Here is a 50983-nt window from a genome sequence, read left to right on the forward strand (position 1 = left end):
ACCTCGCTGTGCTCATCTTTAAAATGGGTAAATCCTACGTGGCAGGACTCCAATGAGAGAGGGCTGTGTAGTCCAGCCTGGGAGGCGCCCAGGGCAAGCCCCGCCCCCAGGGACCCTGCCCCGCCCTCCCCAGCACTGGGCCCATCCCCCAACAGGGGAAGTTTCTCTGCCTGTCTCCAGCAGCCTGGTCGATCCATTGGTCGGTCGGTCGGTGGGATCGGATGGCTTCTTCCTTCCTGCTGTAGATTGAAACCCAGTACAGCAGAGGGCAGGGGTGGGAGGGAGCCGGCAGCGCCGGGCTGGGGCAGCCTGGGAGTGTCACGGTGGACTGGGCGACAGCAGTTTGCCGAGTGAATTTCATGCATGGCCGCTGGGGATCTGGAACATGGACAGCCGTCTTTCGTGGTCACCAGGCCCTTCGGCTCCAGAAAGCTCAATTCTTCACCTACGAAACGGGCAAACCCCACCTCGGCCAGGGGACCCCAAGCCCCAAGCCCCAGCAAAGCTTCCCCCAGCACCCGTAGGAGCCCCTGCTAGGGTACGGGAAGCCTGTGAGGCCGCTGCTTTCCACCGCTGTCTGCACCTGTGCACCCCAGGAGTGAGCCCCCAGCAGGGACTCCCGCTTCTGAGGCTCCCGAAGGAGGCTGTGGTATTGGCGCCCTGCAGAGTGATGCACACGTCCGCGTTAGCCGCCAACTTTCAGAATCAGGAGGTGCCACGTGAAAATCCCACATCTCTGTACAACGGCTCTGGAAGATATGGGAGATGGGCAGTGTTGCCGGGAGCCGGGTACGCTCTCCCAGCTGGTGTCACCAGGGCACCGGCCTGTCTCGGGCGAGTGCCATGTTGGGTCTAGGCCAATCTGTTCCTTGTGTCCCTCTGTTCCCCTCGGCAACCCTGAACGATCTGCTCGGTGTCTGCTTGGATGCCTCTGCTGACAGGAGGCTCACTCCATGAGGCAGGCAGTCTGTGCTGTTAGGAGGATGTCACGAAGAAGACACGGGCTTGGGAGTCAGCCAGCTCTGGACCTGGGCACCTCTCCAGGATCTGGCCAACCGTGGGATCCAAGGCAAACCCTGGCCGTTCTGAGCTCCCGGTCCTTGGCTTGCACCTCCCCTGCGGTTTAACCAGAGCCAGTCGGTATGCATCTCCCAAACGGCCTTTATCCTCCTGTGTGACCTCCGGCCATAAGTCCAACTTTTCCCTGGTGACCACCAGAGCTGGGAGGTGGAGAGGGCACAAAGATGGTCTGTGCCAGTGAGAAGCTGAGGGCAAAGTCCCCCAGCCAGGGCCAGTCCCCAGGAGGCTGAAGGTGTGGCTCTGACCTGCTTCCCACACTAATTGGTTCGGCAGGTGCACCTGGGGTCTGACAGTGAGTGAGTGGGGTCCCTCCTGGGGACCTACATCCCTGTGTTCCCCCACGGCCCCGTAGTCTTCCAGGATGAGACCCTGCCTGGGGCAGGGGGTGGAGGGGCTGGGCACGGAAGGGGAGGGGGGACAAGTCAGGGCAGGTAGAGCAGGGGATGAGCATCTCAGTGCCTGAGAGCAGGTGCCAGGATTCGCTGCTGCTCGGCTGAGTGCTCGCTGCCTCGCACAACCACCCTAGGGCAGATATTGCTTCACAGACAGGAAGTTGAGCGAGGCTCAGAGAGGCTGAGAAACTTGCTTAGGGCCACAGAGCTAGGACTTACGCCGTAAGTCTGGTCCCTGAGCCGGCACTCGTGACCACTCCGACGCCTCCCAAAAACCCGCCCGTCCTTGCGGTGGGGGAAGGGAGGGCGATTTTCCACCCAAGAGTCCCTCCTCTGAGTTCCAGGCTGTCCGTGAACTACTGCGTGTGCACCCGCGCGCCTGCGAGCGGCGGCTGGTGGGCGTGCGGCTCCCGAGCGTCCATCCGCCCCGGGAGGGCCGGAGGGTCGGCGGCCCGAGCCCGCGTGCGGCCGCCCAGGTGCGAGCGCGCGAGTGTGAGCGTGCGCACGTGCGGCGGCGGCGGGGTCCGCGGCCCGGGGTCCGCGGGGCTGGCGCGAGCCCCCCGCCTCGGTGCTGATTGGCTCGGCGCCGTGACGGGCCGCCCCCCTCCCTGCCCGGGGCGGCGGCGGCGGCGGCGGCGGCGGGCGCGGGTGCCCGCGTGTGCGCTGTGTGCCGCGTGTGCGCCGGTGTGTGCGCCCGGCCGCCGGCGGTGCGGGAAGCCGGCGAGCGCGCCGCCGCGCGGGCCGCCGCGGCCGAGCCCAGGGTGCGCGGCGCCCCCGCCCGCCCGGCCTGCCATGGCCCCCGCCCGGGGCCGCCTGCCCCCCGCGCTCTGGGTCGTCACGGCCGCGGCGGCGGCGGCCACCTGCGTGTCCGCGGCGCGCGGCGAAGGTGAGCGGTGACAGTGGCGGCGGCGGCGGCGGCGGGGCGGGGGCGGCGAGGGGCCGGGGGCGCGGCGCGCGCTGCCTGCGGCTCAACTTCTCTGCTCGACCCCAGCTCCGGAACGGCCGGAATCTGTCGCCCTGGGGGCGGGGATGGCACCGCGGGAGAGACCTAGGACTGCGGGACAGAGCAATGGGGATGGGACTCTGAGGGACCGGGGTGGGGTGGGGGGCTGGGGACCGGCGGGCGGGCGGAGGGACGGGACGGGAACCAGGGTGGGGGCTGGAGCGGAGCTGGGCCAGGGCACTGAGAAGCCGGCACGGGAGAGGGGGCGCAGGGCTGGACAGAAGACAAGTGGACGGCTATGGAGGAGGAACCGGAGCAGACAGGGCAGGGGACAGAGGACAGAGAGCAGAGTGGCAGGCACTGGGGTCGCGGCGACAGGAGGATGAGGACAGGGTTCAGGGGCTCAGAGAAGAGGGGGCAGGGGATCGCCCAGAGAGGCAGGGGCCCAGGGACAGACAGGGCTTAGGGGCCAGGAGGAGGGCCAGGGAGTGGGGAGCAGGGGATAAGAAGGGACTGTGGGGAGCGCTGGCTGCAGGGGTGGGCACCCTGGGGAGGCAGGGCCAGGGAGAGCAGGGTCTTGCTCAGGGTGGCCTTTGGGGAGGGAGGGGCAGGAGCAGCAGAGGTTGTGCCCAGTGTAGTAGGGGCCAGAAATGTCTGGGAGTGTCTCCTGCCCCGGTGAGGGGTGGCAGGGAGAGCTGGTGGGGCACCTGGGACTCCCCACCTACACACACCTCTTTCCCCCCACCAAGGGCTCCAGGGCCAGCTGGAGCATGCCGCCTGGGCCCCTGCTCCACAGCACTGCCCGAGCAAGCAAAACCTGGTGCTCGGCTGCAGGGTGCTGGGGCTGATGTCCAGGGTCCAGAGCCGGTCCTCACCCTGGCAGGATGAACTTCCAGATGCAAGCGAGCTGTGGGGCCAGCGTCGCTCTTCTACGGTCAGCTGGAGTGCGGATCCACCCCCAGCCCGCACACACACAGCTCACAGCAACCCCACCCTGCACACACGTGTAGACCCAGGGTGGAGGAGATTCAATGCACTGACAGACCTTACCGCCATAACATGACGCACAGGCCTGTACCCAGAAATGTAGCCAGACGCATCTGTGAAAGCGCACATGTGTGCCCATCTGTGGATACATGTCTACATCATGGATGCAAGGAGACCTCCAGCTCGTATTGTGCCCACCGAAAGGCAGGGGCAGAGAAGCACACAGACATAGAGGAAACCCCAGTCTCTATTGAAGGGGCCACTGCCGGCTGCTGACAGGTGCCAGGGCCTCCTGGGTGGCAGGGGATGAGGCAGCCAGAGGATAGCAGAGCCCAGTGCTGGGGGAGAGGGAGGAGGGCAGGACTGGAGCCAGGGCGCCCAGGGGTCCTGAGCTGTGGCTTGGGAGGACAGTTTTCCCAGGGTCGCAGGGGGCAGGTAGGTGGACGGCAGGATTCTGAGGAGGCGACAGCAAGGCTCCGGGAGTCTGGCCAGGCACCTGCAGCTCCCCACCTCCCCACCCCTCTCTGGGAGGAGCTGGCGCCCTCCTGGGTGAGGGGACTTTGCTCCGGCTTGCATGCCTAGGAAGAGGATGTGTGCCTGTCCATGGGAGCCGTGGCAGTTGGGGACGAGAGGCAGCAGGACGTTGTGGGCAGGGGAGGCGTTGTGGAAGGGCCGGCGGATCTGGGCCCCACAGCAAGCCACAGGGAGGACACAGGGCTGCTGGCGCCGCGTGGGACACGCACGTGTCTGTCCCTGCATTGTCTCTTGGTTGGTGCAGAACCCCAAGTGACTAGGGAGGATGTTGGAACTTGGAAGGGGCTCTGTTGGGAGTTGGGACCCAGCTGTGCCGGGCCAGCGTGGTCTGGGGAAGGGTCGGGGTCTCGGAGCCCGGCCAGGCAGCAGGCCGCTTCCTGCTCTTGGGAGTGGAGTCCCCTCCGCTTTGGGGTGATCTCCAAGGTGCTCCCATCCTGGCGGACATCCCCTGACCACCCCAAATCCTCCAGGCTCACCATCGCTCGGTGTCCTTGGGGAATGTAAATCAATTTAAGTATTAGGCTCAGCGAAATGGATTGGGGGAAGGTGACGGTGCCAGAGAAAAAAAGACCTCGAATAATGCCTTCCACAGAGGAGCAGGGACGGCCTGGGAATTATCGGTGCTGCTCGGAGCGTGCAAGGGGCCCGGCTGACGTCCCCGGAGCAGCCCGGGCAGGTGGCCCAGGAGGGATGCCCGGGGACATCTTCCCGGTGGGGAGACTGAGGCACAGAGGGGTTCGGTGGTTGACTTAGTTGAAGGGCCCGTGAGGCTGTGAGGGCCAGGCCCTGAGGTGGGCAATGCCAGGGAGGCTGGCCATGGTGGCCGGAAGTGCCCGAGGGAATGCTGGCCTGGCTGGGCGGGCCTGACGTCGGATCCCCTCCTGCCCTGACCACACTGTGGGCCTGGGCTTCGCTCCAGAGTCTTGGCTCTGCCACCCTGGGAGGAAGCTGGGGACAAGGAGAGAGAAAGGGTGGAGGGACAGAGAAGGGTGTGGAAAGGATGGAAACAAACAGCCCGGGAATCCTGTGGCCCTCCTGGAATCCGATAGAATTGACTTTTGCCTTAGCTGTGGCTTATCCGAGCCCCTGGCTGGTGGGCCCCCTCCCCCCCACAAGGCAGGGTGCTCAGGATGGCCAGTCACTGAGGTGGCCCCCGGGGGTGGCATCTGCAAGCTGATCTGTCCCCAGGCTGTGCTGGGGGCCGGACCCCTCCAGCCCAGAGACGACCCCCAGGGATAGGGTGGGGGTGGGGGAGCGCATGGCGTGCTTCCCCCCTTCTCCCCAGCTGGGTCCTGCCGTGCAGCCCCTCCCCCTCCCCTCCCCTCCCCTCCCCCTCCTCCTCCCCCTCCCCCTCCCCAGCCAGCAGGAGGAGCAAGCGCCTGACCCAGTTTTCTCCATGTTGCCTGAGAGGGAGGCAGGAGGGAGGCGGGAAGCCTTCTTCCCTCCGCCCATGCCCCTGGCGTGGGGCCGGCTCGGGCCGGGGAGGTCCCTGGTGGCCATCCACACCTGCTGTATCCCCTGGTCCCACGCAGCCCCCTCCCAGGCTTTCCCAGGCCCCTCGCCAGCCCGACTCCTGGGGCCCCTGCCAGAGGGATAGGGAGGCTGGGAGATGGAAAGCATCCTCGCCCCAGTGCTTGTCTCTGTGTCGCTGGGCCAGGCTCGGGCACGAGGACACCCCCCGCCCTGCCCCGCGGTGGGCAGTCCTGGCAGGGCCCTGGTTTGGACCCTGCCGATGACTGGGAGACAGTGAAACGGAGCCAAAAACCGCTCCTGCGCCTGTCACCAGCCGGGGCCCAGAGAGGTACAGGGACTTCCCCCAGGACACTCAGAGACAGAGCTGGGGTTGGGTGGAGCCCTGACACAGGTGCGCCTTTGTCAGCATGAGGGAGCAGCCGGGTCTGGGGATGTGGAGAGGCCGGAAGGCCAGGGCTTGGAGAAAAGCTGCCAACCTTGGTAAGGACCAGCGTGGAGCAGGCACTCGCTTGGGCGTCTCACCCTTGGGTGTCATTAGCCCATTGTACAGATGAGAAAACTTAAGGCCAAAGACGTGAAGGTTGCTCGTGCATAAGTAGTTGTGTCGGGATAGGAGCCCAGAGTGTCTGACCCCACCAGGGCGCCCTTTCCTTTCTTGTATGGTTGACTGGGGGAGGGGGCTTCCCCTGGCACGCGGCCGGACTTCCCCACCGTGAGGACCGCTCAGAGGGCTGCTGCCGGGGCCGGGCCTCCAGGGATGCGGCTGGTGCCTGGGGCTGCCACAGCAGGCGCCCTGAGCTTCAGCCCAGCCAGCTGCATCTGTGGGGCTCCAGGCAGAGTGAAGTCCGGGCCCAGTTCCCCCATCTGTAACCAGGCAGAGTGGTGACCGCCCGGGTGTTGCTGTGGGGGTCACACATCCCAAGCTCCCCCTGCGGAGATCAGCACGTGGTAGGTGCTCACTAAGAGGCAGCGCCTGCTCCTCAGAGTCTCTGCAGGTCGGATGTGCAGAGGACCTGAGACACCGGGCGCCGTCCTGGGGGACACGGTGGTTATAAAGCCGGGGCTGGTGCCCGGGCGGGAGTGAGGGAGGTTCCGCGCCTACGACGTTTGAAAGCCATCGTGTCACAGGACCCCATTTTACAGACGAGGAGACTGAGGTTCAGGGAGGCCAGGGGACTTGCCCGTGGACACACAGCTCCTAAACCGCAGAACCGGGACTCTGACCCCCACGTGCCGGCCTGCTGAGCCCACCTCCCTGTCTCCAGCCCCTGCCCATCCGAGGCAGGCTGGCAGCCAGGGCGGCTCCAGTTCCAGGAGCTTGGACCACGGCCTTGGCTATGGCGGCGGAGGAAGGTTTCAAGGAAGGGAACTTGAAGTGAGGAAGGCAGAGGTAGAGCCGCGGTGGTGGGGGCTGGGCCCAGCTGGGCAGGGTCCAGGGCCTGATGCTCCCTTGTCTCCTGTTTTGCAGTGAACTTGCTGGACACGTCAACCATCCACGGGGACTGGGGCTGGCTCACGTATCCGGCTCACGGGGTGAGTGATGGAGCGGCGGTGGCCGTCTGAGCTGAGAGGCAGGGCCGCGAGCAGAGTCTCAAAGGGGAGTGGAGGCCCAGAGACGGGAGGCGGCTGCCCAAGGACACAGAGCAGCCAGAGGCGGAGCCGTGGGGCTGGAGGTTCTCAGCGTGCCAAGGCCGGGCCTGTCCGTCTTCGGGATCAGTCCCCTGCCTCCCAGCTGTCAGCCTTCCCTGCAGAACCACAGTGGGAGGGGCCCTCACCACGCTAGGCTTCGCCAGGATGCCCCCTCCCACCGTCCTGGGGCACCAGGCCCTCTGATCCTGGAGGGTGGCAGTGCGGCCCTGAGCCTGGCGGGACCCCAGCTCTGCTCTCTGCCCACATTGGGGGCCCCCGGGTCGCCACGTCACCTTGCCCAGCGTCTGTGGAAGGGACAAGCCTGTGCTATGCTCTGGCTTTGCTTCCAGGGTTGGGGGAGAGAGAGTGAGCCAGCCCGGGTCCCGTCCGCTCACCCGGGGAGCCCTCCGTCAACGCAGGCCTGTGCTGTGGGCATGCGCAGTGTCCAGAGCGAGCACTTCCCCCACCGGTGTGCTCACACACACACACACACACACTGCAGACCTCACACACACATCCACATCCCACACCTACATCACACACATCACACACACACAGCATACACTGTAGACCTCACACACACACCCACATCCCACACCCACATCACATACATCACACACACAACATACACTGTAGACCTCACACACACACCCACATCACACAATCACACACATCACACACACACACACAACATACACTGTAGACCTCACATACCTACACACACACACACACTGCAGACCTCACACACACACCCACATCACACACACAGCATACACTGTAGACCTCACACACACATCCACATCCCACACCCACATCACACACATCACACACACAGCATACACTGTAGACCTCACACACACACACTGCAGACCTCACACACACACCCACATCCCACACCCACATCACATACATCACACACACAACATACACTGTAGACCTCACACACACACCCACATCACACAATCACACACATCACACACACACACACAACATACACTGCAGACCTCACATACCTACACACACACACTGCAGACCTCACACACACACCCATATCACACACACAACATACACTCTAGACCTCACACACACATCCACATCCCACACCCACATCACACACATCACACACACAGCATACACTGTAGACCTCACACACACACACTGCAGACCTCACACACACACCCACATCCCACACCTACATCACATACATCACATACACAACATACACTGTAGACCTCACACACACACACACCCACATCACACAATCACACACATCACACACAACATACACTGCAGACCTCACATACCTACACACTCACACACTGCAGACCTCACACACACACCCACATCACACACACAACATACACTCTAGACCTCACACACACATCCACATCCCACACCCACATCACACACATCACACACACAGCATACACTGTAGACCTCACACACACACACTGCAGACCTCACACACACACCCACATCCCACACCTACATCACATACATCACATACACAACATACACTATAGACCTCACACACACACCCACATCACACAATCACACACATCACACACACACACACACAACATACACTGCAGACCTCACATACCTACACACTCACACACTGCAGACCTCACACACACACCCACATCACACACACACACCACATACACTCTAGACCTCACACACACCCACATCACACACACAACATATACTCTAGACTTCACACACACACACACAGTAGACCTCACCCACACACACACACACACACTGCAGACCTCACACACACACCCACATCACACACAACCCACATCACACACATTCTGCAGACCTCACATACCCACACCACACACACACTGCAGACCTCACATACCCACCACACCACACCACATACACATCACACACACACTGCAGACCTCACATACCCACACCACACCACACCACACACACACACACATACACATACACACATTCCACCCCCCCACACACCGCAGACGTGCCCACTTCTCACCCACACCCACATTCCACCGCTGGTGTGTGTGTGTGTGTGTGAGCACACACCTGGCTTCTCTCCTGGACACATTCAGCTGCCCACGGCTCTGAGGACGAGGGGATGAAACTGTTAATAATGACACTGATCACAACACCACGAGTTAACGTGACTGAAGGGGGCCTTTTATTTAAGATTGATTTATTTATTTGAAAGGCAGAGTGACAAAGAGGGAGAGGGAGGAGGGAGAGAGAGGGAGAGGGAGAGAGAGAAAAGGAGGAGGGGTCTTCCATCCATTGGTTCACTCCCCAGATGGCTGCAACAACTGGGGCCGGGCCAGGGTAAAGCCAGGAGCCAGGAGCCTGGCACTCCATCAGGTCCCCCACGTGGGTGCAGGGGCCCAAGCCCTTGGGCCATCCTCTGCTGCTTTCCCAGGCTCATGAGCAGGGAGCTGGATCCAACGTGGAGCAGCCGGGACTGGAACTGGCGCTCATGGGGGGGCACCGGCGTCACAGGCGCAGCGGGGGCTTTCTTGGCTTTGGGGTAGGGTCTTCATCCGGGCCATTGGTGGCCTGTGGCTGGAGGTCAGGACGTGGCCCCACTGCTCCTCAGGGGCGCTCATCACCAGGCAGTGTGGCTGCGCCCGTGGGCGCTTCAGGGAGCTGCAGGGGTAAGGCTCGGACCGCTGTGGTTTGAGAGCCAGGAAGGAGCCCACGGCTCGTGCCCCGGGCTGCAGGCTGAGCAGGTGCCTCCGGGAAGTGCTCCTGGCTGCAGCCGTGGCCAGCGGGAAGCGGGGCCGTAAAGGGCTCCGGCCCTGGGCGGGGGCCGGGTCCCACACTGGCCACCGGGCTCCTGGCTCAGTTGGATTTTCCCTGAGTCCCAGCAGCCGGGACGGGCCACATCTGGCATCTGGTTGGCTCTGGGTGTGTGTCTGCCCCTGCAGAGCTCAGGACTTGTGTTTAGGGCACTATGGAATCATCAGTGTTTTGTTTTTTTTTTAAGAATTTTTTTTATTTGAAAGGCAGAGTTACAGAGAGGCAGAGGCAGAGGGAGAGAAGTCTTCCATCTGCTGGTTCACTCTCCATACTGCCACAAAGGCCAGAGCTGGGCCAGGCTCAAGGCAGGAGCCAAGAGCTTCTGCAGGGTCTCCCACACAGGTGCAGGGGCCCAAGGGATTAGACCATCCCCCACAGCTTTCCCAGGGGCATCAGCACGGAGCTGGATGGGAAGTGGAATAGCCCCTATGGGATGCCAGCACTGCAGGTGGCGGCTTTACCCACTGTGCCACAGCGCCGGCCCCATGTCAGGGTTTTAAGCAGGTAGGGAGGTGGTCACCCCAGTCCACAAAGGCCCCTGGGTTTACAGGACGCCGTGGAGCCCGGCTCCGGGAGCCCCGGTTGCACTTAGCATTAGAACATGCAGCTTGTGCTCACAGAGCTCTCAACTTCCAGAGGGTTCGTTTCATCCTCACAACAGGTCCTCGGGGCCCACATGGCCGCCCAGGGGCTCGGGTCAATGGGAAAGAGCGGGCCTGACATCAGATGGGCCCAGGGCGGCTGGGGCTGGAGCTCGGTTCCCTCTGGGCCTGGAGCCCGTGCCAAGTGCCGTGTGCCGCCCTGCGCGTGCAGTGGGGAGGCCCGGTCTGTGTCCTGTGGTGCTGGCGGGGCGGCAGTCCTGGTTTGCCTGCTGAGCTGGGGATCGGCTGCGTCCCAGAGATGGGGGCGGCAGAGACAGGAAAGAAGGCTGTGACAAGGTGCCCGGTTCTCAGACTCGAGTCCTGGGACCCAGGCCGGGTTAGCAGGCAAAGCCCGAGAGCGCCCAGGTCCAGGAGGCCTGGCGAGGGCCCGGGGGTCTCTGGGTAGCAAGCTTTGCAGGTGCCTATGCTGCCCAGCGGGGACAGACCTCTGATTTGGGGGTCTGTTTGACAGAGGCACCCATGTCACCTCCAGGGTAGGAAAATCACACAGTGGTCAGGCTCCGCCCACATCCGTCTCCTTGGCCGAGCCCACGACCTGCTGCGCGCAGGGTCCTTGGAGCCACACAAGGGGCTTCCTCCCAGTGGGAAGCCAGGAGCCCTGAGAGTTTCCACAGCTTCCCCAGGGTGAAGGGAAGTCGGTGCCCTCGGCTGGGCCGTGTCCCTCCCTCTGCTTCCGAGACCCTCCCCATGCCAGGACCCGCCGCCGGGGCGGGGGGATTCATTTGTTCCCTTCGTCTCACCTGATGCTCACCACCCCCTGGAGCACCTGGAAGGAGCAGGCACCATGAGCAGCCCATTTCACAGCTGGGAAGCCCAAGGCTCAGAGAGGGGATGTGGTGTTCTCAGGGCCGTGCAGCTGGTTGGCAGGTTTTGTGTTGGCAGAGTGGTCTGTTGGCACCCAGTGCGAGGTGGAGTCCCCAAAACAGGGCTGATCCTGCCCTTGTGCCAGGCCTCCAAGTCCGTGCCACCCAGCAGCTCCTGGGGCTGGCAGGGCGGGGCCAGGCCGTTGGCACCGGTGGGGAGGCTGGAGCGGACTCAGATCAAGCTGATTAATTTATCTGGGCCCCTGGCAGGAAACAGACAGGGAGCAGCTGGCAGGCTCTTTGGTGTTCCATTAATTGTGACAATGACTTTAAACCCAGATGTGACACAGGCTGCTGGAGGCCCGGCTGCGGAGCGGAGTGTGGGGCAGGGGGCCTTCCTGGGGTGGGGGGCGGGGCGCAAGAAACTCCTGGGTGAGGCCGGCACTCCCTGGGGAACCCTGGGACGTGGGACCCCCTTCCCTGAGGTCCCTGGAGGCGGCCAGGTGGGCCAGGAAGACCCTGCCGGTTCAGCAGTGCCATTAGCCAGGTGCCGCCTGCGCCAGGCTGGAGCTGGGCTCCTGGCAGGCGTCTTCTCCTGGCATCCTCTCGGGCCTCGTCTGCCCCCTGCTCTACAGACGTGGGCACCGAGGGTCAGGCCCGCGCGCCTGGCTGAGACAGTGCTGGGCGGAAGGGCGGGGACCGGCGGGACTGGGCTTGAGATGGGCACGGCCTCCACCCCGCGCAGGGCCGGCGTCCAGAGCAGCGCTCTTCGGCCCCTCCTCCTTTAAGCAACGGCATCTCTAGTTCAAGGGCATGCGCACTTGGAGGTCCAGGGGAGAGGGTCGAGGCGGATCCTCCGTGGTGGAGCCTGCCCCTGGCTTCTGCCCTCGGCCCTGGCTCTTCCTCAGGAGGCCTGAACCGGCCAGGGCTGCACTGGGCCCTCCTGGGCCTGGGTCCTCTCCCCAGGGGAGCCCGCTCCAGCCCAGCGCCAGGCTGGCGGGTGACACGTGCAGGTGCCCGCAGCCAGGAGGCCTTGGGATCACCTGCGACCCTCCCCCCCCAGCTGGATTCCCACCGCCCCAGAGGTCACCGTCCAGCCCCTCCTCTGAGAAAGCTCAAGGAAAACGGAATTAAAAGACCAGTTTATTTTGGTGCAAAAAATATTGAGATCTATGCAAGCGAGGGGCTTTTCCAAAAGTACATGGAAAATCTGTATTCTAGAAAACTCCGCACACTCTTCAACATTTTTTTTTTTTTTGACAGGCTGAGTGGACAGTGAGAGAGACAGAGAGAAAGGTCTCCTTTTGCCGTTGGTTCACCCTCCAATGGCCGCCGCGGTAGGTGCGCTGCAGCCGGCGCACTGCGCTGATCCGATGGCAGGAGCCAGGTGCTTCTCCTGGTCTCCCATGGGGTGCAGGGCCCAAGGACTTGGGCCATCCTCCACTGCACTCCCTGGCCACAGCAGAGAGCTGGCCTGGAAGAGGGGCAACCAGGACAGGATCGGTGCCCTGACCGGGACTAGAACCCGGTGTGCTGGCGCCGCAAGGCGGAGGATTAGCCTAGTGAGCCGCGGCGCCGGCCTACTCTTCAACATTTTTGTTCATCAAGATAAACTTACCTTGTCAGTCCGTTTCCACGGACTTTTTGAAGTGCCCTGGCCCATCTTTGCTGTGGTAACATGCACGTGAAATTAACACCTCGGCCGTTTCTAAGCGGCATTCAGGGCGCGCACATGACTGCGTGGCCCTCACAGCCTCCAAGCCTTCACCTGGGCCGGCTCCGCAGCTGCCCACCCCGCCCCAACCCCGCGGGGCGCCGGGCGCCAGGCGCTGGGCGTTGCTCACGTAAACGCCCCCGCACAGGTCTGGGCTTTGGTTTCTGACTTTTGCTTCACTTCACCCCTGATGTTTCCAGGGTCATCCATGTTGAGTTATTATAGTTTCTCTTTCTTTCTTCCTTTCTTTCTTAATTTCAGTTACAAAAAGAGAGAGATCTTTCACCCGCTGGTTTACTCCCCAAATGGCTACAATGGCCTGGGTGTGAGCGGCAGGGCAGACGCCTGGTGGCTCTTCCCTGGGGGCCCGTGGTGCCCCACACAGTCACGGCTGCAGGTGCCTGGCACCCGGCAGCTGAGAGAACCCACTAGAAGGCTGGCTCCCCGCGCCCTCCCCAGCACGTGCAGCTGTGGCCAGGAGTGGGGGGTTGAGGGTGGGGGTTGGTAGGAGAGGCCCCGGGGCCGCCCCCTCAGCGGCTGTGTTCTCTCCACAGTGGGACTCCATCAACGAGGTGGACGAGGCCTTCCAGCCCATTCACACGTACCAGGTGTGCAACGTCATGAGCCCCAACCAGAACAACTGGCTGCGCACGAGCTGGGTGCCCCGCGACGGCGCGCGGCGCGTCTACGCTGAGATCAAGTTCACCCTGCGCGACTGCAACAGCATGCCCGGCGTGCTGGGCACCTGCAAGGAGACCTTCAACCTCTACTACCTGGAGTCGGACCGCGACCTGGGCTCCAGCACCCAGGAGAGCCAGTTCCTCAAGATCGACACCATCGCGGCCGACGAGAGCTTCACGGGCGCCGACCTGGGCGTGCGGCGGCTCAAGCTCAACACAGAGGTGCGCGGCGTGGGCCCCCTCAGCAAGCGCGGCTTCTACCTGGCCTTCCAGGACATCGGCGCCTGCCTCGCCATCCTCTCTCTCCGCATCTACTACAAGAAGTGCCCCGCCATGGTGCGCAACCTGGCCGCCTTCTCGGAGGCAGTGACCGGGGCCGACTCCTCCTCGCTGGTAGAGGTGCGGGGCCAATGTGTGCGGCACTCGGAGGAGCGGGACACGCCCAAGATGTACTGCAGCGCCGAGGGCGAGTGGCTGGTGCCCATTGGCAAGTGCGTGTGCAGCGCCGGCTACGAGGAGCGGCGGGATGCCTGTGTGGGTGAGCGCGGCACGCATGGGCAGGGCCGTGGGGGCACGGGCAGGGGCGATGGCCATGTCGGCAGGGGAGATGGCCAGCCCCAGGGATCCTGAGCCCGCGGCTATGCCAGGCTGCCTGTGTGCGTGCAGGCTGGGTGAGGAGGTGGCCGACCGGCTTCAGCCAGGTGGAAGCCTGGGGCCTCTGTGGAGGACACGGCGAGGGGTGCTTGTGCCGCCAGCCTTGCCATGGGGCAGGCGCTGGGTTAGGCGCGGACTTTTCCTCCCCACCCCCACCCTGTGAAATCAGAGCCTTGGAGTATCTGAGTCCCACAGAGGGGAAGACAGAGGCACAGAGAGTCCGAGCGACCGGCCCCGGGTCACACAGCTGGGATTTGAGCCCAGAAGCCCGACTGCAGAGTCCCTGCTGGAAATCTCTGAATGTCTTGCCTGGGGGCGGAGGGACATGGAACCGGGGCCCTGGGTGACTGAGCGCAGGACGGGGGCCCCTGGAGAGGACAGGCCTTGCTGGCTCTGCCCCTGGGCACTGGCCGGGGTTCCCCAGGGAGCTATGGACAGGCAAGAGGCTTGTGAGGGACAGCTGAGTGCCGAGGGTGAGTGCGCAGCCAGCTCCCGCGCGGGCGACACAGGGCTGTGTGACAGCCAGCGGGGGCCCAGCCGGTGCTGCTCTCGGCCTGCCTTGGTCTCCCTAGGGACGGGACACACGGCTGGTGAGACTTTGAGGCCCTGGGCGCAGGAGGGGAGGGGTGGGGTGTTCCCGTGCAGGGGCCAGACACCCTCAGGGAAAGCTGGGGTTCGGCCCCCAGCAGCCTCCGGGGCTGGCCTCCGAGCAGCCGCCCCTCTGCCCCTCTGTCTCTGGGTCTCGTGTCCACTCCCCGGGCCCCTCTGCCAGGCTCCTCGGCCTGTCAGCTCCGGCAGGGCCCCTCCTTCAGCTCTCTGCACCGCTCCACTCTCCTGGGCAGTGCTCGGGACAGGTGGCGCCGTGCCTTTGCAGCCTACAAGGGGTCACGTCCCGCCTCAGCCTGCGGCTCCCTGTAGCAAGGCAGCAGTCAGGATTCCCCTCTACCTGTAGGGAAACCGAGGCACAAGACGTGGTGTCCTGTGCTTGCGGCCACAGCCAGTGGGAGGTCAGGTGTGCATGGCTCTGAGCCTGGCCCTGGCCGCTGCCCCTGGCAGAGCTGGCTCCCCGGGTCCTCCCTCTCCGGTGGGGAGAAGAAAGGACCTGTGTGATCCGTGGCAGCTTCCCGAGTGTTCGCCGAGGGCTGGGGCGCTTGGATAGGTGTGCCCGTGACTTCTCTTTGAGCACCTGCTGTGCCCCCGGCACAGGGAGTCCCTGCCTTCGGGGGAATCACGTCATTCTTTATACTGTCCTCCAGACTGGGCGTGATGTCCCCATTTCACAGATGAGGAAGCCTGAGGCCCCACGGCTGATGTAGCAGAGCAGGCTCTGAGCCCAGGCTGTCTGACCCCTGAGCCTTGACCCCCTGCCTCAGCCCCAAAAGCCCTCTTCTGAGCCCCCCGCCCTCTGCCCCGGGCTCTCATTCGGGTGGTTAGGATCTGGCACAGCACGGGCTGTAACCATCGGGCCAGCCTGCCTCTTCTCACCTGCTCAAGGTCAGCCGCTGCCCCTACCCTGGACCGAGGGAGCGCATGGTTTGTCACGTGGCACTCTGGGTCTCAGCTGCTGCTGTGGCCCCCACGGGGCAGAGCTGGGATCCCCACACCCCGGGTTCGGGGGCACACATTGTGCCGGGCGGGGCTCATGCTGGAGACCCCCCACCCCGGGGACAGGTGGGGCCACGCCCTCTCCCGTCCATAGCGAAGCAACAAAGGGCCCTCAGGGGGCAGGGCTAGGGGATGGCTGCGTATTTGAGTTTTCCATTTAAGTCATAATGTAACATAATTATGCCAGTTGCGAGATAATTACAGGTTTTATGAAAAATATTAATTCACAGGGCACTGCAGGCAGTGCGTTTTGGGAGGGGAACGCCAGTCGGAAGGCACTGGAGGAATGACACCTCCTGGGATCCCCGTGTCAGGAGCCAGGGCCTCCCCACCCCCTTGTCCTCCCTGGAGCCCAAGAGTCAGGCGGAGCTGGGAACGCATCGGGGTGGGGGTTGGGGAGGCTTCCCTGTGCCTGCCCCGCCCCCCACAGGCGGCCCCACCCACTCTTGGGAGCTGCGGAGCGGAAGGGCTGGAGAGGGTCGCCGTTTGCCCAGCTTCCGTGCCCGTGCCCGGGGAAGCCGGGGGGGGGGGGGGGGGGGGGGGGGGCCCTGGCCGTGGCAGAGGTCGGGCGCCCGCTGACAGCTGCCTGCCCAGCCTCGCGCTTCCTGCCTCACAGGCTTTGCCCTTGGAGCCGCCCCCCCAGGTGGCCAGGCCACCCCCCATGCTGCCGGGGCCCCTCCCTGAGCCGCGGGGCGCTGGGCCCGTTGGCCAGTGGGAGCTGGAGACCCAGAGGCGGCACAGCCGGAGGCCGGGGTTACTGGGGTCTCAGCTCTTCCAAGTGACCTTCCAGAAAGCGGCGCTCCGCCCCCTTCCTGCCGGGGCGGCCTCCCCCAGGCTGAGCCCAGCCCTGGCTGCACCCCCTCCCCCGCGCAGGGCCGCAGGGGCCGTCCTTCCTGTCACCTGGGCGCAACATACATCACCCCGCGGCCCTAATCATCTTTCTATAAATATCAGAGGCTCATTTCGGAGGGGAGCGGAGCGACGGGCTCCCGTGCCTTCCTGCCCGGGTTTAAAATCTGATTTAGAATTAATTTCCTCCGCTCGTGCACCGCCGTATTTGTCAAATCGCAAGCCCTTTGCGGGGGAGGGGAGCAGAGCAGCGAGGGGGCCGGGGCCGCAGGCGCCCCGCAAGGTGCCCTGTGCAGGGCCGCGGCCCCTCCTGGCGAAGAGGCACCCTGAGGCGGCAGGCAGGGCCGGGCCCCGGCAGAGCCGCACCATCTGTCTCAGCCGAGCCGTCCCGGCCCAGCCGCGGGGGCCCGGGCTCCCTGAGGCCTGGTGATTAGTCGTCTTATTAAAGATTATTTTACTTTCACTGCATGGATTAACCTGGCCTTGACACGGTAGAGCCATGGGCATTAGCGCACGGGTGTTGAGGGCTATGGAGCACTGGGGCGTCTCTGAGCCCTGGGGCCAGTGGGGGTCGGGCCACAGCTCCAGGGTCCCCAGATTGGCCTGCATCCTAGTTCGGCCAGGAGCCTTGTGCTGCGGTGTGCTGGTGCCACGTGTGGGGCGCTGTCCCGTGTGAGTTCACCTGTGTTCCCCTCATGACAGCCCTGTGGGGGGGGGGTGCTGTTAGTGTCCCCATTTCACAGATGTGGAAACTGAGTCCCAGCCACAAGCCCAGTGCCCCTGAGCTCAGGCAGAGGCAGGGTTGGTGAGCGAAGGCGCCGGGGCAGCTGTTCCCTCCCCAGGTGCGGCTCTGCTCAGCCGAGAGCCTGTGCGCCTTGGTGCCTCGCCCAGGCCAGGATGCCACCCCAGGCCTTCTCGTCCCTCTGTTCCTCTTGGGTCCATGGTAGACACATTCCAGGCACTGCGTGAGGCGTAACGTGCGATGCTGGCCGCCGAGGGTCTGGCCCTCGCTGTGCAGCCCACAACTCACCCGGCAAACACCTGCCGACCCAGCGCAGAGCCGCCCTCTGAGGGGGCCCTGCACGGCTCCCTGGGTGCAGGAAGGAGCCTGTGTGTGGGATGGGCCACAGGACTGGGTCTCCTGGAAGGCTGCTGGGAGGAGGAGGCAAGATCGCCATGCGTCATCAGCCAGGACCCCCGCTCTGAGCTTCAGCCCCCAGTGAGGTCTGAGCCCTCGGTGTTGGGGTGGGGGCCCATGAGCGTTTCCCAAGTCCCATCATCACCTGTCTGTGGGATTTGGCGGACCAACCCGGAGCCAGCTCTTGTGACAAAGCGGGGCCCGCCCAGGAAGGCAAACCCCGAGATGCCGTCCCGGTGTGTGTCTGGGGGGCTTTGCCTGCACCCAGTGCTCCAGAGCAGAGTTCAGCAGAGGGAGGGGCCTCAGAGGCTTCCCAAGGTCTCCAGTGCCAGAGCAGAGCTGGGAGCCGCCTAGCTGGGTGGCCCTGGGCTCCCCCAGAGCCAGGGGTCCTTCTCTGCCCAGAGCGGACAACGGTGGGGGAAGGGTTTGAGCCCTGGGCCGCCTTGTGTCTGTGCTGGGGACGTGCAGATGAACAAAGCAGCCCGGTCCAGCAGGAGAGCCAGACATGCAACTCATTAAAGCACCGCCCGAGCGTCGCACACTCATTAAAGCCAGACCGAGGGACTACAGCAGCGGGGAGGGGAGTGGTCAGTGTGTGTGTGAGGGGGAGGTCCTGAAAGGCTTCATCGAAGGGTCTGGAAAGAGCAGTCCAGCAGGTGGACGAAAGAGAAACGGTGTCCCAGGAGGAAAGCCCAGCATGTCCAAAGGTCCTGGGGCAGGAAGCAGCCTGACCTATGCGAGGGATGGCTAGCGTGTCAGTGTGACCTGGGGCTAGGCGCTGGGTGGCACTGAAGGAGCCTGCAGGTGGGTTTTGGGCTGGCAGGGAGGACTTTGGACTCCAGGTGTTCCTGGTTAGGCTCTGGCTGGGGATGCCTGAGAGGTTGAACAGGCAGGGGAGAATGAGACATGCATTGTAGAGATGCCTCAGCCTAGAGCAGCCTGCTCCCTCCACCAACGTCCTCGCCTCCCCCAGGAGGCAGCTCCCGCCCAGGTCACCCTTCGCCACCTCCCTCTCTTCATCTGCTTGCCGCGGCCTTGGTGACTGTGCCTCCCCCTCTCCCACGCCGGCTCCTGGTGGGGCGCCTGTTCCCCTCGGGTCTCTAGTCCCCTGTGCGTGCCTGGCCCAGGCGGCACTCACAAGATCTGGCCTCTAGCCGCTGGCCTGGGGCACGGCGGGGCTGGGGGCGGGGTTTGGAGGCTGCTGTCACTGTCCAGGGGCTTTCCCAGAGCGGCAGCCACAGAGAGGGTCAGACAGGAGACATGGCGGTGGGGGCACGCCATGGGGTCTGGGAGAGGAGCTTGTCTCCTGCCTGGGAGTGGGGGTGGGGCTATGCAATGCAGATCCCCAGGCCCCGGGCTCTTCTAACCGTGGTGTATGTGGTGGGGCTAGGAATCTGTTTGATGGGGGCGGCTCCGTGGTTGATGGGGGCGGCTCCGTGTCTGCCCACATCTGGGAGCCACTGCTGCTTTCCCACCCCGCTCCCTGTCCACTCCTTCAATTTTCAGCACCACACCCACTGCACCCTGAAGGCTGGTGTCCTGCCCAAGGACCACAGTGTCCCTTGGAGGACAGAAGCTGAGGCTGGAGGCAGGACCTGGGTGGGCGGGCGTGGAGGGGTTTGGAGAAGCTCGGGGCTGGGGCTGAGGCAGCCGGGTGCCGACTCCAGGTGCGTAAGCCAGGGGCTCTCTCTGTGTGTCAGTCTCTGTCTGCAGATGAGGGTGACACTGAGGCTGAAGCTCTGCCCCTCCGCCTCCCAGGATCTCCCAGGAAGCCCCGCCCCGGGTCAGACAGGAGCTGGCCAGGGTAGCCTGGCCGGCCTCCCTGTAGCTCCTCTCTCTTCCACAGCCTGCGAGCTGGGCTTCTACAAGTCAGCCCCTGGGGACCAGCTGTGTGCCCGCTGCCCTCCGCACAGCCACTCCGCAGCCCCGGCCGCCCAGGCCTGCCGCTGTGACCTCAGCTACTACCGCGCAGCCCTGGACCCGCCGTCTGCAGCCTGCACCCGTGAGTACCAGCCGCAGACCTGGGCCAGCACCCCATGCTCAGTCCCACCGGCCTGGGTGGGCGGGGGCTAGTGTGGACTAGAACCAGGAGGGTGCCTGTGACTGCTCAGCGGTGGCCTTTACCTCCTGTGTCACCTGCCAGCCTGGGTGGCTTTGACCCCTGAGCCGGTGGTGAAGCCGATATGTTGGGGCAAGCAGGGTGGGCATCAGAGGCGCCCCCCTCCATACCCCCGTGGGTGAGCTGGCCAGTGCTGCTGTCAGCATGTGCCGAATGCGTGTGTCCACAGCGGTCACCCAGGCGGGAGCACGTCTTGCGGACTGTAACCGCCTCTGGTGGTGGGAGGGGGGAACGTCTGGTCCCAGAAGGGGGCCCGTGAGTCCCTGCAAAGCTGCGCAGTGTCAGGCGAGCTCAGCGTGTGCCCAGAGGGCATGGCTGCGTGTGCCCGTGCCCTGTGCGCCCAGGGGACACGCGGGGTCCTGGCGCCGAGCCCTCCGGCCTCTGTCCTCTTTCCAGCCTGCCCGGAGGGGCTGCTCACACTCCCACTCCCCGCGGCCCGCTCAGGCTCCCTGCATGGGGGAGGGGAGTGTAGTCAAACCCAGGTGTGCCAGGTGTGAACGCACACACCCGAGTGCCGCCCTGCCCCGTGTGGCGCGTGGCCTGGTGCTGGCCGGGGGCTCCTCGGGCAAGGCGAGCCTGGCTCCCGCTCAGGTGCTGTGTGCGGCAGGCCGGCCTCTGCGGTGCTGTATGCTTCCAGCAATCCGTAAGAGCCTGGGCTCTTAGCATCCCTGCCCTTCAGATTTTAAATCTCCCAGATGGCCAGGCTCTGTGACTCAGAGATCCGTGAATCAGGGCCTGTCGGGGTCCTGAGTTGGAATCCAGGCTTCCTACGGGTCCCCACAGCCCCTCCCCCACCCTCCTAGCCCACCCCGCCCCCATAGCGCCCTCCCTCCGGAGTCTCTGCAGACTGGGGGCTCCCATTCTGAGTGAGGGAGGGGCTTCCTCCCACCCGGCCTTGGAGCCCCAGGTGGGCTTCCCGGGGCGTCTGCCTTATCCCACAGCGAGCGCCAGGGGCATTTCTGCTGCACCCACACAGGGGCTTAGGGAGCAGACACAGGACACAGATGGCGGGTTCCTTTTACAGGGAGGGTGGCTCTGCGCGTGCTGTCTCCCTCTCACGCTGGGGAAAACTTGGGGGGACACAGCACAGAGCCCCTGTGTTCTGGCTTGGATGGGGGCTGTCAGGTTTCTGTGCCCAGGCCCTGACTCTCTGGTCCCAGTGGTCCCAGTCTGATGGCAGAGACACAACCGCTGCCCTCGGGCTTCAGAGGATGGAGCCTTAAGGAGCCCCAAACATGGTGGGGGTGCCTTTCCCCTGGGGGACCCCTGGTGTGAATGGGGGGCACTAACCAGCTCAAGGAAGCACCCTTGCTCCCCAGGACCGCCCTCCGCACCCGTGAACCTAATCTCCAGTGTGAATGGGACATCCGTGACCCTGGAGTGGGCCCCTCCCCTGGACCCCGGCGGCCGCAGCGACATCACCTACAACGCCGTGTGCCGCCGCTGCCCCTGGGCACTGAGCCACTGCGAGGCATGCGGGAGCGGCCCCCGCTTCGTGCCCCAGCAGACAAGCCTGGTACAGGCCAGCCTGCTGGTGGCCAACCTGCTGGCCCACATGAACTACTCCTTCTGGATCGAGGCTGTCAATGGCGTGTCCGACCTGAGCCCCGAGCCCCGCCGGGCCGCCGTGGTCAACATCACCACGAACCAGGCAGGTAGGCGGAGTCGCTCCGTCCCCCAGCCTCCCCGGAGCCCAGGCCCGCCTCGGACTTGCTGTGGCTTTTGGGCAGGCAGCTGCCTGGTGGCCCTTGCTCTCCTGGCCAGGGCCCCGAGCCCGTGGAGAAGCAGCAGGTTGTCCCTAAGTGGGAGGACTCCCCGAGAGCTCACAGACTGGCCGGCCTGGCCATCATGAGCCTCAGTTCCAGAATGTTCCCTCCTTGCTGCAGTGGGAGTGGCAATGCCTGTCCTAGGTACCCCTGTGAGGCATAAAGAGATGAAGTGCCTGGCCCGGCACCTGGCCCGTGGCACGTGCTCAGTAAACGTCATTTAGAACAAGGTCCCCCCGGAGCTCAGTCCCCAGCACTGCCGTGCTGCCTGGCGAGGGGTCTGGTCCCAGGTGTGCGCTGCAGCCGCTCACCTGTTCCTGACCCAGTTGCGCCAAGTGCAGCCCCCTGGGACCTCTTTGTTTCCAAACTCCGGGGGCCCTGCCTGTTCATCAGGGCAGCCAGGCTCTCGGGCCTCCCGAGGGAGGCGTCCCCACCCCGTGCCCCGACATCTGCAGGCCCGGCCCAGCAGGCATAGGTCCCACCACATCACAGAGTTAGAGGCTGAGGCCCAGGCCGCCAGTCACCTGCTTAAGTGGCAGAGCCAACACTCGAACCCGGGACCACTCACACCCCCTGGAGCCCGGGCACGTCCTCCCTGAGGCTCCGCCCTCAGCAGTGTTCATGGAAAACACACTCCCTACCAGGGAGTGTTTCACTCTGCTGGGTGCTGGCCACACAGTGAAAAGCAGAGCTGGGTGCCCAGAGCTCAGAGCCCGAGGCGGGTGGCTGGCCAGTCCACCTGGAAGCCATCCGAACCCCCACTCCCTTGACCCTGAACTCCACCTTCACGTAGATGACCCCACCTCCAGTGTAGCTTATCAGCATAGACTTCTCCCCCTCCCAGGGTCCAGCTGCCCACTCCCACCTCCCCCGGGGCACAGAAAAAGCAAACCACACCCCCGCACCTGCAGCTGTGCCTGCACCTCAGGACACAGCACCGCTCAAAGCTCCAAAGCCAGGTTTCACCCTTGACTTCCACCTGCAGGTCCCACTGGTCTCCACACTCAGCCCCTGCTCCGTCCACACCTGTGTCAGTGCTGCTGGGCCCTGCAGTAGCCCCTCCTGCCCCGCCCCATCCCAGGACTCCCTGTCCCAAGCGAGCCTTTCCTTCATCCATGTCAGTGTCTTAGCTAGCGCAGAGCCTCCCCAGTCCCAGCCGTCCCCACTCGCCCCGGCTCCCTCCCCTGCAGCCACACTGGCCTCGGGATCCTGTCCTGGAACACAGGCCCTGGCCTCCCTTCCGTTGAGTGACAGATGGGGTTCCCCCTGCCACCAGACCCTCCAGTTTGACCTCTGCCTCTGGAGTTGTTTCTTAATTTCCCATGTCAGAGTCATCCAGTGACATTTATTGGGCACTTACTGTGTGTGGCCCCTGCCTGCAGGGAGCTCCCAAGCATGTGGGAAGAACTGGCCTGGGGGCAGGCACTGGGGGGTGCCCTGATGTGACTGGGGTAGCCTTGAGCTCACACAGGGCCCTGGGCTCAGCTCAGGCCCCTTTCCTGCCCCAGCCGCGTCCCCCAGACCCAGGCCCAGGCGAGCTGTTCTTTCCCTACCTTGTTCCTGAGCACCTGCTCCCCTCCCCTGGAGGCTGCTGGGCAGTCAGGCCTCAGCTGGCTCAAGGCAAGCCCCCCATCCCAGACTGGAGCCGGGCAGTGCTGACCCTGGGGATACCGGGTGGCAGCCAGTGGCAGATGCCACCCCAGTGGTCCACGGCGGCTGATGGAGCGGGCGCCTCCCCCCAGCCCCGTCCCAGGTGGTGGTGATCCGGCAGGAGCGCACAGGGCAGACGAGTGTGTCGTTGCTGTGGCAGGAGCCGGAGCAGCCCAACGGCATCATCCTGGAGTACGAGATCAAGTACTACGAGAAGGTACCATGGGGGGCGGGGCAAAGGGCAGGGGGGCTGGGGCGCCTCCGCTGACCACGCCCCTACCCCTACCCCTCCCCGCCCTGCACAGGACAAGGAGATGCAGAGCTACTCCACGCTCAAGGCCGTCACCACCAGTGCCACCGTGTCGGGCCTCAAGCCGGGCACGCGCTACGTGTTCCAGGTCCGAGCCCGCACCTCGGCAGGCTGCGGCCGCTTCAGCCAGGCCATGGAGGTGGAGACGGGGAAACCCCGTGAGTGCAGGGAGCGGGGATGGCAGGCGAGGGTGCTGGACCAGGAGCATGGTGGGGGTGGGCAGGGGAGCGAGCGTGCCCTGAGCCAGTGCCAGCACACGCCTGCTCGCCGTCCCGCCAGGTGTGCCTGCCCTTGGCCTTTCTGCAGGTGGAAAGCAGGCTGAGGGAAGGAAGCTTGCCCAGTGAGGGCCAGGGTGGCCCGGGGCCTCCTGGTGCCCCGGCAGGCGGACAGTCTCCTGGGCGTCCCCGGGGTCCACTCTAGTGAGCGCCGGTGTTCTCCGTGTCCCCGCCTTGCAGATGAACAAAACGAGGGCCAGAGCAGGAACCCGATTTGTCCAGGGTTAGCCCGCAGAGCAAGGTTTGAACCTGGGCAGTCTGGACAAACTCCAGGCCCCTTCCCCAGGACCAGGAGTTCTCAGAACGGAGCTGGGGACAGACGTGTGGGCCCGGCGGGGTGGGTTTCAGGAGGCCCTGAGGGTGGTCCAAGTCACAACCCGTGGGGGACTTAAGAGGCTTCCGTCTCCCCTGCCCCAGCCTCCGGCCAGTCAGGGTCCTCGCCTGTGTGCACAACAGCCACTGGCCGGCCCTCCCTGTGCACCCACACCTGGTGCACCCTTGAGGCTGCCCGGCTGGGCCCCCTGCCCCTGCCCCGCCCTTTGTATCGGTTCCTTGCGTTCGCTGAGCCCCAGGCTTCTCATCTGGAAACAGAAGTGGGGACAGAGGGGCAGGGGGGCGGGGACTGAGACCTGACCGAACTGTGCTGGCCGTGAGAACACCACGGGGTGGACGGGCACCCTCCTCGGCTTGTCTGCTTTTGGCTTGGAGAAGTGGAATGACTCTCCCCGGCCTGCATGGTCCCAGGAAGCAGTGGCGCCAGCCCTGGGGGGGAGCCTGGGGCAGCTGGACCTTGCAGGGGAGTCTTGGGGAGAGTGGGCGGGAGCAGAGGGCTGGCTCGTGGCTGAGGAGCTGCTGGCCGCCCCCGGGCTGCCCAGGCAGGGCCTGGTCCCCCGACCTGGCTCCCCTGCAGGGCCCCGCTACGACACCCGCACCATCGTCTGGATCTGCCTGACGCTCATCACTGGCCTGGTCGTGCTCTTGGTCCTGCTCATCTGCAAGAAGAGGTGGGTGGTCCCGGCCTCCCCGGTTGCTGCAAGCCCCTCCTCCCAGTGCTGAGCCCGCCCCCTCGTACCTGGGCCAGCTTCTGCACAAACACACCATCCCACGTAATCCTAATACTCAAGAGAGGTTGCGAAGCTGCTCTTGCTTGGTAGGTGAGTGTGTTGGGGATCAGAGAGCTTAGGCCACCTGCCGGAGTCACACAGCTGGTGGACAGCAGAGCTGGGACCTGAACCCAGGCCTGTCAAACCAAAGCCCATGTGCTCGGTCCTTCCGCCCTCTCCCACGGCTTCTGGAGGGAGGTGGGGGTAAGGTGGTGCTGAGTGGGGGCGTCAGACTCCGGGAGGTGAGAACTGGAAAGATCACATGGCAGGTGGGGAGGCTGAGGCCGGAGGGCAGAGGGGCTGGCAGAGGGCGCCGAGCGGACCTGGCCTTCGACACCTCCTCTTCCAGCCCTGCCCCCAGGTGCTAGGGGGGGTGCTTTGTGATCATCCAGGTGCTTTGTAACCATCGGGGCCTTGCCAATTCAGCTGGCTTGAGAGCCGCGGGTGGGCGCAGCCTCCGGGGCTGGGCAGGCCGGTCTGTCAGTGCGGTGACTGTCATCCCCAGGCACTGTGGCTACAGCAAGGCCTTCCAGGACTCGGACGAGGAAAAGATGCATTACCAGAGTGGGCAGGGTGAGTCGGGGAAGGAGCAGGCGTCCACAGAGGGGACGAGAGCCCGGGGACAGAGCGGGGTGGCCTGGAGGTCCCAGCCCCTGAGGCGCAGTGCTGTGCCCCTTTGCCGGAGACCTGGGTCTGCACGTCCACACGCGGTCACACCAGGATTACCCGAGGGCTCGTCCACTCCTGGACGAGGATCCCGACTGCAGACATTGTCAGGATTCACCCAGAAAACAAGGCAGCCGTGGGGATCCCACCCCACACGCCACTCCCGCACCCAGGTACTGATTCCCAGCGGGCCAGAGGGCAGCCTCAGCATCCTTCTTAACACAGTCTTCCAGGGAGCCACTTCCAGTTCACCAGGGTTGGCACTTGGGGGCGGGGGCTTTTTTTCTTTGTTTACTATACCCCTCCTCCAGAACAGTTTGGAAAGATTGCTCTAGGGCTCTGGCAGTGACCCCAGAAAAAGACGGACTTGCTCCCAACTCGCCCAAGAACTCAGAGCCCATCGGCACCCCAGAGCTACTCTGCAGAGACCCCCCCTTCACTCGGCACCTGCCGTGTGTCACCATGTCCCCAGACCCCCAGAGACACCCCCCACTCCACCCAGGTCCTAGGTCCAGGGAAAGCTGGGTGAGGGGAATTCTTCCTGGACCCCCAGCGAAGGCCCGTCCTCCCTTCCGCCCCTCAGCGCCCCCACCTGTCTTCCTGCCCCTGCACCACCCCCCAGGGAAGTGTCCAGAGCCCCAGATCTGCGCAGAACCCCACAACTACGAGGAGCCGGGCCGGCCGGGCCGCGGTTTCACCCGCGAGATTGAGGCCTCCCGGATCCACATCGAGAAAATCATCGGCTCCGGTGAGCCCCGGGGGGTGAGGCTGGGGGCGGCCCGGGGACTGGGGCCACGGTGGGGGGGCCCACTGCCCTCCCCGCCTCTCTGGGGCTTCCAGGAGAGTCCGGGGAAGTCTGCTACGGGTGGCTGCGGGTGCCGGGGCAGCGGGACGTGCCCGTGGCCATCAAGGCCCTCAAAGCCGGCTACACGGAGAGGCAGAGGCGGGACTTCCTGAGCGAGGCGTCCATCATGGGCCAGTTCGACCACCCCAACATCATCCGCCTTGAGGGCGTCGTCACACGGGGTAAGAGCCTCCCCCCAAGGAGACCCCCACCCGGGCCGGCTCCTGGGAAGGGGCGTGTCTTGAGGTCTGCGAGCGGCTCCCGTGCTCCTCACCAGGAGCCCTCCTCCCGCTCCCCTTGCCCAGGCCGTCTGGCGATGATCGTGACCGAGTACATGGAGAACGGCTCTCTGGACGCCTTCCTGAGGGTGCGTGTTCAGTCGGGACGTTGGGCCGCCACGTGGTCCCTCCAGCCACCCACCTACCCGGGACCCAGCAGACCTGGGCAGGGGAGGCCTGTGCCAGAGGGGTCTTCGTAGTGCACCAGCCTGCCTCAGCCCCCACCACAGAAGTCACACTGCTCGCCAGGGACCTCTGCCCTCGCCCCCTCCCCCGCCACAGCCTGGGCGCCCTGGAGAGTGTGGTGGGAGCAGCTGGGTTCCCAGCTCCAGCCCTGCCTCTGCTTGCTGGGCGCTCCTAGGCATAAGGCTTAACCCCTCTGGGCCACCATTCTCCTCCCGGGGCTGCTGTACGTGTAGATGAGCCCCTGAGAATAAACCGCAGCCCGCGGGGGGCCTCACGCACACGGAGGCCTCTGTAGAGCCCTGCTGGGCCTTCCCGGCGCCCACGCCGAGCCGTGTCCTCTGCAGACCCACGACGGGCAGTTCACCATCATGCAGTTGGTGGGCATGCTCCGGGGCGTGGGCGCCGGCATGCGCTACCTCTCGGACCTGGGCTACGTGCACCGCGACCTGGCCGCCCGCAACGTGCTGGTGGGCGGCGACCTGGTCTGCAAGGTGTCCGACTTCGGGCTCTCGCGCGTGCTGGAGGACGACCCAGAGGCCGCCTACACCACCACGGTACGCTGCCCGCGCCCCTGCCCGCCAGGCCAGGCCAGGGGCGAGGCGCCGCGGGCGGGCTCTCCCGCGAGCCTGCAGCACAGACTTCTCCCCAAGGGAGCCTGCCTTTCCTCTCTCACCATGTGGCCTGGGGACACTGGGGCTGCCCCACCCCCCCCGCGGTCATCAATGGGGTGCTTCCAGTGAGGGCTCCTTGGCTCCCCATCTTTGAGTTGGCTGGAAACCACGTTTCTCAAGAGGTGTGCGAAAGGCGGGAAGCCGGGTAGGCCTGGCCCAAGCCAGACGCCCCCACCGCGCCTCTGAGTAAGGTTTCCGGTAGGGAGAGGACCTGGTGACCCTAAGAAGGGGAGGAGGAGGAAGAGGGCAGAGGTAGGAAGGGCCAGGCCTTTCTCTGAGCTTCCTCCCTGCCAGGCCCGGCCCTGTGGACTGATCTCTGTTGCACACCTACTGTGTGCCGGGCCGCCTGCACACTCGGATGCATTGGGTCTTCACAGCGACTCCAAGGCAGGCCCCCCTCCCCCATCAGAACAGGCAGCGGCTGTGTCACCCCCCTGGGCCGGGAAACCGGACCCGACTTCCGTGCCCCCCCCCCCCAACAGGGAGGCAAGATCCCCATCCGCTGGACAGCCCCCGAGGCCATTGCCTTCCGGACCTTCTCCTCGGCCAGCGACGTGTGGAGCTTCGGGGTGGTCATGTGGGAGGTGCTGGCCTACGGGGAGCGGCCCTACTGGAACATGACCAACCGGGACGTGAGTGTGGGCTCCGGCCGGGCGGCGGTGCTGTGGGGCCGCGGTGGGAGGGCGGCGGGAGTCCACCTGTGCCCTGCCCCCAGGTCATCAGCTCGGTGGAGGAGGGGTACCGGCTGCCGGCGCCCATGGGCTGCCCCCGCGCCCTGCACCAGCTCATGCTGGACTGTTGGCACAAGGACCGGGCCCAGCGGCCCCGCTTCTCCCACATCGTCAGCGTCCTCGATGCGCTGATCCGGAGCCCCGAGAGTCTGCGGGCCACGGCCACTGCCAGCAGGTACCGCGTGCCCGCCCAGCGCCACATGAGCCAGCCACCGTGGCAGCTCTGCCCCAGACCAGGCCCAGACTCCGTCTCTGCCCTGACCCCTGGCCCTTTGCCCAGCTGGCTCCTTCCTGGCCTGGCCTGTCAAAGCTCTGTCTGCCCTAGTGAGGAGGGAGGCCGTGCAGGGGTCCCCGCAGAAGAGGGCAGCTGCTAACGGAGGACCCCTGTGCCTTAGGTGCCCACCCCCTGCCTTAGCCCGCAGCTGCTTTGACCTGCGAGCAGGTGGGGGTGGGGGCGGGGGCCTCACGGTGGGGGACTGGCTGGACTCCATCCGCATGGGCCGCTACCGAGACCACTTCGCCGCTGGCGGATACTCCTCCCTGGGCATGGTGCTGCGGATGAACGCGCAGTGAGTGCCGGCAGCAGGGCGGGGGTGGGGCCGTCCCAGGGGGTGGGCGCAGCCCTGTCCTCCTGGCCGCTGGCCCAGCAAGTCAGCGCCGCCCCCCTCGGCAGGGATGTGCGTGCCCTGGGCATCACCCTCATGGGCCACCAGAAGAAGATCCTGGGCAGCATCCAGACCATGAGAGCGCAGCTGAGCAGCACCCAGGGCCCGCGCCGGCACCTCTGACTGCAGGCCCGGCCAGCCCAGGCCACACAGCTGGCAGCGCACCTGACCCTGCCTCCTGGCCCGAGGCCCCGCCCCAGGCTGGAGAGCGCCATGGGCTCAGGCGCCTGGGCAGGGGCCTCTGGGCAGCCTTGGCTGGGACACCTGCTGCCCAGGGCAGAAGCTGTCTCTCTTCTGGAGCCTGGGGCTTCGTCAGATGGACATGGCTCGCCCTCTTGGAGTGCGCGCCCTGGGGGCGGGTTCTCGAGACGATGTGTGACCACGTGTGTGTCTGCTCACTGGGACCCCAGCACGCATGTGCGTGTACTTATCCGTTAAGGCTGGGGACACGCAGGCGTGACTGTGGATGAGGGTCATGAATGAGCAGGTGTCACAGGTGTTTGGGCAGGGAAGTCCATGTGCCACCCCCCACCCCGGGCCCAGCGCCCCTGGGGCCTGGTGCCAGGCTCATGCCCACCTGCCCACGTGGGGGGGCTGGAGCCGGGCCCCCTCTGAACCACACCAGCACCGGGCCCGCCCTCACCTCCGCCCGGGGAAGCCCACCCCTGGCTGCTACTCAGGTCGGGCCCTCCCTCCCACTGCTTCAACAGGAAAACAGGGTTCCTGGCCAGTCCCTCCGGCCACCTCTCTGTTGGCTCCTGAGCCGCCCTCGGCTGGACGTGGCTGCCCGGCTGGGCTGGGGGACCATCGCTGGCCTCAGCCGCCAATGCCTCTCTCCACAGCCCAGCTCTCCTCACTCGGAAGCCCCCTCACCAACCCCTCACTGCCCAGCCCTACCCCACGCCCAGGACAGTGAGACCCCCACTTCTCAGCCCCAGCCCTCCCTGCGCCAGTGGGGGAGGGGCCTGCCCGGGGTGTGCCTTGGCCAGGGCCGCACAGCAGCCAGGTTTTAGGGCTGGGCCGTGGCTGGGAGGGGCCCCGGGAAGCCCCTCCACTCGAAGACGGGCCCTGTCCCTTCCGGCCCACCAGGGTATATAAATAATCTGTTTTCTATCCTGCCGGAATATTTTCCTCACTCTTGACAATGCAAAAATGGTCCTCAAAGCACATGGCAAGCACCCAGGGTGAGAACGCCCCTCGCAGGGGCAGTGTGGCCCCAGCCCTGGTCAGCACAGCCGTCCCGCGGAGACACCAGCACCGAGCCCCTCTCTTGCAATAATTCGGGGAGCTGCGGCCCGCGCTCCACACCTCTGGATCTGAATCGCGATCCAGCCCAGCTGCTCGTCCTTCCTATGGAAGGGGGAATCTCGGACCCCGCCTCACTCGGTTTCTGGGCTCGGGGCCCTCGTGGTCTCGGGGACACGGTGGGCCTGCCCCCCTCACCATGTGGGTCCCCCCTCAAGGGGCCCAGGGGTCTGCTCTGTGGTCCCTGTCCCGAGTCTGGAACTTTTCCCCCGGTGAGAATAAATTCTGCCTCAGCTTTGCCTGTGTGGCCCAGTTTTTCCATCCCTACCCCCTTGACATGTCCTGGAGCGTAGGGAGCAACCTTACCTTGAGCACCTACTGTATACATCCCATTCACTTCCCTCGCTGGTCTCATCTGCCCCCGGAGGTAGGATTGTGCGCCCATTTACACAGGGAGAATAAGGAGTAAAGCTGGGGCTCTGAGGAGCATCCCGAGGACCGGGCTCTGTTCTGTTGTGTGGGGTTCAGGGGTGCCGGTCTTGGGTTCTCCCCAGAGGAAAGACACCCTTCCCCCAGAAGAGCACATCTCGTGGGAAAATACTCCAGGGCCAAGGTCCACGGGGAGCCGTGGGTGCTGCCGGGCAGGGCGGGCAGTGTCTCCCATCGCCAGGGAGTGAGCACCACCTGTGCCCTGGGAGGGTGCGGCAGCAGAGGCCAGGCCTCAGAGGTTCAGGCAGGCGCCCCCAGGGTCCTGGAGGTGCGGGCAGGGTCTGCATTCCTGCACCTGCTCACCAGGAACGTGGAGAGGACGGAGTTTCTGTGTCTCTTCCGTAGTCTCTCTGGGAGGTTGGCAGTGGCACCGCCACCTTGCAGACAGGCGAAAGCATGCCAGGAGCAGCTGACAGCCCACTCAGCAGGCCCAGAGCCGGAGCTGTCTGGTCGCAGACAGGCCTCAAGTTCCCGGAGCTCTGAACTCAGTCCCAGCCCCCTGCCCGTGGGATCAGCTGTTTCCCTGAGAACCTGTTAGTACCTTCCTCCTCCTCCCGCCTGGAGAACCCATCCTCAGACCGTACTGAACACCTGCTCTGTGCCAGAGATGCCTGTGGGGTATGGAGATGAATGAGGAACCCCCCTTAGCCAGGTCCAGTGTGCCACATGTCCAGGAAACGGGGTACACCAAAGGCAGGAGGCGGTCAGAGCCTGAAGGGCCAGGGCTGTCACTGAGAACTTCCCGGAGGAGGAAGCATTTCAGTTGGTCACCAGAAGATGAGAGGGGTTGGAGCTTCCTTTCCTAGGCAGCCCCGTGTGCACGGCATGGAATGCAGAGGAGGGCAGACTGTGGCTGGGGGAGAAGCTGGGGCGGGGGCTCTAGTCACCAGCTTGGCTTCTCCTCCAGCTCAATGGGTTTTATTTCCAATACGCATGGCAATAGGGGTTTCCTTGTAACTTGATAAGGTTACCCAAAATGTATATGGAATAATAACCCAGAATAGCCCAGACAATGTTGAAGAAGGAAGAGGCGGAGGAGGAAGAGGCAGGGAATCCCGCCCTGCCATGAGGCTCTGATAACTCAAGCAGCTTGCGTTGGCCCCGGGATAGACCAGCAGATGGAAAGAACAGAGAATAATGCTTGGAACAAATGCAAATATGCGTGAGAACTTGAGCGTGACAGGGGCTGGGGTATGGGCTAGGTAGTGGCTGGTACCGGGATAATTGAATATCCCTATGTAAAAAGGATAAAATTGATTCCCACTTACACTACCCACAAAATGGGATCCAGGTGGAACAAAGTTCCAGGTGTTAAAAGTAAACTTTGCAACTGGGAAGAATAAACAGGCGAAATAACTGTGATCTAAGGGGAGAAAATAAGATGCGAAAGTCACAAATTATAAAAACACAAGGGGGCCAGTGCCGCAGCTCAATAGGCTAATCTTCCACCTGCGGCGCCGGCACATTGGGTTCTAGTCCCGGTCGGGGTGCCAGATTCTGTCCCCGTCGCTCCTCTTCCAGGCCAGCTCTCTGCTGTGGCCCGGGAGTGCAGTGGAGGATGGCCCAAGTCCTTGGTCCCTGCACCTGCACGGGAGACCAGGAGAAGCACCTGGCTCCTGTCTTCGGATCAGCGCGGTGCGCCGGCTGCAGCGAGCCAGCCCCGACGGCCATTGGAGGGTGAACCAATGGTAAAGGAAGACCTTTCTGTCTCTCTCTCTCTCTCCCTGTCCACTCTGCCTGTCAAAAAAACAAACAAAAAACCACAAGGATAATTTTTATTTCATCAAAATTAAGGACTTCTGTCTGTCAAAAAATGAAAAGTGTTGTTAAAGCCGCAGGCTAGGGGTGGGCATTTGGCCCGGGAGCAAGGCTGCACTTGGGTGTACACATCCCATGTGAGAGTCCCTGGGTTCGGGTCCCGGCTCTGCTCCTGAGGCAGCTTCCTGCCAAGGTGCACCCTTCGAGGCAGCAGGTGGTGGCTCAAGTGCTTAGGTCCCTGCCACCCCCATGGGAGACCTGATTGTTCCAGGTTCCCAACAGAGAAGTAACGGAGGAAGAGTTTGGATGGCCGAAGAAGATAGAAAAAAGATTCTCAACTACTAACATGGAAGTGCAAATTAAAACAACAGTGAGAGAGCAATTGCACGGATCTCGTTGGCACAATCAGCCTGTGAGGGGACTTCAAAAAGTTCGTGGAAAATGGAATTAAAGGTAGGTTTATTTTTGTGCCAAGAAATTTTGAAGTCCAAATTTGAAGTTTTTTTACAATACACATTTCCCACGAACTTTTTGAAAACACCTCCTATGTATTCATTTCCATGGTTTTTTTTTTTTTTTGCACTAGGGTAAACATCTTTAAATTCATTTTCCATGACATTTTTTGGAGAATCCTTGTGTAGCACTAGCACTGATGAAGATGTGGGAGAGATAGCAGTGTTGCTAAACTGCTGGTAGGAGTGCAAATTGGCAAAATGACTTGAAGAGCAATTTGGGAATGCTGAGTAAATTTTACAACAAGCAAATCTACCATCCAGCCAACTCCGCCACTCCACTCACGTACGCCTGTCTTGGGTTGGGTTCCCTAAGTGGGATCACAGACAGGTACTCTTGAACAGGTGATTTATGGAGGGAGAGCTCTCGGGGGGGGGGGGGGTGGCAGATAGTGGGAAGAAACGCTAAGCAATGACGTGTTCCCACTTGGAGATTGGTTCCAATCTGATCACACAGGGACGCTGGAATGCTGATAACACCGCAGAGTTGATCTGCCTTGAGGCAAGCGAGCCAGTATTTTGTATCCTGTGTCACTCAATCAGTGGCTGTGGGCTGCTCTACATGGGAGGTGAAAGTAGTACAACTCCATGAGCAAGGAAGTTTCTAAGAAAGGAGCAGCTATGAGCTGTTAGCACCAAAGTGCATGGTGGCTGGGGGAGGGGGTGCACCTGAATGGGGCACCTGCAGTGGATTCTATAGTATTCTAGAGAAACACACTCTGAGGCGAAGGATACAGCTGTAATGTATTTGAAAGGCAGAGTTATAGAGAAAGGGGGGAGAGAGAGAGAGAGAGAGAGAGATTGATTTTCTATCTGCTGGTTCATTCCCCAGATGGCTGCAATGGCCAGGGCTGGGCAGACTGAAGCTGGAAGTCTGGAGCCCCACCCAGGTCCCCCACATGGGTGCAGGGGACCAAGGACTTCCTCTGTTGCTTTCCCAGGCATTATGTAAGCTTTTAAAGTCTGAATGCATAACCAGATAATGACAGCTCTGGAGCACGGACAGGATTCAGTCATTAATTTGAAAGGGTAACAGAGAGAGAGAGGTAGAGACAGAGGGAAAGAGATCTTCTATCAGCTGGATCACTCTCCAAATGGCTGCAACAGCCAGGGCTGGACAAGATTGAAGCCAGGAGCCAGGAACTCCATTGAGGTCTCCCAACGTGGGTGGGAGGGGCCGAGTACTTGATCCATCATCTGCTGCCTTCCTAGTGTGTTAGCAGGGAGCTGGATTGGAAGCACAGCAGCCAGGACTTGAACTGGAGTTATGATGTGGGGTGCTGGCATTGCAGATGGTGGCAGTGGCTTAACCTGCTGCACCACAGTGCCATCCCCTATCAATTATTTTTAAAATTCCATAAGGAGCCATGGAGCTAGGCAGTGAATTGGCCTAGCAGTTAAGACCCGTGCATCCCATATTGTAGTGCCTGGGTTTAAGTCTTGGTTGTACTCCCTACTCCAGCTTTGTGCTAATGCACATCCTGACAGGCAGCAGGGGGTGGCTCAAATACTTGGGTCCAGGGCCAGCACTGTGGTATGGTAGGTTAAGCCTCTGCCTGTGGCACCAGCATCCCATATGGGTACTGGTTCAAGTCCTGGCTGCTCCTCTTCTGATCCAGCTCTCTGCTTATGGCCTGGGAAATCAGCAGGAGGTGGCCCAAATGCTTGAGCCCTGAAACCCATGTAGAAGACACAAAAGCAGCTCCTGGATCTTGGCTTCAGATCAGCCCAGCTCTGGCCTCTGTGGCCATTTGATGAGTGAACCAGAGGTTGGAAGACTCTCTCTCTCTGTCTCTCCCTCTCTGTCTGTAACTCTGCCTCTCAAATAAATAAATAAGATTTTTTTAAAAAAAAATGTACTTGGGTTCCTACCACCCATATGCAAAGCTTAGATTGAGCTCAGATTGAATTACTGGCTCCTGGTTTCAACCTGGCCCAACACCAACTGTTGCGGGCACGTGGAGAGTGGGCCAGCAGATGGGAGCTCACTTGGTTTGTCTGACCCTCTGTGTGTGTCTCTCTCTGCCTCACAAGCAAGACAGCAGCAAAGACACCGCAGGGGAGGAGCTCTGAGGGCCACCTTCAGGGAGCTCAGGATCTGAAGAATGCCTCCAGGATCTGGGTATTTGTGGGTGCTGTCCATGGTGCTGAATCCCTGTGGGCCCAAACCAGCAGGTGTTGTCAGTCTCTCCAAAATGCGCCAATCCAACCAGGTCTCTCCCTCCCTCCCCACCCCTAGCCTGCCACTGGGTGGCTGCAGGAGCCTCCTCCCTGGTCCCCTTGCTCCCTCTGTCGCCTCCATAATCTGTTCTCCACAAACAGCCAAAGAGATCTTTAAAAACATAAACCGGATCATCCCGTGTCCCTGATTGTAATCCTCCAAAGTTTACAATGCCGCATCCATGGCCTGTGACACCCCATGTGTTCTATGCTGCTGGCCTTGCCAGCCTTCTTCCCACCACACTCAGGCCTTTCTCTTGTTCATTGGACTTGCCAGGCCTTTGCACCCTCTCTTCACTGTGTCTGGGATGTTCAGCCCCAGTATGATCCTGGCCCCAACCCCAGTCACTTTCTGTGCTGGTAGCTGATATCACTGTATCTATAACACTTCCTGCCAGTGCAAGTTACCTCATTTGTGTGCTTATTTACTTGTTTGCCCTGCTCTTCAAAACCAAGTCCTGCAGGGCCAGTGCTGTGGCCTGACAGGTAAAGTCACCACCTGCACTGCCGGCAACCCACATGGGCACTGGTTCAAGTCCTGGCTGCTCCACTTCCCATCCAGCTCTCTGCTATGGTCTGGGAAAGCAGTGGAAGATGGCCCAAGTCCTTGGGCACCTACACCCCTGTGGAGACCTGGAGGAAGCTCCTGGCTCCTGACTTTGGATCAGCATAGCTCCAGCCATTGAAGCCATCTGGGTGGTGAACCAGCAGATGGAAGACCTCTCTCTCTCTCTCTCTCTCTCTCTCTCTCTCTCTCTCTCTCTTCCCCCCCCCTCTCTGTAACTCTGCCCTTCAAATAAATCTTTAAAAAAAGAGCAGATCCTGGGGTGCGTGCCAGTGGGTTAAGCCACCACTTAGGATGCCCACATTTCATATCAGAGTGCCAGTTTGAGACCTGGACTTCCAATCCACTTCCAGTCCAGCTCCATGCTAATGCTCTGGGGTAGCAGAAAATGATGGCTTAAGGACTTGAATCCCAGCCACCCACATGGGAGACTCCCATGGAACTCCAGGCTCCTGACTTGGGCCTGTCCTAGCCCCAGCCATTGTGGCCATCTGGACAGTGAAGCAGCAGTTGGAAGGTCCCTCTCCCTCTCCCTCTCCCTCTCCCTGGCACTCTGCCTTTCAATAAACAAGTAAATAAATCTTAGCAAAATTAAGCAGCATGTTCTGATCTAACTTACTCAATCCACCAACACCAGCACAGCACTGGTTCTCCTCAGTGTGTACCAGACATTGGTCAAATGGGGGAACCCAAGTTCTCAGGGGGGCCATGTGCTGGACTCTGGATTCCAGAATAATTGAGATAATCATTGCCCTCAAGATGCTTGCAAGCTGGAGAGAGTAAAGCAAGTCACAGAATCACAGAATATTGGAATAATTCTTTTTGCTCTTGTTGCTCTTATTGTAGAATTAGAGGACTTTAAAGTCATTTGATGTTTCCGTCCCCTCCCTCTCCTTGTTTCAGGAGCACGGAAAGAGGCTCAGAAAGAGGCTGCCCGAGCCCACACTGCACCAGGGACAAACGAGTCCAGCTCAGCTCCTGTAATTTGCCTTTCAAGGGAGCCCCCAAATGAAGCTGTGGACACTCTTTCATTGCCAAGCTTTTGGGTACACTTCTATTTTTATTTATTCATTTGAAAGGCAGAATGACAGAGAGAAGGGAGGGTCAAAGATATGAGAGAGAGAGAGAGAGAGAGAGAGAGAATCTTCCATCTGCAGATTCACTTCCCAAATGGTCACAGAGGTCAGGGCTGGGCCAGGCTGAAGCCAGGAGCCTGGAACTCCATCTGAGTCTCCCACATGGGTGCCAGGGGTCCCAAGTACTTGCTGCTTTCCCAGGTGCATTAGCAGGGAACTGGACCAGAAGCAGAGCAGCTGGGACTTAAAATCGATGCTCTGATATGAGGTGCTGCCTTAACCACTGCACCACAACGCCACCCCTTGGTTGTCCTTCCAGACACCGCCCACCGAAGGGCAGCAAGTTCTCAGGGGAGTGGCTTGAGGAGCACAGGGCTCCTTGTCCTTGGATCTAACACAGCTCCTCTGTTCTCACCATGGGATCCCCTCTTTGCAGCCAGTTTGCTTCTTTGGGTTCCCCTGAGCAAACACAGAGCTCCCTTGAGGAATGACCCCCAGGGGCCCTCAGCGTGGGCAGACTGGCTGGGCCCTCCCACCACAGTGAAGGGGTCACTGGGAGAGGACAGACACTGTGACTGGGGTCAGAGAACACTCGGGAAGAGGTGTCCAAGTTCCCTGGCAAACCTGCCTCTGCTGGTGCCACCCACCTCTCCGGCTCCATCTCCTGAGCTCGCAGCCAGTCACAGGGGCTCCCCAGGCCTCAAGAGCACACCTGCAGACCCAAACACTCTCCGGGCTCCTCCCACAGCCGTGCCAGGTGCGCCTTCCACTAGAGGAAGCTCTTCCCTTCTCCACTGGCCACCCCAGCTCATGATCGCAACCTCTGCTGCCCCGCCCATCACTTAGGGCTGGATGCCTCCCTTCTCTGAGCCGCCAAGCCCCTGGGCTTCCCTGTTAAGGTACCTGGTTGCACTGTGACGGCTCTCTCACCTCCACTGTGGACTGATAGAGGCCAGAACTGTCCCCGTCTAGCCAGAGAGCCCGTGCCTAGCCCGGGGGGGCTCATGTCAAGAATTCTGTGGATGAGACACACGCAGATCACTCCCTGGGGCCCTGGGGGCCAGCCCTGTCTGGAGGCCTCTCTTCTCACTCTTGATTTCTATGTGACCTTGAGAATGTCACTGCCCTTCCTCATTTCCTCCTCTGCAGCAGGGGCCATTACTTGTCTCTGCCTTGTGGTGGGGGCTGAGGGACAGCATGAGACTAAGCGCCTGGCGTGTGTCACCAGTGCCTGGGTGTCTCCATGGCGGTGGGGGGCGCAAAGCCATTGGCTGGTGCGGGTACGGTTCTGGAAGCAGGGAGGGGTGGGCCGCTCAAGTTGTCTGGAGTCCCAGCCCCCGCAGCAGCTCCCTGCACTCCTCTCCATCTCACTCCACCTGGGGGTGACGGCCAAGGCCCGAGCACCTTGCAGACTCCTCCATCTCCCCCAGCCTCTGCGGCTGTGGGAGGGCCACGGCTGACGTGAAATGCACAGTCCTTGGAGGGTGTGCATTTCCATGTCCCCCGTGTTGGGGCTGCTGGAAGGTGATGAATAAAAGATGGGGATGGGGGGAGCTCCCGTGGCTTTAAGAGAAATGTGATGAGCATCTAGAGTGGGGAGATTAGCGCAGGAGCGTCTCTGAATACCAAAAACGCAAAGTAGACCCAAAACCTGCCTTCCCTCTTGGAGGTGGCAGGGAGGAGCCTGGGGGAGGAAGGGGCCTGGGGACCTGGCTGGGAAGGCAGACAGAAGGCATGATTCAGACTCGGGTGAAGAAAGATGGACCCGCCAGGAGAGAGGCTCAAGTGGAGGCGTAGCCAAGGTGACCCAAGGCCTGGGGCTGGGGCAGGGCGTGGGGAGGGAGCCCAGTGCAGCCTCTGCACCCCGGTGCTGACTTCCTCCTGGATGTTCAAAGTAATTATCACACACACACACACACTCACTCATCACGTGGGAGGGGTGGGGAGGGGGTCATCTGTGTGGCCGCTCATGGGCACTGATGTGGGTGGCTCCTTATTGGTAATAACCAGTCGCGATTCACCGCACTTTTGTCTTGTGCCAGACACCATGCCGAGTGTGTGCCATGCAGGTGCACTTGAATGCTCACAGCAGTTCAGCACCAGCTCCTCTTCACCCGCAGGAGACAGGCCCAGGGGGGTGTGGAACCCGCTGCACTTCACAGAGCCGGGGAGTGCGGGAGCCAGACTCCAATCTAGGCCACCTGGCTCTCCCTGGGAGGGGCAGTGGTGTGGCTGGAGGGGGTGGTTCAGGACACAGGCTCTGTTCCAAGCTGGGGAATCACCTGGCAGGCCAGCAGGTCATGTACCTGAATGGGCCTCCTGGAAAGTTGCTCCTGGGGGAGTGCTGGCCAGAGGCCATGGCTGGGGGCGCTGGGGGAGCACGCCCATGGCCATGGATTCATGCTTAGGAAGAGACGGCTATGGGGGCTGTTCAGACTTTTGGTGCATGTGGTGATGTGTGACTGTGAGAAAGAGTGTGTGTGTGTGTGTGTGTGTGACTGCGGAGTGTGTGTGTCCACGTGACTGTGGCTGTGATGGCTGAGGCTACACCATGAAGGTGCGAGTGGCTGAGGTTAACGGATGTGTGTGTCTTTATAGAAACAGTGACTCAGATACAGAAATACACAGGTGAGAGTGTGTGGCCGGAGCAGCTGCAGGTGTACATATGATGGTGGGTGGATGTGCTATACGTACACGTGTTCGCACGACTGTGACAGTGTGTGCCTGGGTGGGTGGGTAGCGTGTCTGTGTATACAAGGAGGAAAGTGCATGTACATGCCAGGCTGAGAAGGTCACCTCTGATTCCGCCCCACCACCACCACCACTTTTCTCTCCCCAGGGGCAATTTTATGCCAAATGCTTGGAATAGGAATTAGGGGTAGGTGTTGTGGCTCAGCAGGTTAAGCTGCCTCTTGGGACACTTGCATCTCATATCAGAGTACCTGGGATCAAGTCCTGCCTCTGCTTCTGATCCAGCTGCCTGCTAATGCACACCCTGGGAGATAGCAAGTGATGGCTCAAGTTCTTGGGTTCCTGTTGCCCACATGGGAAACCTAGATGGAGTCCAGGCTCCTGGCTTTAACCTGGCACAGGCTTGGCTGTTGTGAGCATTTCGGGGGTGAGCCAGCAGATAGAAGATCTCTCTGTTTCTATTTCTCCCTCTCTCTCTATCACTCTGCCTTTCAAATAAATGTATAAACTTAAAAAAAATAGAACAGGAGTCATTTTGCCGCAATGTAAGGATCATCACAGAACCACGCTGGACATAGAATATCCAAATGCAGAGCTCAGCACAGCCTCAGAGTCCTGCTTAACATACGTGTTTGATCCCCCCCACCCCAGACCCTCCCTGGATCCCTCCCAGGTCAGGTCTTTCTTCCTGTATTGCAGCTGGGGAAACTGAGGTTGTCTCCGACCTCAGGTGCAAATTGCTGTCATCCAAGGTCCCCTGATTTCCTGAGCTTTTGTTCCAGAATTTCCCTGACCTCTTGTTCTGGCTGAAGCCAAGCACTCGAACAATCATGCACTCATCAGTTCATCCTGTACCTGACTCCCAAGGATGCACTACCTCCCCCCAGCCTCCAGCCCAACAGCACCACTGAGCTGTCCTTGGTGCTGAAGCCGCGGCTGCAGGCACGGCCTGACAAGTCCTGGGGAACAGAGTCCCTGGAGGGAGAGCGACTTTCCCACCCCAGCCCCAGCAGCCCCGACACTGCCTCATTTCCATGCTGGCCTCTTGCAGAGCCGCTTGGGGCAGGGTGAGGCTGCTGAGAGGTGGTGAGCCCGGGCCCTGGCTCAGCAATTGTTGCTGGCCTGAACTGGAGGGAAAGAGCAGGTCTGGGAACTACACCCCAGGGAGATCGTGGCAAGGCCTGGTGGGGATGTGGGAGCCTCCCTGACTGTCTTCGGGTCTCTGGGCATCTGTGCTGGGGAAGGGACTGGGGTCAGGGGCTTCAGAACCGGACGGTCGTGCCTCTGGAAGCCAGAGCTCAGCTGCACCGAGGAAAGCCTTTCTTACCATCAGTTCACCAGTGAGGGATCATTTTGCCTCAGGAAGAGACAAGTTTCCTGACAGTGAGAAAAACAAGCATTCCATTCCCCTAGGGGCCTCGCGAGAGCAGGCCAGCCCTCAGGCAAAACGGCTGCCCTTGGTTGCACACCTATTTCATGCCAGCCACAATGCATGGGCGCGTGCACATACACACATCATTAGTCCCAGGGTTACAGGTGTGGAAACTGAGGTCCAGGGAGGGGAGGTGACCTGTACAGGCACAAGCTAGGAAGCAATTGAGCTGGAATCATGCCCAGGGATGTCTGACCCCAAACCTGAGCTGTTAACCAGGCTCCCTGCACCAATCTGAGAGGTGTGCAAACCCTACCAGCACTCCCCACTCCTCACAGGCTTTTCTTGGCTTTCTCCCTCTTCGCCACCTTGGGTCGAGTTTTAAGAAAGAAACAAATGAAAAATGGATGAGGGGCCAGTGTTGTGGCCAGCAGTTTAAGCTGCAGCCTACAACACTGGCATCCCATATGAGCACTGGCTCGAATTTTGGTTGTTCTGTTTCTGATCCAGCTCTCTGCTAATAATGTATCTGGCAGGAAGCAAGTGATGGTTCAAGTGCTTGGACCCCTGCTACCCTCATGGGAGACCTGGATGGAATTTTGGGCTCCTGGCTTCAGCCTGGCCCAGTGCCAAGCTTTGTGGCCATTCGGGGAGTGAACCAGCTGATGGAAGATTGATCTCTTTCTCTCCCTCTTTGTGTAACTCTGCATTTCAAGTAAAATAAAAGAAGTCTTAAAATGAAAGAGAGAGAGAGAGAGAGAACAGATGAGGCTTCCAGCCCAGGGGTAGAGGCCTGACCCCATTAACACGGATGTTTCTTTCATGAGGGATGGGGCACAGGTGCTCACCTGCAGTGGCACAGGTACCTGTAAGCCACCAAGGCCACTTGCTCCTTGGCTTTGCACCTGCTCCACCACCTGCCACCCCCCCACCCTCCTCATGGCCCTACCAAGCTCTGCCCCCATCTTTGAGATAGGGGGTTGGGTGGTGCAGACCAAGCTTGGACTTTAGGGTCCGAGGAGCCTGGAACCTGGCCGCGCCTCTTCCATGGGACCAGGGAGCCCTTTCAGCTTCAGCTTCCCCTCCATGAAATGAGGGAGACGCCTGCCACCTAGAGTCACAGTGGGGATGGGGGGTGGGGCCAAGAACAAAGCTACCTCCTCTTGCTGAGCATTTTAAATGGCCATGACCATGACCACAGTCCTTATCTTGACAAATGGAAGCCTTCCTTGTCCTGAGTTCAGGTGATTGAAGACCCAGAAGAGAAATGGAAGAAAACCAAGGTGGTTGGAGTTGAGCCCCAGTCACCACTTAGGGAAGCCCCAAGTTTCTCCTCATCCTCACGTTAGAGGGCGAGGCAGGTATGAGAAACCAAGACTTCGATTGCCCAGAGTCCCAGCTGTTGGGGAGAGGCCCCGGCTCACTTTACACCCAGCTGAGGGACAATGGGAGCCCCCTGATGAGACCCAAGGCCTCTTGGTCACTGGACAAGCAGTGCCTGATGGCCAGCAGGCTTCCTACAGTGTACTCCAGCGCCCGGCAGGCTCCTGGCCCAGCCACAAGTGCACGGGACGTGGCAGCCCCTCCACCTCCAAGAAGGGTGCACACGTGGGCTTCCTGTGAGCAGCCTGGCCCAGAGCGAAAGATCGTCCCCCACCCGCGCTGGGGGTCCTTGGCCCAGGGGCTGCCCCTCGCTCTGAGCCCCATGTGGCTGCTCTGTCCCATGGAGAGAACAGAATCTGTCGCACAGTCCTGGCCAGGGTCAGGCGGTGCAGGTGGAGCAGAAGAGGGGCAGCTGCCCGGCGGGTCCCTTTCGGGGCCGGACCCCTCACCTGTCTGAGCCCCCGACACACACGCCTGGGCCTGCAGAGCGGGGTCCAGGCCCTGCCCCCATTCCACCACTGCGGAGCCTCCCTGTCTTGCGTGCCAGACTCTATACGGGGCTGAGAGGAGGAGGGGCAGAGGTCGGGCAGCTGGGCCCAGGGGAGCACCCCGCACGCCAGTCTCCCTCACGCAAAGGGCTTAGCACGCACGTGAAGGCATCCACTGGCTCTCCTGCTCCTGCGGGCACACCCAGGGGGCGCTCCAGGACCCCTGCCTCTGGGCCGGTCCATCCGTCCTCAGTGGACAGGCTGGTCACCTGCCCCTCTCTGACGGCTTCTCGGGTGGTCACTGCCTGTCTGCCCGGGATGACCTCGGTCTGCCTTTGGCTGTCAGGCTTCTTGTGGGTCAGGTGGCCTCCCTCTGCTGGTCTGTATGTCCTGTCGGCTGTTGGGCTGGCTACCTCCCCCAGGCCGCCCGCCATCTGTCATCCAGCCTGTCTGTCCATCTGCCTTTCAGGCAGCTGCTTTCCTCTTTCTGGCAGGCAGGCAGTCCTGCTCCCCCGTCTGCCTGTCCATCTACCTCTGCACATCTTTGTCCGCCCCCGTCTGCCTGTCCGTCTACCCCTGTACATATCTGCCCCCCCATCTGCCTGTCCATCTACCCCTGTACATCTCCACCCCCCCGTCTCCCTGTCCATCTACCCCTGTACATCTCTGCCCCCCATCTGCCTGTCCGTCTACCCCTGTACATCTCTGCCTCCCCATCTGCCTGTCCATCTACCCCTGTACATCTCCACCCCCCCGTCTCCCTGTCCGTCTACCCCTGTACATCTCCACCCCCCCGTCTCCCTGTCCATCTACCCCTGTACATCTCTGCCCCCCATCTGCCTGTCCACCTACCCCTGTACATCTCTGCCCCCCATCTGCCTGTCCGTCTACCCCTGTACATCTCTGCCTCCCCATCTGCCTGTCCGTCTACCCCTGTACATCTCCACCTCCCCGTCTGCCTGTCCGTCTACCCCTGTACATCTCTGCCCCCCTGTCTGTCTGTCCATCTACCTCTGTACATCTCCGCCCCACCCCCGTCTGCCTGTCCGTCTACCCCTGCACATCTCCACCTCCCCGTCTGCCTGTCCGTCTACCCCTGTACATCTCTGCCCCCCATCTGCCTGTCCGTCTAACCCTGCACATCTCCACCTCCCCGTCTGCCTGTCCATCTACCCCTGCATGTCTCTGCCGCCCCCTCTCGTACCTCCTGCCCCCCATTTCTCCCATGTGTGGCACTGGGTTCACGCGATACCAAAGGCTCCGAGGTGCACCTCTGCCTTCTTTCAGCCTTGCCCGCCTCTCTGTGGCTGTGGGGAGGCAGAGAGATTCGGCCACGGGCGCCCGGGGAGACCAGGTCCGCATCAGCGGTGAAAGTAAGGTGTGCGGGCCCATCTCAGCTGCGTTCCTCAACCGATTCTCCCCACAACCGCCGACCGCGAGCAGCGTCGCGTGGCCCTAATCCGCGGTGCTTATGGTAATGTAGGTTAATGTCTGGGTTCGAGGAGCTCAATTAGCAAATTCACGGACAAGGAGGTCTGTTGGCGCTTCTCTTGCGAAGCGGAAGCCCGGTGATTCATTAGCCACAGAGGGAGGCTGGGTTTCGCGTCCGCATACTAAACATCGGCTGCCGTCCTCGCACGCCGGGTGCCCGGCTCAGACTCGGGGCGGGGCCTTCGATCCCTGCCCAGCCACAGGGGCTGGCACAGAGCGGAGCTCCATGCCAATTGACATCCAGCACAGGGCACAGGTAGGTGTCACTAAGCTTTGAATAAATCAGTGAACTCTGTTGTCCCCAGTGCCAGCCTGGGGCCTGGGATGAGGCGGTGCTTAGTGCTTGCTCACGAAACCCACCCCTGAAGCCCTGTGCCTAGCACAGGGTTGCTGCGTGGCGAATGCTGGATGCGTGTTTGCTGACTCACTGACTGACTGACTGAAAGGGAATGAGTGCTGCCGGGCTCCCCAGGCCCCTACGCCCCGAGGGTGACTGGGAAGGAGCTGCACTTCAGGTGGGGGCGGGATCCTCACCTTGGGGGCTTAGGGCTGGAGAGGATGTGCAGAGCTCCTGCTCCCGCCTTGGGCCGGGCTTCGAAGGGCACAGCAGCTAACTGCAGGTTTGTAGCTTTGGGGTTTGCTGGCCAGGGGCGTCCAGCCCAGTGGAGGCGCTGCAGGCGGCGCCCAGCATCCTCGGCCGGTCACTCCGCCCTGGTACTCAGAGTGGGCAGCTGGGCGGACAGAGAAGCCCGTCTGCCTGCAGCCCCCCGACGGGAGACCCGCCTCTTGCTGGGACAAGACAGCGTGCTCACTCGCACTTGGCACTCGTGGAAACCGCGGCCTTGGCCGAGGTCACACAGCAATCCCACTTGAGACAGCGTGGTTTTTTGTTAAAGACTTTTCATTCATTCATTCATTCATTCATTTGAAAGGCAGAGTTACAGAGAAAGAGGGAGAGGCAGGCAGAGGCAGAGAGAGATCTTCCATCCACTGGTTCACTCCCCCACAATGTCCATGACAGCTGGGGGCTGGGCCAGGCCAAACCCAGGAGCCAGGAACACCATCTGGATCTTTCTGTTGGTGGCAGGGGCCCAAGCACTTAGTCCATCTCCCATTGCTTTCCCAGGCGCATTAGCAGGGAGCTGGATGGGAAGTGGAGCAGCTGGGACTCGAACTGCTAGTCATACGGGGTGGTGCACACGGCACCGGCCCCTTGAGCCAGGATTTGAAGTAGGTCTCCTGTGCTCCTGCTGCTGCCCAGCCCCATGCTTTGTCTTTTCTGGGCCTCTGACATCCTGTACCCTCCCCCGCCCAGCCCCACCTCCCCACCAGCGGTCAGCTCCACCGGGGCAAGGAGCTTTGTCTCTTGGTTCACTGCTCCCTCCCAGTGCCTAGACTGGGCTGGAACCTACAGTAAGTGTTCAGTGATGCCTGAAAGAATGAATGAATGAATGAATGGCCTCCCGTGAAGGCGAGAGCATAGCCATAGTCCCAGCTCTCTGCCCCGGATGTCCCCACGGCGGGCGGTAGGCACAGATGCTGTTCCAGTCTCCCCAGCAGCCCGCCCCCATCTGCAGCTGAAGGCCCTGAGTTGCACAGTGAGAGAACCATGGACTGAGTCAGGATTCCCCCCCGCTGCGTCCTGCATTCAAACCCCCAGCTCATGTCCGCTGGGCACCTGCCTTCTGCGCCATGTGCTTAAAGCTGAGCCCACCCACTGGCCCACCTGCCAGCTCTGTTGAAGACCAGACCCTGAGACTGACAGCTCCCCAGCCCCCTGGCAGGTGACCCCAGCAGCCTGCAGGGTCAGCTCCCAGGGCTGGAGCCAGAGCGGTGACAGGGAGACCACACAGGGCCAGGCCCACAGAGAGCAAGGCCAGGCCCGGGCTGCTCCCTGCCCGCCTCGGCCGCCGGGGCCGTCCTCAGTGACAGCAGGGCCTCTCCGAGAGAGAGACGAGGCTGACAGTTCCCACACCGCCTGCCAGGGCTGCCTGTCTCTCCCAGGAAGGGGCTCTGGCGGGAGGGGATGTGGTGAGAGAGGCAGCGAAGTGACAGCCAGGCCTGGGAGACCAGCCCGGTGTGATCGAGAAAGCTGATGGGGCCATGCCCCACGCTGACTGCCCGGAGGAGACCCTGATGGGTTCACAGAGGGCCCGGTGCCACCCAGCACTTCCCGGGCATCCGGTCCTCTGCCCACACAGCTACACGGTGGGAAGGGGCAGGGAATACCCCCATTTTGCAGGTGGGGAAAGAGAGGCCTGCAGGCCCATGAGCAGAGTGGCAGGTACAGGATCGACTTCTGTCTGCTCCCAGAGCCTCGCCTGTAAGCACCACTCTCAAGACCTGAGTCCCATGGACAGACTGTCCCCTGCTCCCTGGGGACTCCCTCCTGTCCCTTCATGTGGCAGAAGAAATTCTGGCTGGGCAGCCGGAGGACACAGACTCAGTAACCCCACTTCTCCCACGGACAGATGCCCTCGCTGTGTGACCTTGCCCAAGTCACTTAACCCCTCTGGGGCTGGGGGTGTCGTGCACCCCGGCTGAAGGGGCCCCTCCAGCTCCGCTACGACAAGGTCCCGTGGTGTGGTTGGGGGCAGAGCCCGCAGCACCCTCCCCCGGGGCCCAGAGGACCTGAGAGTGCAGTGACTCGGCCAAGGTCACACAGCGCGGCTGTGTCCCGTCCAGCGCCTTCCGCTGCCGCAGGAAAATGTTCAAACGCTTGGAAGAGCTTGGCCTTTGGCCCTTGTATGGGGTTTTTCTCTCCTGTCTTTATTCCTCTTTCTTTGAAGCGAAACAGCACTTTGGGGCTCTGAGAAACTCCTTTGTTGTCCTTTTAAACAAAAACGACGCACGCTCGGTCTAGAAGGACCCCAAAGACAGAAATGATGGCGTCTCGGCGTCCTCCCGCCACCCCCCACCCCCGAGAGCCAGGGGCTGCCTCCCCGAGTCCCCAGCGACGGGCACCACGGCGTGGAAAGGCCCCCGCGGGGGACTTGCCAGACCAGCTGCTGCATAAACAGCCAGCGACTTCAGACAGACTGGAAAATCAGGCAGCACTTCAAAGGCGCAGTGACAGGCGGCGACGGCGGTGGGAGCACCGGGGTGGCCTCCCCTGACGGCCAGCCCTGAGCGGGAGGCTGGACTCGCTGCTGTGTTCTCACGGAGGAGCCGTGACAGGAGGACAGGCACCGCCTCCCCCACCAGGAAGGAGCTGGTACAATATTTGTCAACCTTCCAGCTCCACGGGGGGCCCGTGAGCCCGCCTGGGGATGAGGGGAGAGCAGCGAGCCAGGAGCACCAGGCAGGGGCTCTACCCGCCAAAGACACGATGCACCTGCAGAGCCACAACCCTGGGGCCAGGAGCCCGGCCCCGCCCCGCCCCGCCCGTGTGCCAGAAATGTGCAGGCACCACGAACCTTGGGGACAGACGGCTCCTGCCCACCCCTTCACACACGAGGGGAAGCTGGACTCACTGGCCCCAGGTGTGCACACATATGTACACGCATGTGCTTAGTGTGTGCACGCATGTGTGTTTGCACCCACAAGCCTACCTTTTCCCAGATTCACTCACTGCCCCCACACCCCTCTCCCTGCCCCACGCCCCCATCTCCTCTCTGCTGTCGCCCTACTCTCCTTGTCCCGGCTAGGACACTGGCGTGAAGACGGCTGGCTTGCACAGCCAGCACATCACTCCTAGGCTGCGTGAACTCAGAACTTATGTGCCTCAGTTTCCCTGTCTGTGAAGTGGGAGGGGTCGCTGTGTCTGGGGAGAGGTGCGGGCACGTGAGGTGCGGTGTGCAAGCCCCCGCCTGCTCATGTCCTTCCCGCCACGCTCACTCTCCTCAGTTCCTTCCCAACCCTCTCTGTGCCTCTGTGTCCCCAGCTGGGAAATGGGGATGAGTGGGGAGGGGAACGTGTGTGTGTGAGTGTGTGAGTGTGTGTGAGTGTGAGTGTGTGTGAGTGTATGAGTGTGTGTGTGAGTGTATGAGTGTGTGTGAGTGTATGAGTGTGTGTGAGTGTATGCGTGTGTGTGTGTTTGCACTAACCTGAAGCGTTCAGTGGAATGACTTTTTACACCAACACGCACCCCATGGGCCCCCCCCACAGTCGCCTAGCACCCCTCACTCTTCCCTCCCTGCCCCCACCATTCTGACCACCTGCACGGCCACAGCTGCCCCTTAGGAGGGCCAGTTCACCTGGATGGCGGACAGAGGATCGGCGGCCAGGGGGCTGGGGCATGGATGCTGGGGCGGAGTCTGCGCGGGAGGAGGAGATGCGGGAAGATGCTCACTGAGAGAGAAGGCTCCGGAGCCCGGGATCCCAGGAGACCCCTTCTCTGGGCGCCTCCTTCAGCCGAGGGGAGAGCCCCGTGGCTGTCGGTCACGTGTACTGGGGGCTGGGGCTGGGCTGGCCCGGCAGAGCCGCGACTCGGGCAGCTGCCGCCCCAGCCCTTTGATGTGACAGAGATGGAGACACACACACGCCCGACAATTAATTAATTGTGACTTTCACCGCACAGCGGCAGCTTCCTATTGATCTGTGCCCGTCTGGAGTGAGAGAGACAATTAGGAGGGAGCGCGGTGGCGGCAGCTAATTACCCCGCAGAATGAAAACCGTGCCTTTCAATTTATTAAACTTTTATCACAAAAATAACCTGGCCACCCCCTCCTGCTGGAAAGCAAAGCAGGACACTCCGGAGCGGCGCCCCCGGTCGGCCCCTCACAGATGCTGGAAGCCCCAGGAAGTCACGGGCCGCCTCATTGCCAAGGAGGAGCCCACAGGCACCGGGGAAACGGAGCTGGGGGAGGGGCCGCCCCGGCGTCAGCACCAGCAGCCTCCCCACCCCCGCAAGATCAAGATCGGGCGCAGACTGAGTGAAGTCAGGCAGCGTGCTCCAGGAAGCTGCGGGCTCCCGTGGGGCCTGGCCCTGTCCAAGCCCCGCTACCAAGGCTGCTGGAGACCACCAGGTGTGGCGCCTCAGCTGACTGAGGCCACCCGAGTGCCAGCGGCGCCACCTAGGACTTCTGCTGCTCACCCTCACAGAGCGCCTGGGAGAGAGACGCTGTCCCGCCCATCTCACAGATGCAGAAACCGAGGCTCAGAAGGGCAAGGCTTCTGGGAGCGGCTGCTAGAAACCTGGGCTCCCACTGCTCTCAGTCTCAGCGTGCAGCCTGGGGCAGTAAGAATGTCACCTCTGGAGACCCCGTTTTCTCATCCGCAAGGTGGGAATGATTCACCTGCCATGCCAGGGAGAGTGAACACTCAGGTATCAGCATATTTTTTTAAATGCTTGTCCATTTATTTATTACTTTCATCGACTTGAAAGGCAGAGCATTTGGGAGTGGGGGAGAGAGAGAGAGAAATCTTCCATCCACTGGCTCACTACCCAAATGCTCACAAAAGCCAGGGCTGGGCCAGATCAAAGCCAGGAGCCTGGACCTGCATCCTGGTCTCCCACATGGGTGGCAGACGCCTAACCCCTTAAGCCCTCACCCGTGGCCTCCCCGGGTGCACATTAGCAGGAGGCTGGATCAGAAGGGGAGCAGCTGGGACTCAGGTTGGCACTTGGATGTGGGTTGCAGGCATTGCATGGACCCTGCCCGCCCTGCGTGGGCCCACAGCACAGCTGACCGCTACCACCACCAGCAACGGGGGAACTGAGACTGTGGGATGCACACTTGCTCACGGCCAGCACAGAGGCCGCAGAGGGGGCAGTGGGTTCCCAGCCAGCCCTCTCTGCACCCCACCAACATCTCTCCAGGTGCAGACCCGGCTCCCCTCCTGCTGGGAGTCGGGGGCCCTGAGCGCACTGGCCACCTGCAGGACGTGGCCACCCACAGACCTGCGGGGGGACGCTCTTTCACCAGCATCGATCCAGGGGCCACCCCCACAGCCCCACTGGGCGGCCAGGACAGGACCTGTGGGCCTGTGAAGACATGGCCACCGGGCTCTTCAGGCTCCCAAGTCGGTGCCCTGAACGGGGGCCTGGGGAGACCATGACCCTGGTCCGGGAGTGACTTGGAACCGTGCCTGGTCTGCCCTGGGCGCTTCCTCTCCTCTCAGCCAGGGTCCATTTGGCTTCCGGAAAGCCCCTTGGGAGGAAGGCTCATCCCAGCAGCCCCCACCCCAGTGCCGGCTCCCTCTCCGCCTCTGCCCCTCCCACAGCCCCTCTCTGCCCCAGCCAAGAATCTGGAGAAACTGAGAAAGTAGGAGGGGGCCGCTGCTTGGGAGAAAGAGCCACTGCCCTGCTTTCTTCCCCCGCCCTCCATGTACCTCGCCCCCAGGCCCCCACTGGGCAACACGCACGCCCCCTAGTGGAGGGAGGCCCAGCAGCTCTCCCACGGCAACCCTGGGCACCTGCTGCCTTTGAACCCAGACTCTCTCTGCTCTCACTCTTGGCACGAATTTGACAAAGACTCTGAGCAACCGCTGTAGACTCCTGGGACAAACAGTATCTTCTATTCCATGAGCGCTTACTGTATGCTGA

The 50983-nt window shown here is 62.1% G+C and overlaps 1 protein-coding gene across 1 annotated transcript; it reads left to right on the plus strand.

Annotated features, from left to right (window-relative positions):
* The first annotated feature begins 2264 nt into the window (after window positions 1-2264).
* On the plus strand, window positions 2265-29329 carry EPHA8 (EPH receptor A8). Its single transcript, XM_062193153.1, has 17 exons — window positions 2265-2358; window positions 6878-6942; window positions 13571-14234; window positions 19789-19944; window positions 21381-21716; window positions 23570-23694; window positions 23783-23945; window positions 24973-25066; window positions 25671-25738; window positions 26415-26579; window positions 26672-26857; window positions 26981-27042; window positions 27484-27693; window positions 28293-28442; window positions 28526-28716; window positions 28937-29110; window positions 29215-29329. Exons 1-17 carry the CDS (start codon window positions 2265-2267, stop codon window positions 29327-29329), a joined length of 3018 nt encoding a protein of 1005 aa, XP_062049137.1.
* The last annotated feature ends 21654 nt before the right edge of the window (window positions 29330-50983 follow it).

This window comes from Lepus europaeus, chromosome 5, assembly GCF_033115175.1.
Source record: "Lepus europaeus isolate LE1 chromosome 5, mLepTim1.pri, whole genome shotgun sequence".
Taxonomy (NCBI): Eukaryota; Metazoa; Chordata; class Mammalia; order Lagomorpha; family Leporidae; genus Lepus; species Lepus europaeus.

What these genes read in the sequence shown, in the direction of transcription:
- EPHA8 (XM_062193153.1), top strand. Translation starts at nt 2,265, where the DNA reads ATGGCCCCCGCCCGGGGCCGCCTGCCCCCCGCGCTCTGGGTCGTCACG. An exon ending in CATCACCACGAACCAGGCAG is followed by an intron (nt 21,717 to 23,569) that starts GTAGGCGGAGTC and finishes GCCTCCCCCCAG; the next exon opens with CCCCGTCCCAGGTGGTGGTG. An exon ending in CTGCTCATCTGCAAGAAGAG is followed by an intron (nt 25,067 to 25,670) that starts GTGGGTGGTCCC and finishes TGTCATCCCCAG; the next exon opens with GCACTGTGGCTACAGCAAGG.